Below are 72,089 nucleotides of genomic sequence, written 5' to 3'. Positions count from 1 at the left end.
ATATAATACAGGACACTAAGTTAAATCTGAATTTCAAATTTTACAAAAACCTACTCTTTAAATATGTCCCAAATAGTGCATGTGATATACTTACACTAAATAACCGATTCGTTGTTTGAACTTCAAATTTATTTGGATATCATGTATTTTTATGTGCTAAATCCAGCAACTTTAATTAAAACTAAACTTAAAACTAGACTTATCTTTTTCTTTTCACAATTTTCTTCCTAGAAGAAATTCTTCATTGACTGCCCTTTCCCAGTTACCTCTTTAGGAAAGATGATGGAGGCTTCTAATAGGGCATATTATTTTTCTAATAGTGTTTCTACCTCAACACATAAATTAAGAGCACCTTCCCTTTCTGAGTACTAGGAAGAATAGCCTTTCCATAACCCCAAGAACACTTCTGATTTCCGAGTTTGAAAGGAAGAACTAAGCATTTTTCAGTTGAGCTCTTTCTAGAAATAGAATTTTTTTCCAGAGGTAATTGTCAATAAGACATACAGATTTTTATGTGCAAAATGACACAAAATTGTGCTGTCTATGCTTAGAAAGTCTGTGTTTTTTCCTGTGACCAAGTAGTTAAGTTTAATGCAATGACAGTATTAAGGAATCCAAGTGTGACCTCTTATCCATGTTTCATTTTCCAAACAGTTTATTTGCAAACTTGACATTTCAATACTTGACATTTAAATATGCTTATAATGTTTTATTTCTCTATTAGTTTTAAAGCCAGAGAAGAGAAAGAAAGTTGTGAATAATTATTATTGCTAAAAGCCAAACAGCATATTGACACCTCCCTCTCTCCCATTTGTCTCAAGTTCCATTAATACTAATTTATGCTGATGCAATCTAGAGGTTCTGAACCTAGGGTTTATTGGTGAATTTCATAAGGTCTTGGTCCCCTTGACAGTATGTAAAATTTATCTCTACTTCTATGAGTATGTTCCTGGATAAGAGTTTATAGTGTCATCAAATTTTCAAAGTATTGAGAAATCCACAAATTTTTCTGAACCACTGATGACTATTTACTTCTCTGCCCTTCTTTACTCAGTTCTCTCCAGAGATAGTGAAACACTTCCTGGCATATCCTTCAGTTTATCTCCCACATCCATTAAACAATAGTTTTAAAAAGTATGGTTGTTTATTGCCATGTCCAAAGATATACTACAAATCACTGAAGATATAGCTCAAACCTTTCACATAGTGAGAGATCTGTATGATTTTGATATTATATTTGTCTTTTCTCTTGTTTTGAAAGTCTTCCCATTTAGTTTAATACTTATGTCATACTGGACTAGATTAAAACTTACGCATTGAGTGCTATGAAATAAAATATATGCTATTCTTGAATTCTCAATGTCACTCATCTAGAAAAAGATTCCTGACAGTAGGTCCAAAATTAGGTGTGGTTCACCAGGATCATAATACAATATCAAAATTAGTATTAGGCACTTTCATTATTTATCTTATACCCAACAATGTAATTCTTCTTTAAGAAGCACTTTAATAACATGTTCTCACTATAAATGTATAAGAATGCTTATATTATCATTATTTATAATAGCCCAAATCTGCAAATAACCCAACTGTCCATCAACATTAGAATGGATAAATAAACTAGTATGTGCCCCCAATGGAATACTATACAGCAATGAGAGCCAACAGTCCACGACATGCAACAACATGGATAAATTCTAAAGCAAAAGAATCCAAATCCAAAAGGGTATATGCTTTATGATTTCACTTATGTGAATTCCAATAACAGGCAAAACTAATCTATAGTGTTAGTCACTAGGAGAGTTTTTCATCTGGAGATCTTTGGGTTTGCTCAGAAATACATTCTAGTCAAACTCTAAGTGGTAAATATTTAAAGTCCAAGGGTGTCTTCATCTACAGTTCCTACTCTTTCTCACCTTTGAGCTTTCCCATTTGCTGCAACTCAAAGTGGAATGATTCACCTCTGTTTACATAGCTAATTTTACATGTCCCTATGCTTTTTCCAAGCAGTTTTTCTTGTTTCTTTTAGTCTAAACTTGATGTCCTTCTTCAGTCTTCTAAAACAGCAACCCCCAACCTTTTTAGCACCAGAGACCAGTTTCCTGGAAGACAATTTTTTCACAGACGGGGTGGGGCATGATGGTTCAGGCAGTAATGAGAGCGATGCAGAGCAATGGGAAGTGGAAGATAAAGCTTTGCTCGCTCGCCAGCTGCTCACCTCCTGCTGTGCAGCCCAGTTCCTAACGGGCTGAAGACTGGTACCAATCCACGGCCCAGGGGTTGGGGAACCTTTTCTAAAGAGTCCCTTGCTTTCCTCCTTTATACCATTTATCTCAGTGTATTGTAATTGTTCATTTTTAGATTCATGACTTTTACCCAAATCTGTGGTTTCTAGACCTGTTTTTCTCATGCTTGACGTGTTCAAACATGAGATGAAAGATCAAATATGTACATGCATATGCCTATGTATATAAATACAGATATGTATATGTAAGAAATAGAATAAGCCCTATATTAGGTGATAGAGTTGAGGTGACTCTAAATTGAAAGAAGGCAACCACAATATCCTTAAAATTAATTCCTGTTTTTATCTTTTCATAGCATCCAATATTTTCACAAATTATTTAAAAAATATTTTTGCTGAGAATATATAGGTCCCTTCCTATTCAACCTTTTTCATAATTTTGCATTATTAGGAAACTTTAAATTTCTGTTTCAAGTTTCTTTAGGTTTTAATAATGAATTTATAGTTAATGAATCCTGTATGACAGGATTTTATTATAGGTCCTGTTATTTGCATTTATAATAATTATCTTATGGTAATTGAAAATCAAGGGTTTATGTTAAATATTTTCACATTATTCCTACAGCATATATTCTTTGTACAGAAAAACTGAATTATAAGTATACCAATGATTATCATTTTCTAGATTGCTTTTACTTTTAGTAATGCAAAATTACTCAGCTTTCTTGGAGCATTCAGTCATTAAAAATCATCCTTTTAACCTTCTATTTGAAGCAAGACAGCTATTATCTCTATTTTCAAAAAGCAAAACCCAGAAAAATCTGCTTTGTCTCACTTTGTTACTCACTGCTACTCATTTAGACTAAAAATGATTTGACCTTGTGTTTCATTTGAGAAAATCACATTTCTAGAGTGTAATTAAATCAAACATGAGATGAAAGAAACACACTTCTGTTGGGAAAATACCTAAAAATCAAGTTTGCTCCTTCAAAATATTTTTTCTTGTTATTTTTTAATGGTGCAGTGCTCCCTGCAAGTGCTTATATTTGACCTCATAAGAATTATCTCCATGTTAATGATAGATGAATTTGTAAAGGCCTCTTTTCAATATCCTCCAATGTTACACTAAGGGCAGTCATTCCTTAAAGGCTGAGATTCCTGGTCAAGCCGCAAGGCCATTTTTATTTATTTATTTATTTTTTCCAGTTCTGAGTATATACTTACAAATTTTAAAACATAGACTCAAACAGTTATACACCAATATTCATAGCAGCACTATCCACAATAGTCAATAAGGTGAACACAACACAAGTATCCATTGACAGATGGATGGACAGATATATACAATAGAATAGTACTCAGCCCTAAAAAGGAAGGAAATTCTGACACATGCTATAAAATGGAAGAATCCTGAAGACATTAAGCTAAATGAAATAAGCCAGTCACAAAAGGATAAATACCATATGATTTCACTCATATAAGGTTCTTAGAGTAGTTAAATTCACTGAAACAGTAAATGGAATAATGATTACTAGGGGCTGGAGGGAGGAGAGAAGGCAGAGTTATTATTTAACAGGTACAGAGTTTTTGTTTTTTTTTTAACATCTTTATTGGAGTATAATTGCTTTACAATGGTATGTTAGTTTCAGCTTCACAACAAAATGAATCAGTTATATATATACTATGTTCCAATATCTCTTCCCTCTTGCATCTCTCTCCCTCCCACCCTCCCTATCCCACCTCTCCAGGCGGTCACAAAGCACCGAGCTGATCTCCCTGTGATATGTGGCTGCTTCTCACTAGCTATCTACCTTACGTTTGGTAGTGTATATATGTCCATGCCTCTCTCGCTCTTTGTCACAATTTACCCTCCCACCTCCCCATATCTTCAAGTCCATTCTCCAGTAAGTCTGTGTCTTTATTCCTGTTTTACCCTCAGGTTGTTCACGACATTTTTTCCCCTTAAATTCCATATATATGTGTTAGCATACGGTATTTGTTTTTCTCTTTCTGACTTACTTCACTCTGTATGACAGACTCTAGGTCTATCCACCTCATTACAAACAGCTCAATTTCATTTCTTTTTATGGCTGAGTAATATTCCATTGTATATATGTGCCACATCTTCTTACCCATTCATCCGATGATGGACACGTAGGTTGTTGCCATCTCCGGGCTACTGTAAATAGAGCTGCAATGAACATTTTGGCACATGATTCTTTTTGAACTATGGTTTTCTCAGGGTATATGCCCAGTAGTGGGATTGCTAGGTCATATAGTAGTTCTATTTGTAGTTTTTTAAGGAACCTCCATACTGTTCTCCACAGTGGCTGTATCAATTTACATTCCCACCAATAGTGCAAGAGGGTTCCCTTTTCTCCACACCCTCTCCAGCATTTATTGTTTCTAGATTTTTTGATGATGGCCATTCTGACTGATGTGAGATGATGTCTCATTGTAGTTTTGATTTGCAATTCTCTAATGATTAGTGATGTTGAGCATTATTTCATGTGTTTGTTGGCAGTCTGTATACCTTCTTTGGAGATATGTCTATTTAGATCTTCTGCCCATTTTTGGATTGGGTTGTTTGTTTTTTGTTATTAAGCTGCATGAGCTGCTTATAAATTTTGGAGATTAATCCTTTGTCTGTTGCTTCATTTGCAAATATTTTCTCCCATACTGAGGTTGTTTTTTGGTCTTGTTTATGGTTTTCTTTGCTGTGCAAAAGATTTTAAATTTCATTAGGTCCCATTTGTTTATTTTTGTTTCCATTTCTCTAAGAGGGGGGTCAAAAAGGACATTGCTGTGATTTATGTCAGAGTGTCCTATGTTTTCCTATAAGAATTTGATACTTTCTGGCCATACATTTAGGTCTTTAACCCATTTTGAGCTTATTTTTGTGTATGGTGTTAGGGAGTGATCAAATCACATAGTTTTACATGTAGCTGGCCAGTTTCCCCACCACCACTTATTGAAGAGGCTGTCCTTTCTCCAATGTACATTCCTACCTCCTTTATCAAAGACAAGGTGACCATATGTGCATGGGTATATCTCTGGGCTTTCTATCCTGTTCCATTGATCTATATTTCTGTTTTTGTGCCAGTACCATACTGTCTTGATCACTGTAGCTTTGTAGTATAGTCTGAAGTCAGGCAGCCTGATTCCCCCAGCTCCGTTTTTCGTTCTCAAGATTGCTTTAGCTATTCGGGGTCTTTTGTGTTTCCATACAAATTGTGATTTTTTTTTTTGCTCTACTTCTGTGAAAAATGCCAGTGGTAGTTTGATAGGGATTGCATTGAATCTGTGGATTGCTTTGGGTAGTAGATTCATTTTCACAATGTTGATTCTTCCAATCCAAGAACATGGTATATCTCTCCATCTATTTGTATCATCTTTAATTTCTTTCATCAGTGTCTTATAATTATCTGCACACAGGTCTTTTGTCTCTTTAGGTAGGTTTATTCCTAGATATTTTATTCTTTTTGTTGCAGTGGTAAATGGGAGTGTTTTCTTTATTTCACTTTCAGATTTTTCATCCTTATTGTATAGGAATGCCAGAGATTTCTGTACATTAATTTTGTATCCTGCTACTTTACCAAATTCATTGATTAACTCTAGTAGTTTTCTGGTAGCATCTTTAGGACTCTCTATGTATAGTATCATGTCATCTGCAAATAGTGACAGCTTTACTTCTTCTTTTCCGATTTGGATTCCTTTTATTTTCTTTTCTTCTCTGATTGCTGTGGCTAAAACTTCCAAAACTATGTTGAATAAGAGTGGTGAGAGTGAGCAACCTTGTCTTGTTCCTGATCTTAGTGGAAATGCTTTCAGTTTTTCACCATTGAGGATGATGTTGGCTGTGCGCTTGTCATATATGGCCTTTATTATGTTGAGGAAAGTTCCCTCTATGCCTACTTTCTGCAGGGATTTTATCATAAGTGGGTGTTGAATTTTGTCAAAAGCTTTCTCTGCATCTATTGATATGATCATATGGTTTTTCTCCTTCAATTTGTTAATATGGTGTATCACGTTGATTGATTTGCGTGTATTGAAGAATAACTTGATCATGGTGTGTGACCCGTTTAATGTGCTTTTGGACTCTGTCTGCTAGTATTTTGTTGAGGATTTTTGGATCTATGTTCGTCAGAGATATTGGCCTGTAGTTTTTTTTTTTCCTTTGTGACATCCTTGTCTGGTTTTGGTATCAGGGTGATGGTGGCCTCATAGAATGAGTTGGGGAGTGTTCCTCCCTCTGATATATTTTGGAAGAGTTTGAGAAGGATAGGTGTTAGCTCTTCTCTAAATATTTGATAGATTTCGCCTGTGAAGCCATCTGGTCCTGGGCTTTTGTTTGTTGGAAGATTTTTAATCACAGTTTCAATTTCAGTGCATGTGAGTGGTCTGTTCATATTTTCTATTTCTTCCTGATTCAGGCTTGGCAGGTTGTTCCTTTCTAAGAATTTGTTCATTTCTTCCAGGTTGTCCATTTTATTGGCATAGAGTTGCTTGTAGTAATCTCTTATGATCTTTTGTATTTCTGCAGTGTCAGTTGTTACTTCTCCTTTTTTCATTTGTAATTCTATTGATTTCATTCGTCTCCCTTTTTTTCTTGATAAGTCTGGATAATGGTTTATCAATTTTGTTTATCTTCTCAAAGAACAAGCTTTTAGTTTCATTGATCTTTGCTCCCATTTCCTTCATTTGTTTTTCTTTTTTTTCTGATCTGATTTTTATTATTTCTTTCATTCTGCTGTGGAGGTTTTTTTTTGTTTGTTTTTCTTTCTCTAATTGCTTTAGGTGCAAGGTTAGGTTGTTTATTCGAGATGTTTCCTGTTTCTCAAGGTAGGAATGTACTGCTATAAACTTCCCTCTTAGAACTGCTTTTGCTGCATCCCAGAGATTTTGAATCCTCGTGTCTCCATTGTCATTTGTTTCTAGGTATTTTTTGATTTCCTCTTTGATTTCTTCAGTGATCACTTCATTATTAAGTAGTGTATTGTTTAGCCTCCATGTGTTTGTATTTTTCACAGATCTTTTCCTGTAATTGATATCTAGTGTCATAGTGTTGTGGTCAGAAAAGATACTTGATATAATTTCAATTTTCTTATATTTACCATGGCTTGATCTGTGACCCAATATATGATCTATCCTGGAGAATGTTCCATGAGCACTAGAGAAAAATGTGTATTCTGTTGTTTGTGGATGGAATGTCCTATAAATATCAATTAAGTCCATCTTGTTTAATATATCATTTAAAGCTTGGGTTTCCTTATTTATTTTCATTTTGGATGATCTGTCCATTGGTGAAAGTGGGGTAATAAAGTCCCCTACTATGAATACGTTACTGTTGATTTCCCCTTTCATGGCTGTTAGTATTTGTCTTATGTATTGAGGTGCTCCTATGTTGGGTGCATAGATATTTACAATTGTTATATCTTCTTCTTGGGTGGATTCCTTGATCATTATGTAGTGTCCTTCTTTGTCTCTTCTAATAGTCTTTATTTTAAAGTCTATTTTGTCTGATATGAGAATTGCTACTCCAGCTTTCTTTTGGTTTCCATTTGCATGAAATATCTTTTCCATCCCCTTACTTTCAGTCTGTATGTGTCTCTAGGTCTGAAGTGGGTCTCTTGTAGACAGCAAATATATGCACCTTGTTTTTGTATCCATGCAGCCAATCTGTGTCTTTTGGTGGGAGCATTTATTCCATTTACATTTAAGGTAATTATTGATATGTATGTTCCTATTCCCATTTTCTTGTTTTTGGGGGTTTGTTATTGTAGGTCTTTTCCTTCTCTTGTGTTTCTTGCTTAGAGATGTTCCTTCAGCAGTTTTTGTAGAGCTGGTTTGGTGGTGCTGAACTCTCTTGGCTTTTGCTTGTCTGTAAAGGTTTTAATTTCTCCATCAAATCTGAATGAGATCCTTGCTGGGTAGAGTAATCTTGGTTGCAGGTTTTTCTCCTACATCACTTTCAATATGTCCTGCCACTCCCTTCTGGCTTGCAGAGTTTCTACTGAAAGATCAGCTGTTAACCTTATGGGGATTCCCTTGTGTGTTATTTGTTGTTGATCCCTTGCTGCTTTTAATATGCTTTCTTTTTATTTAATTTTTGATAGTTTAATTAATATGTGTCTTGGCATATTTCTCCTTGGATTTATCCTGTATGGGACTCTCTGTGCTTCCTGGACTTGATTAACTATGTCCTTTCCCATATTAGGGAAGTTTTCAACTATAATCTCTTCAAATATTTTCTCAGTCCCTTTGTTTTTCTCTTCTTCTTCTGGAACCCCTATAATTCGAATGTTGGTACTTTTAATGTTGTCCCAGATGTATCTGAGACTGTCCTCAGTTCTTTTCATTCTTTTTTCTTTATTCTGCTCTGCAGTAGTTATTTCCAGTGTTTTATCTTCCAGGTCACTTATCCATTCTTCTGCCTCAGTTATTCTGCTATTGATTCCATCTAGAGTATTTTTCATTTTATTTATTGTGTTGTTCTTCATTGTTTCATCTTTAGTTATTTTAGGTCATTGTTAAATGTTTCTTGCATTTTGTCTATTCTATTTCCAAGATTCTGGATCATCTTTACTATCATTATTCTGAATTCTTTTTCAGGTAGACTCCCTATTTCCTCTTCATTTGTTAGATCTGGTGGGTTTTTATCTTGTGTGTTTTTCTGTCTTCTCATTTTGCTTATCTTACTGTGTTTGGGCTCTCCTTTTTGCAAGCTTCAGATTCGTAGTTCCTGTTGTTTTTGGTGTCTGTCCCCAGTGGCTAAAGTTGGTTCAGTGGTTTGTGTAGGCTTCCTGGTGGAAGGGACTAGTGCCTGTGTTCTGGTGGATGAAGCTGGATCTTGTCTTTCTGGTGGGCAGATCCACGTCTGGTGGTGTGTTTTGGGGTGTCTGTCGACTTATTATGATTTTGGGCAGCCTCTCTGCTAATGGGTGGAGTTGTGTGCCTGTCTTGCTAGTTGTTTGGCATAGGATGTCCAGTAGTGTAGCTTGCTGGTCGTTGAGTGATGCTGGGTGCTGGTGTTGCGATGGAGATCTCTGGGAGATTTTCGCCAATTGATATTATGTGCAGCTGTGAGGTCTTTTGTGGACCAGTGTCCTGAAGTTGGCTCTCCCACCTCAGAGGCACAGCACTAACTACTCGCTACAGCACCAAGAGCCTTTCAGTCACACACCTCAGAAGAAAAGGGAAAAAAATTAGAAAGAAAGAATTAGTATAAGTAGAAAGAAAGAAAGAAAGAAAGAAAGAAGGGAGGGAGGGAGCAAGGAAGGAAGGAGGGTAGGAAGGAAAAAAGAAGGAAAGACGATAAAGTAAAATAAAGTAAGATAAAATATAATAAAGTTATTAAAATAAAAAAATAATTATTAAGAGGAGAAAAACCCAATAAACAAAAAAATGGATGGATAGAACCCTGGAACAAATGGTGGAAACAAAGCTATTCAGACAATATCTCACACAGAAGCATAAACATACACACTCACAAAAAAAGGAAGAGAGGAAAAAAATCATAAATCTTGCTCTCAAAGTCCACCTCCTCAATTTGGGATGATTCGTTGTCTAAAGGAGGGAAAGCAGGAAAGAAAGAACGAAGATAAAGTAAAATGAAATAAAGTTATTCAAATAAAAAGTAATTATTAAGAGAAAATTAAAAAAAAAAAAAAAAAACGGACGGATAGAACCCTTAGACAAATTGTGGAAGCAAAGCTATACAGACAAAATCTCACACAGAAGCATACACATACACACTCAGAAGAAAGGAAAAGGGGAAAAAATAATAAACCTTGCTCCCGAAGCCCTCCAAGCCCTCCTCCTTAATTTGGGATGATTCCTTGTCTATTCATGTATTCCACAGCTGCAGGGTACATCAAGTTGATTGTGGAGCTTTAATCCGCTGCTTCTGCGGCTGCTGGGAGAGATTTCCCTTTCTCTTCTTTGTTCTCACAGCTCCCAGGGGCTCACCCTTGGATTTGGCCCCGCCTGTGCTTGTAGGTCGCCGGAGGGCGTCTGTTCTTTGCTCAGACAGGACAGGGTTAAAGGAGCCGCTGATTCGGAGGCTTTGGCTCACTCAGGCCGTGGGTAGGGAGGGTCATGGAGTGCAGGGCAAGCCTGTGGAGGCAGAGGCCGGCGTGACGTTGCACCAGCCTGAGGCACGCCGTGTGTTCTCCGGGGGGAGTTGTCCCTGGATCCCAGGACCCTGGCAGTGGCGGGCTACACAGGCTCCGCGGAAGAGGGGTGTGGATAGTGACCTGTGCTCGCACACAGGCTTCTTGGTGGCGGCAGCAGCAGCCTTAGCGTCTCATGCCTGTCTCTGGGGTCCGTGCTTTTAGCCGTGACTCGCGCCTGTCTCTGGAACTCCTTTAATCAGCGTTCTTAATCCCCTCTCCTCGCGCCCCAGGAAATAAAGAGGGAAGAAAATGTCTCTTGCCTCTTTGGCAGGTCCAGACTTTTCCCCGGACTCCGTCCTGGCCAGCCGTGGCGCACCAACCCCCTGCAGGATGTGTTCACGCAGCCAACCCCAGTCCTCTCCCTGCGCTCCAACCAAAGCCCAAGCGTCAGCTCCCAGCCCCGCCCGCTCCGGCGGGTGAGTAGACAAGCCTCTCGGGCTGGTGAGTGCCGGTGGCCCTTATCCTCTGTGCGGGAATCTTTCTGCTTTGCCCTCCGCACCCCTGTTGCTGTGCTCTCCCCCGCAGCTCTGAAGCTCCCCTGCTCCGCCAGCCACAGTCTCCGCCCACGAAGGGGCTTCCTAGTGTGTGGACACTTTTCCTCCTTCACACCTCCCTCCCACTGGTGCAGGTCCCGTCCCTATCCTTTCGTCTCTGTTTATTCTTTTTTCTTTTGCCCTACCCAGGTACATGGGGGGGTTTCTCGCCTTTTTGGAGGTCTCAGGTCTTCTGCCAGTGTTCAGTAGGTGTTCTCTAGGAGTTGTTCCACGTGTAGATGTATTTCTGGTGTATCTGTGGGGAGGAAAGTGATCTCCGCGTCTTACTCTTCCGCCATCTTCCCAGAAGTCCTCGGGTACAGAGTTTTCCACAAGGCCACTTTTAGATGTAACTTGTTTCCTTGGAGTACAATATTCTATGCTGCCAAATTCAAAAATTTAAAAAAAAAGCAAACAGTATAAATGTTAAAGCTGTATTTTAGGGCACAGTATCATGTAACAAGTGTCAGCATGCTCATAGAGGTTAACCAGATATGATTTGTTAAAATTACCAAATATGGTTTCTTTGAGATGAAGTTCATGTGTGAGTACAGAAGAGTCAAAATTATGAAGCCAAGACATAATCCCTAAAAAATACTGGACAGATCAAATAATATATGAAACTTCCTTCTAAAGTCTTCTGTATTTCTATATCTTCAACATAATTTAAATATTTCTCTAGTGTTTAATCTTCACAGATGGCTCTTCCTTCTTTATCGATTTGCATTTGAATGCTGCCTCATTCTCCTCTGCTTACTTTATATGTTAGTTGGGGTGATATAGAGGTAGGAATGTGAGCCCAGCATATTGTTTTACAATCTTGATGAGGTGGTGTTTGCTAGATTATTAGTAAATTTTATTCAGTACCCCAAAATTTTATTGCTAACTTAAATCCTGCTGAATTTCTAATCCTGTTATAACTTTAGTCCTATAAACAGAATACTCCTTTTTGGTTACAGAATTTGGTTTAATATTTAAAACTCAACATTCAACTGCAAATTTTTACTTATAAAAACTCTATTGTACATAATTGGTAATGTGTTGAAATAAAATATTAAATGATAGTTATTTTATGTTTTCCCATTTCCTGGTATATAATCTAGTCCTTATTTATTTAGAAGAATTTACAGATTCGTAGAGGCTTAAGAATGATATATCAGACATTTGAAGAAAAGAGACTGTCAATGCTCAGTTTTTAAGGTTCAAATTAGATTCAGGAAACCCAAGACTGAAATATTAGTTTGTTAGTTTGCTAGTGGGCCTATAACAAAATATCACAGCCTGTGTGGCTAAAACAACAGAAATTTGTTTCCTCACATATCTAGAGTCTAGAAGTCCAAGATCAAGGTGTTGGTCGGTTTGGTCTCTCCTGAGGCCTCTCCTTGGCTTGCAGACGGCCATCCTTTGGCTGTCCTCGAATGGCCTTTACTTTATGCTCCTACTTAAAGAAACCCTGGTAGTGCAGTGGTTAAGAATCTTCCTGCCAATGCAGGGAACATGGGTTCGAGCCCTGGTCCGGGAAGATCCCACATGCCACAGAGCAGCTAAGCCTGTGCACCACAGCTACTGAGCCTGTGCTCTGGAGCCCACGAGACACAGCTACTGAGCCTATGAGTCTCAACTACTGAAGCCTGTGTGCCTAGAGCCCGTGCTCCGCAACAAGAGCTACCACAATGAGAAACGTGTGCACGACAACGAAGAGTAGCCCCTGCATGCCACAATTAGAGAAAGCCTAAGCACAACAACAAAGACACCACATAGCCAAAAATTAAAAAAAAAAAAAAAAAAAAAACACCAGGAGTTTCTTTGTGTTCAGTTCTCCTCCTTGTACAAGAACACCAGTCAGACTGGATTAGGGACTACCTGTACAACTTCATTTCACCTAGTTACCTCTTTCAAGGCTCTATCTCCAAATATAGCTTCATTCTGAGGTACTAGGGGTACCTCAAACTTCAACACATGGATTTGGAGGGAACACAGTTCAGCCTGTAATTATTAGTGTTGTGTGAAAACACTTTGTGAGTATAAATGAGTGAAGTCCTAACATATACAATAGAGTGTAAGAAAGTTAAATCCTCCATTTCTAACATTCTCTTGTCCAGGGAACTCTATGAGTTCCCCGGGATAAGAGAGGCAAGACAATAAGAGACTTGCTAGAGAGATTCATATTTTTTCATGCCTGAAAAGAGGCTCTTTGACTGTATCCCTAGGTAGGCAGGGGATTGGGATTTGGTAGGTAGGTGCCTACTCTAGGTAGGTAGAGGGGTTTGAGCCTGTTTACTAACAGGAGTAGGTAGAGGGGTTTGAGCCGGTTTACTAACAGGAGATTCAGGGAACAGCAAGCCCACTGATGAAACAACGGGCCCAGCATTGCTCCAGAACATTCACATAACAGTGACTAATGAATTATCTAGACAGAGGGGCTTGAGGTATCCTCATAGAAATTTGTGTTCCCAAGCTGCTAGTCAGACATTTTCTTGTTGCCCCAAATAAAGGCAAAGAAGTTGACTGGAAAATGTGTCCCACAGTGTGACAAGGATGATCCAATCAAATGGAATATGAGAACTGAATGTCACATGAGGACAAGGCTTCTTCATCCAGATTGCAGTGCACTGAGATTCTGACTCCTGTAGATTCCAGCATGAGTGTATTCTGATGAATGATAGCTAGAGAAGAGCACTGTAAATTTTGGCAGGTGTCAGCATAAGATGGCTATGAACCAGGTGCTTCCCTGATAAATAGTGACAGAGAGATCTTCATTTGACTGAAATGACAGAAAAACCACAACATTCTGATATAATTTCCTTTCAAGAGCCTAGAGACTCAGTAATTCACAACTTTGCAAAATGTTAGCTTCAAGAAAGTATTGGGACATTACAAAATTAGAGATTTTATGTTTTTTTCATGCATAAGTTATTTGGCTATGAATTTCTATCTGGTACACATTTTTTTCCAAAAGCTTATTAAGTTGTGAATGTTTGTATGTTATCTGGGGTGGGGTGTACTTTTGTAATACTTTTTTTTTTTGTTTGTATTGTTTTCCTCAAAGCAGAGTGACTGAATGGCGACCATGGTTATAAACCTTAGACTAGGCAAAGTTTTAACTGCTTTACTTTGGAGAACATACCTATTTTGCAGAATCTGAATGCCTAAATTTGCTTAAATAAACAATAGTGAAAGATATATTATACTTGATCTCAGAACAAAACGAGCAGTGAAATGCCAAATGCATCCTGAACTATTCTGTTACCTTTCTGCCTTGTTTATGCACTTTCCTCTTAAATGGCACAGATCATAAACACTGTCAGCTGTATGTACCTGAATAATGCATCAGGAGACTGGAAGTTACTAAAAGGAAAGAAAAAATTCCAAACTGCTGAAACAGCAATACTAACCACCATTACTGAAATTGTCAGTTTATGATAGAGATTATTGGTAATTTCTGTTACTTATGCGGACTAGCTCATAATTCATAAGGAAACATCCTTGCTTATTTGTTCCACATAATAAAATGAACTTACTCTCGAACACGGCCAGGGTCTGATGGGGTAGTTATTGCATCAGCTTCATAAGCTTAGACATGTTTAACTTTTTTAGGTTCAGTTTTCTCATCTATAAAATAGGAAAGTGCTATTTTAAGAGTTGTGTTGTCGAAATTATGAATTTAATTTTCCTCAATAATATAATTATTGTTTCCTAATTATAGTATCATTTTTATGAATTTCTGGGTCAACATTTCTGGTGAAGTTTTAATATTACAAAAAATATGTTCAAAGGGGAGAAATTTTGTAGTTAGAATAGTGCATACGTCGAAATTCTTAGGCAAACTTATCAGTTGTAATTGAGAGATGAATAGATTCTGGAAAATAAGAAAGCTGATTTGGTAAGATTTAAATATATAAATTCATATTAATGTATTGTTTTAAATAAGCTGACTTGAATAGGCAGAATACCCAGTAAGATTTGTTTACTTATTACCTTTCAGGAATTTGTTAATAAGATTGTAAAAATAGATCCTTAGACTACAAAGGAGAAAAACAAAAAAAGCTAGACAAAGTTTTATAGCCACCTAAATAAAATTGATTATGTTTTCAGAAAAAAAAGAGAGGATGGGAATTAAATTATTAAGTTTTACTTTGTCTTCAATTCTTGTTTGGAGACTGTTGTATAAAATAAACTAGTGTAATTTTAACTTTCCCTCTGATTATTTTTCATTGAACAGCACCATTCTAATGAATAAAATGATTTCACTTGCCAGACTAGAAAAAATATTTTTCAAATTTATTCAGCAGTATAGTATTCCGAATAGAATTTTAGTCCCTAGAAACCAGGGACTTATGTTTAATTAATAGTTTAAGTAGAATCCATTACTTGACCATCAAATCTCTTGAATGCTCATACTTAAGTAAACATTTTTGATTTGTGTTAACAATTAAATTAGAATGAAATCCAATAAAAGTTCCGTTAGCAATTTAAAGATGCAGATTAGCAAAATGTACAGTGAATTCTAATCTTCTTTCAGTGATTGATGTACATGTTCAAAATATTAAGCTCTTACATGTTCTTAATAACATTTTCATTTTCACATGCATGCACATGTTGAGTCAGTCAATGCCTTCTAATACGTCTTATTCTAGTAAAGCAACCTGGAACTGGTAATTGATGTTATTATCAACAAATGAAATAAATCAATCGAAGTGAATATCACAATTCTCTTTTTTCTTCACTTAATATAATTATGATAAAATATTCTGATGTGCTACAAAAAAGCAATTTCACTGTGTGTGAGCTGCTTTCTGGATGAATAGAGTGAATATGAATAGAATTTTTTGTAGAAATAACAAGCTTTTTTAACTCTGCAATTTATGTTATATAAGAGAAGATTCAAACAGAAGAATAAATAGGGAGATACATTTAAAAGAAGAAAAAAGAAATTTCACTTTAACCGTTATTATTTATATGCCAAAGAGGCTAAGACTTATAGGATGCAGACTTAAAAAAATGTTCTATAAGCAAAATTTTCCTTAAATGTGACCAACTTTTATTGAACTATACTAATATATTGGAAATATATTTTCAAATCGATCAAACAGACTGATACATAGTTTGGCAACACACAAAATATTTGAAATCATGATTGCATCAAAATTCAGGCTATGTAGTTATTGCAGATTAGTGTGAAGCATTATGCGGCCCATGTGTGGAGGCAGAAGAGTAAAAGGCATTGGTGGATTCCATGATATGAAACTCCAAATGCCCACCTTGAGAGCAGTGTCAGGGTTATGGTGATGCCCTTAGCTGTAGGTGCTGCAAGCAATGTGTAGCATGTGATATCAGAAGGCAGGTCTTATGACACAAAGCAGTCTTACCGTTATGGGATAAAATCTAGTAATAGATGCTGCTCAGGTCAGCAGTTGGGGTCTCAGTATCAGGCAATGGGTCACCCTGACCTCAATACTTAACCAGGAATCACAGAGAGAACTCTAGCACCAGGAAGGGAGAGCATGATTGCACTTTCAGGCAGGTGAGCAAGGACAGAAACAGAGAAAAGAATTAAGGTGATCATTGATTTAAAAGACTGGAGAAAGGAGAAGTATAAAGGGATCTCCCTCTTGCCAGACTATTATATTTCTGAACAATTCTGCAGTCATTAACTATGGACTATGGTTAACATGATGTGTTAATATAGCTTCATCTTTGGTAAAAAATGTACCTTTCTATTGAATGATGCTGATAATAGGGGAGGCTAGGCATGTATGTAGGGAGAGGTTATATGGGAAATCTCCATACATTCCTCCCAATTTTGTTGTAAACCTAAAAATGCTGTTTAAAAAAAGTCTTAAAAAAAAAGAATGTAAAGCAAATTATGAAGCCAAATGCAAATTGATTTATTTCTCCTTAAATACAGTTCATTTTCCCTCTATAATTCATTTTTCTTTTACTGATGAATAGAACTCTCCCTTCAATTTTGCTCTATAACTTATAGTTTACCTTAATATATGTAAAAGAATAATGATTCAGAAAGTCTATAACACAAAATTATTTACATATAGATACACATATATGGTATATACGAGGGATCTTACACATGTGAATGCAGTGGTGGTTATGGTAAATAATGTTAGGAAATGTTTTAATTAGAGTAAGGTGGCAAATGTTTGACTTGTAATTATTTGACTTGTGTATGTGTGTTTTTAAAGGAGTTTGCAGCGTGGCTGATTTCTATTTGGAAAAAATGAGGTGATACATATTAATGAATTTCTCATTTCCTTAATATCATGAAATAATTAAGGATACAGCTAACTATGAGAAAACGAAGGACTGATTATTAAAGAAAAAAAAAAAAGCTTTGACATTATTCTTTACAGCTGACTACATATAATACCAGTGTAACGTATAAAGTTGTATCTTCTCTTTTGCCATTATTGGTAGAGTTTCAGAGAGCTGTAATTGTTAATTTTTAGTTTAATAATGCAAACCTGACAGTGAAAATGGACTCTGTCACTGTGTTAATGAAGACTTTTTGCAGAACTTGAAAGATAACACATCCAGCAATTGTGAAATAATATGGATTCTTCAAAAATCAGTGAAAGTAAGCAAAATAGCTTCAGAACAATACAATGTGGGTCTCAGGGACAGAATATGGCTTGCTGTTCTGTTTATCCACTTGTCATAGATGATGCCATTTTCCTAACAAGTTAAGTATTGATATCCCTAAAGCTCTTTCTCAAAGATAGTACTATATTTCTTATGAGAAAAAAATGATTTTTTAATTAAAATATCTGCAATTAGATCCAGACATCAGAATGTGTTCTGCCTTCAGTAAGGGACTTCATGACCTTATCCAGATATCAGGAAAAGCTCCTGTCTGGTTTGTTGTCTGTTTAAAGGATAAAACTGACAAGTTCTTAAGACAACAAAAATTAATATAGAGCTAGTGATTTTTATTTTAAATAATTTAGACTACTTAAGGAAATTCATTTCAAGATAGATGCAAAAATTTTAAATGAAAATCTGATTTTTAAATATTTTCAGTAAGGGAGAAAATACATCCTCTTATAAGCAAGCAAATAGGCCCACACTGAGAAATCTCTAATTTTAAATGAAGTGTTCAGACATTGGAGAGAGGATTCCTAGCAGAGAATGAAATATAACGAGTAACCTGAGTCTATAACTATAATATAAGAAAGATTTACTGTATTTTTTTTTTCTTCCATTGAGTGGTTTTTTTGGTTAGCAGGCTGTAGATCGGGAGTGTGAAAATGAAAGTTTACCAAACTGCGGAAGAAGGCCTCTGTGCTTAAACAAATGTTAAATCCGGTCATATCATCCTCAGTTAATAGTTACCTTAAAATACAAGATAACAGCAGTGCTTGTGTTTTGTTTCAATTCTGCAATAATCCAAGAACTTAATAAAATTTTACCTTGAGCCACATGTAAAGGGACTGAAGAAACAACAAAACAAAAATAAAATTTTCACAACAAAGGATAATTTTTAAAAAAGTGAGAAAGATCACAAAACTATGTCTACGTTTTAGAATATTTAACCTATATTTTATTTGCATTTGAAAAACTAATCCACACATGGATTTTAGTAATAGTCTAACAGAATAAGCACTAAACAATGAAAAAGAAACTTAATCCTTCTCTGCCATGACTCTTTCAGACTTCTTTACCGAGAGACAAAACAAACACCCTTCTTCCCTGAATACCCTTCCCCTTTCTGATCTGGGCTGCTATTTCTCTACCACACTAGGAATCAACCACCTCCATGCCTTTAGGGCTCTTCACAGTATTAAAGTAAGCTTCTCAGCTCCATCAATCTTGGTTGCAACAATCCTCTTGTTTTTCATTATTTCCCTTGACTTGGATTTGACGAAGAGAGCCATCAATATACAATAAATCACCATCCTGTCAGGAACACTAGAGGTCTTTCTTTCAATATATTGATCAATATAAGGATAAATTACTAATACATAATATTTTTTCCTACCTCCTTAATAAGTGGATATAGTTCTACATTTATTCAAGTTTTATTTCATTTCCATCAGTAGAGCTTTAAAGTTTTTCCTCCTCTAAATTGCTTCATGGTTCTCATTCAGTTTTATTGCTAGACCTTTATGCTTTTGAACTTATTTTGAATTGAATATTTTATTCTATTATATTCCCCAAATTGTTACTGTATGTGTATAATATACTTTTAAGTGGTAACTTTCTAATGGATCCCTTGCAATAATTAGTCAATTATTTATGGAAGTTCTCTCCTTCCCCAGCTGATGATTTTAATTTTTCTACATGTGCAGTAATAAATAAAGATAAACCTACTTCTTTAGGAGAACTCGATATCAATATTTAACATGGAAAAGACTGACAACCACATGCCAATTTAATCTTTTTTTTCTACTAGGGATAAGTTTATTAATTTTTTTAATTTATTCATTTATTTTTTTTTTATTCACTAGCATGCTGGTTATGTGCCAGACACTGTTCTAGGTGCAATTTACACTAAAGAACAAACATAAAAATCCCTGACCTCCTATATCTTATATTTTAGTGAAAGAGAAGCCGAATAAACAATGGTTAATACATAGTGAAAGGGAGAGATGCTGTTTTTTTGTTTGTCTTCTTTGTGGGTTTAGTGCATGTTTTACAATTTTCTCTATCATGGTCAAGGAAGGCCTTGCTGAGAAGTTGACATTTGAGAAAAGACCTGATGAAGACAAGGAAAGGAGCTCTGCAATTGTCCAGGAAAAGAGCTTTCCAGACAGAAAAACCAGAAAGTGAAGTCCTGAGCCAGGGACATGTCTGGCAGTTTCAGAAAATAGTAAATTTCAATGGGGCTGCAGCTGAGTGCAAGGGGTATATACTAGGCAACATGTAACAATAGAAATCTAGAAAAATGAGAATAGGTTTTTGAAAAGAATAAATACGGTCTGTGGGCCCTTGCTTCAAATGTCAAACATAATGTGAATTGGCTTAGTTCTAGGAAGAATAAATTATTGGAAGGATGCTGGAATACTGTCTCCAACAAGAAGAATAGGTTGCATGAACCTGAACCAAGAGAACTGGGCATCTCCATCCTCCTCACTCTCCATCTCCCTTGCATGTTTCTCTCTGGATGTCAGCATCATTCTCACAGACTAGGTTCCTTCACAGCTCCACCATCAGAGAAGGACATCTTTCTTAATTCAGTTCTGATTTTTGAAATTACAAAAATGGTCTCTGGAGTAACTTGAGACATTTATCAACTCCCAGACTGATTAATATGGTCCATTTTATTAATATGGTCCGTTTATTCCTAGGTCAGTGGGTAGAGGGTGGAATGCTTTGTATGGTAGACCTAATAGCACTAAATGTTTAAAGTAAGCATTAGGAGCTATTATCTTGTGGAATGGGTACACTGCATATAGATTTTTATTACAATTGTTAAGATTTAACTGAATCCTAAGATAGTGTAAAACCTACATATATCCATTTACAATGGGTTCATATCTTCATATATTGCTGAATAATTCTCTGTACTCAAATGGCTTCTAGATATGACTAAAGTCTTTGAAGATGTATCTGTAATCATTGAAACTTTATTCAATGTAACTTTTTGACTGGTATCTTATTTCTAAGAAAGCTGAAGATAATGCTATTTCTGTAGAGAAATATTCTTAAGTAAGCAGTTATGTTGTGATTATTTTTGATTAATCAGAAATTCTTTTTTCTTCTCACAAATTTACTCCTATAGTCCATGTATTATTTCTCTACCATGTCAGGATGCATTCTTGTTATTGCATCCAAAACAGTAAATACAATAAAATAGGCCTTTGCCCTCATGGAGTTGGACTGACAGATGATATTTAAGTACTGTGTGATTAGTATTGCAAAAAGTGTTACAAAAGTGTGATGTGTTACAAAGAGAGAAGTACAGCATGACTGAGATTAAAATAGGAAGCTTTTTCCATCTATTTGTGTCATCTTTGATTTCTTTCAACAATGTCATATAGTTTTTGGAGTACAGGTCTTTTGTCTCCTTAAGTAGGTTTATTCCTAGGTATTTTATTCTTTTGGATGTGATGGTAAATGGGATTGTTTCTTGAATTTCTCTTTCTGATCTTTCATTGTTAGTGTATAGAAATGCAGTAGATTTCTGTGTATTAATTTTGTAACCTGCAACTTTACCAAATTAATTGATGAGCTCTAATAGTTTTCTGGTAGCATCTTTAGGATTTTCTACGTATAGTATCATGTCATCAGCAAATGGTGACAACTTAACTTCTTCTTTTCCAATTTGGATTCCTTTTATTTCTTTTTCTTCTCTGATTGCCATAGCTAGGACTTCCAAAACTATGTTGAATAAAAGTGGCGAGAGTAGACATTCTTGTCTTGTTCCTGATCTTAGAGGAAATGTTTTCAGATGGAAAGATATACCATATTCTTGGATTGGAAGAATCAATATTGTCAAAATGACTATACTACCCAAGGCAAATACAGATTCAATGCAATATGTATCAAATTACCAATAGCATTTTTCACAGAACTAGAACAAAAAATCTTAAAAATTGGAGACACAAAAGACCTTGAATAGCCAAAGCAATCTTGAGAAAGAAAAGTGGAGCTGGAGGAAGCCGGCTCCCTGTCTTCAGAATATACTACAAAGCTATTGTCATCAAAACAGTATGGTACTGGTACAAAAATAAAAATATAGATCAATGAAATAGATAGAAAGCCCAGAAAAAAACCCACGCACCTATGGTCAATTAATCTATAACAAAAGAGGCAAGACTATAAAATGGAGGAAAGACAGTCTCTTCAATAAGTGGTGTTGGGAAAACTGGACAGTGACATGTATAACAATGAAATTAAAACATTCTTTTACACCATACACAAAAATAAACTAAAAATGGATTAAAGACCTAAATGTGAGACCAGACACTATAAAACACTTAGAGGAACACATAGGCAGAACACTCTTTGACATAAATTGCAGCAATATATTTTTTGATCCATCTCCCAGAGTACTGGAAATAAAACAAAAACAAACAAATGGGACCTAATTAAACTCAAAAGCTTTTGCACAGCAAATGAAACAATAAACAAAATGAAAAGACAACCTACAGAATAGGAGATAATATTTGCAAATGATGTGACTGACAAGGAGTTAGTCTGCAAAATTTACAAACAACTCATTCAGCTTAATATCATCAAAACAAACAACCCAATCAGATAATGGGCAGAAGCCTAAATAAACATTTCTCCAAAGAAGACATACAGATGGCCAAGGGGCACATGAAAAGATATTAAACATCACTACTTATTAGAAAAATGCAAGTGAAAACAACAATGAGATATCACCTCACACCAGTCAGAATGACTATCATCAAAAAATCCACAAACAATAAATGCTGGAGAGGGTGTGGAGAGAAGTGAACCCTCCTACACTGTTGGAGGGAAAGTAAATTGGTATAGCCTCTATGGAGAACAGTATGGAGCTTCCTTAAAAAACTAATAATAGAGCTACCAGATGATCCCACAATCCCACTCTTGGGCAGGTATCCAGAGAAAAACATGGTCAGAAAGTATACATGTACCCTAGTGTTCTTGCAGCACTGTTTACAAGAGCCAAGACATGGAAGCAACCTAAATATCTATTTACATAAGAATGGGTAAAGAAGATGTGGTACATATATACAATGGAATACTACTCAGGAATTAAAAAGAATGAAATAATGCCACTTGTAGCAACATGGATGGACCTAGAAATTGTCATACTGAGTGAAGTAAGTCAGACAGAGAAAAAGAATTATCATATGATATTGCTAATATATAGAATCTAAAAGAATGATAAAAATGAAACAATTTACAAAACAGAAACAGACTCACAGACTTAGAGAATGAACTTATGTTTACCAGGGGCGAGGTGTGTGGGGAGGGATAGTTAGGGAGTTTGGGATTGACATGTTCACACTACTATATTTTAAATGTGTCACAAACCAGGACCTACTGTATAGCACAGGGAACTCTTCTCAATATTATGTAACAGCCTAAATGGGAAAAGAATTTCAAAAAAGAATAGACACATGTATATGTATAACTGAATCTCTTTGCTGTACACCTGAAACTAACACAACACTGTTAATCAACTATATTCCAATATAAAATTAAAAGTTAAAAAAATAAAATAAAAATAAATAAATAAAAAATAAAATAAAATAAAATAGGAAGCTTTTTAAAAATTTATTAGCTTAAAATTAATTTTATCTTATTATTTGAAAGTAGTTATAATACCAATTCATGGGATTCTATTTATATTACTATTAAAATTGTAATTACTCATGCTTAACTATTCTAATCATTATTAATTAGTTAAGACCTTAGAGTGCTCCACAGTTGGTATGTTTAAAACAATTATCATATAACTTTACGAATGTTACACTTAGGGAAGTGTAGAGTAGTAGTGTAAGATTAGAAAATAAAGGTACTTCAGGACATTGTGACACTAAAGTAATGCAACTTACCTTAATGTTTATAATATCTATAGTTAGTATAAGTGAATATATATGTGTATGTATATGTATACATACATTTCCTATATTAGTCCTATTACCTTATTAGATGGAAGAGATTAAAATATGCATATATCTTTAAAAGTTAAGAACAATGAGAGAATGTATGCCATAGAGATCTGAAGGGATATCAGGTGATACTGCCATATTTCTATGTACATCCTAAGATTTTTTTGGTGACACAATTGGAGATTAAATACTGACATGAGCATCAGCATCTACATTATTATAATTATCATCTAAAACACCATTGTCTACCTACACAAGAGCCATTCTCATTTCTTCTATACCTAATGAATCTCAATTTTGCTCAGTTCTCAGAGGTCAATACCCTCATAGAAGGTGAATCTATCCCTAGTCCTAAGGGGTGAGTGCTGGCAAGCGTAAGATGGTTGTAATATACCGATCATGGTAATTCTGTTCCTTTTGCCATTGGTTGTCTAGGCATAGGTCTGTGATTCTACTCTGAGTAACAATTTGTTAGGGGAAGTCTACCAGATAACTTACTGAAAGTGGTTTTTCCCTACTCTGAAGAAGACAAAAACAGGAACACTTCCCTTTCTGTTTAGGTCTGTAATCCCAAGAGGAGGGGATAAAAATTCTAGTTAAGAATTGTTACAGGCACTTTAAGATTATCATGAGAGAAACAGAAAACACCCTGAAGGTGTCAGGACAGAAAAAGGTAAGTGTTAAGGTATGTGATAATTTTGCTATTCCACAGAATGAACCATCTCTGACAAAGATTACTTCTGAATTTATTATTTACAATTAAATAAAACCAAATAAACTTTATTACTTAAGCCACTTCTAATCAAGAACTAAGAAACTTACTACTAAAGATCATAACTGATGTAACCATGGTGTTTGTTAAAAATTTTCTATGTGCCAGATCCAGTGGTAATAGCTTTACATGGATTATCTCATTAATCTTCTTAAGTAAGATTATTATCTTATTTTATATATGCAGAAAGTGAGATTTATAGAGGTAAAATAGCTACCCATGATCACACACCAAGTAAGTAGCAGAGCTTTCAAATATAAATAAAACTACTCTGATTCCAAAGTTATTCTTCTCTGAGAAAAATGACTTCTTCTTGCCTAATTTTTAAAATATACAGCACATTACATTTATATTTATCAGTTTTCAGTTTGTTTTCTTACACGGGAATACAAAATATAAAATCTGTTGTATTTTCAGAACCAATTTGGTTCAATGATATATAAATTCCCACATATATGATCCTAGGTCTATTTATAATTCTATTTATACACTTCTATTTATACTTCATTTAGAGAAATTATCTAAGGTGTTAAACCACTTTAGTTTTCAAAATAAAAATACTTCCTCGGGCTTCCCTGGTGGCGCAGTGGTTGAGAGTCCTCCTGCTGATGCAGAGGACATGGGAAAGTGCCCCAGTCCGGGAAGATCCCACATGCCGCAGAGCGGCTGGGCCCGTGAGCCATGGCTGCTGAGCCTGCGTGTCTGGAACCTGTGCTCTGCAACGGGAGAGGCCACAACAGTGAGAGGCCTGCGTACCACAAAAAAAAAAAAAAAAAAAAAAAAAAACACTTCCTCATATTCATAACTATGTTTTATTATTGATCATTGTGCAAGCAGCACCTGGTCAAAATTGATGACAAAGAGCTATGTTTTTGTAAGTTCCTCTACTGTGTTCTTTTTCTTATTACTCCAATCCACTTTCCTTTTAAAAAAAAAAAGTTATTTATTTTTGGCTGTGTTGGGTCTTTTGTTGTTGCACGTGGGCTTTCTCTAGTGGCAGCGAGTGGAGGCTTCTCTTGTTGTGGAGCATGGGCTCTAGGTGTCCGGGCTTCAGTAGTTGTGGCAGGCAGGCTCAGTAGTTGTGGCTCATGGGCTCTAGAGCACAGGCTTAGTAGCTGTGGCTCAGGGGCTTAGTTTCTCTGTGGCATGTGGGATCTTCCCAGACCAGCGCTTAAACCCATGTCCCCTGCATTGGCCAGTAGATTCTTAACCACTGCACCACCAGGGAAGTCCCCCAATCCACTTTCTGCATTGCTTCTGGAGTTATTTTTCTGACACATACTCTATTCATCTCATTTTAGACTTTAAATTTTTTGAATATTTTCCCAGAATAAATTCAAGGTTCTTCAACATGGCTCAAGAGACTTGTAATATAGCCTTAGCAGACCTTCCAGTTTTCCTCTCTGTCTCCCTCTGTATGTATGTATATGTTTAGATATATGTGTAAACTTTCTACTTGTTTCTTTATTGTGTTTGCATCTTTAGTACCTAACCTTATATCTGGCATATAGTAGGTGATTAGTAACTCTTTTTCGAATGAATTCCTATAACAGAAAGCATTCATTCAATTCAAACCATATTAACCTTACACAGAGAATGCCATTTGAAGCCCAACCTAAGCATCATTATTGCCAATTGCTTCTCTTCTAGGAGCCAATTAAAATCAAATATTTTCTTAGTATTAGATGCAGAATGAGGCTATAAAATAGAATTCCTGTGTGAAGCATAAAATTCTGTGTTTTTTCTTCCCTGTGTGAGCTGTAAAATGACTTTTTAGAGTGTAATGGACAGGCAAAAGCTACTAACTGAACTGCTTACAAGAAGTCAGTATCATCAGCGATAGAATAGGGGTGAAGATCCCGTTTATAAAAGACAGCTTGTGTATAAGGTAAAGGTTACCTCACTATTGGTCTATGGGGACTCTGTGCTAGTTTCCAGTGATGATTGTTGCCATGATAGTAAACTTTGCACATAACAGGAATGAAAAACTGGTGATTCATAATGTTCTATTTAAACACTGAAACACCCTAGGATGTTTTTTGTACCAGCTTGTTAACATTGTCCACTCAAAATGTGTAGATTGATGTTAATATTTGTTTTATTATATCTAGTCACACTGCCTGGTTTTGCAGTATAAATGACCCCTCAATAACTTGAGCTTTGGCTGATAAATTTATGCACTTATCTGAATGACCTATTATCTGGAGACAAAGCACATTTTGTTGGACCAAGAGAGAATTCTAGAAGCTACACTTACATGATCCAGATTTTACTAATATTTGTCTTATACTTCCTTACTTCTGTTGCTGTGAACCTATATATGCAACTACATTATATATACATGTATTCATATTCATTCTACTAAAAGATGAGTAGTGTTACCTTGGCAATAACGTTAAGTACTCAGGCTTAACCAGCATACCTATTTCTCTCCTGATTCAGTAAGCTCTGAGAATCCTGTGACCCTAGTGCTCTGATAACCATGTCTTCATCCACTCTGTGATGTTGGTTGTCATTTAGGCCATCAAAATTATAGTATTATTTTCCTCATGAATAGCTCAGTTCACCCATTATCTGGAATTACTGAGGAGATTAACCTGCTTTTACAAATCGTTACTCTTAAAAGAGAACTAAATAAGTGTGAAGTCACTATATTTTATTCTGAGAATGCATTCTATTTGTGATAGTAATCATGCAGGTAGATTTTAGTTTCAGAGGCTTTTTGACTTTATGTAAAATCAAACAAAAGGGAACATGATGGATTCAATCATCAGAGAGTGTGGTAATATGAAAAATGAGTCATGTGTGATTTATATTCAATATTGAATAGCAAAACTGACTGCATGCATTTTAAACCAGATACTTAATTTGAGAAATTACAGGAGTATAAGAAAATAGTCAATATTTTGAAAAGTTATCTTATAACTTTTGGCAAAAACAAGGCTATATTAAATAAATGAGGGATGAGGTTCGTTAAGCTGAAAAAAGATAAAAATGAACTTTGCCAACAGAATTGAAATGTAAACAACTTTCAAGGAATTTGGATTTCTGAAAGTTAAAAGTTATATTATCAAATTAGTATTTATGTGCTCTCTCCTGGCGCTGTCAGCTATATAGAATTCTGGCTCTGCAGACAAAGTCTTTGGATCTTTATTTAGCAAAATAACATTAATGGGCAGAAAAACAATGCGATGGTCTAAAAATAGCTACACATAGTCACATTAAAAAAGGGCAGAAAATTACCTGAAGGAAGATACAATACAGATGATAAGGAGGAAGATATTTTAGATATTTGGAATATTTGGGGAGAATTGGGAAAAAAATGCCCTTCAAGGCAGATCTCACACACACACACACACACACACACATTTTATTGCCTCTCATTTGATGTTCACTTAAGAAGTCAGTCTATAATGCAACATTATGTAGAGTCTAAATACCTTTTATATATTTCTTATTAAGTTATAACATTGGAGGATGAAAATCACCTCTTAAATCCATATACCCTGAAGTTTCCCTCCAATATTGAAAGGGAACATAATTTTTCAACATGTGTACCCATTAAAACAGCTAGAATTTAAAATTGTGTGAATAATGCCAATTTTTCAATTCTAGGATCACATTCAGTATGGTAAGGTGTTTCAATAAAATGAAAGGCACAAATCACTTAGGACATATTCATAATAATTTTATCAAATTATGAGTAGACTTTACTGTGAATCTTGGCTTTTTTGTCTCTCTTATTTATGTTTTGCTTCTGTCTAATCTTGATTTATCTTTCTCATATACCTATTTCTAACCAAGGAAAGATACTAGAGAAAATTTTAAATAAATTCTCTTTCATGTTATTAAATGGCATCACACTTTGGCATTTTATTCAAAGTCTTTTGTAAGAGTGTATATTGTTTTAATATGTTTCATTTTTGAAGTGGAGTCTCTTATTAACACTGTGTTAAGACTGAGACACAAGTTAGTACTTCTTCAAAAGGGTTACATTTTATTAAGTTTATTGCCTACTAAATATATCACTATACCTAATATAATCCAACTATTTTACAAAAAGGGGGTATTTTGAGAGAATGAGATGTGTACTTCAATCTATGTTGGGTGTATGAGGAAACTAAAAGACAAGGATGAAACTCTGCTAAAATTACTAAGTGGAATTCCATCCTTATAAATATATCTAAAGAGGGTAGTGGGAAGAGATCATAGTGTTCATAATATGGGAGTGAGTATGCATCCTAAAAATCACCGATAGATAAAGAAAAAAAATCTAAACATAGAAAAAAATATGGTTAGGTAGACAGGCATCAGGACTCTATAAGGAAGTGGCAGTTTCTAGACATTTAATTTGAAGTGAAAAAAAGAGTACAGTTCCTAAGGAGGGCTAAGAAGAAAAGACCACAATCAAACAGGAACTCTCTATATCAAGAAGAAATATCTATACAGGCAACAATATAGTGAGAAGTTTTATTATTAGTGTTGATATATAAGAGGTGGCTGTGTATATTAGTAGCTATCAGTATATAATAAACCACTCCTGAAACCTAGCAGTTTAAAACAACAATTTATTGTTGCTCACGTATTTATGTGTTGATTGAGCAGTTCTACACATTTGAGCCTGTCTCAGCTGATTTCAAACAGGCTCTTTCATGTACCTGTAGTCAGCTGGCAGACAGGCTGAGGGCTAGCTGGTCTGGAATGGCCTCACCTAGGACAATTTGACATTTTTCCATGAGAGGTTTTCTTAGACCCCTCCAGCAAACAATCCCAGGTTTATTTTTGTGTTAATGGCAGAGATCCAAGAGTGGAAGCAGATACTCACAAGTGCTTATTAAAGCTTCTACTTGTGTCAATTTTGTTATTGTCCCATTTGCCAACACATATGGCCAATCCCAGAGAAAATGTAGTAGGCCAATACTAAAGAGGATGAATACAGTGTTACCTGAGATATTGAGAACAATTAATGCAGTCATCCTCTCAAAATGGGTGTAAGGACAAAATGGACATTCAAATCTAAAAAATGTAGTGTGAAGTCAAGGCCAGATTAACAATAAACTGGATTTGATACAGAATCCCAGAGGGATTCTGAGAGTGCCAAATACTTCCACCTAAGAACCAGAATAACATTTTAAAACAGTTAGAACTCAAACAAAAGATAGTGCTAAAACAATGCTATGGAGAGGAAGAAGAAAATTGGCCAGGAAAGGTTTCTATGAGACAACTAAATACCAGACACATTTTATCTAGTCGTTTGTTTATAGAATTTTAAGGACATTTTTAGTAGATACGGGTGTCCTCTCTTTATGGGCACACAGGAAGAAAACATTTACTCTTCCCATTGTAAATATATGTGGCCAATGGGTTGTTTTTACAAAACATTTAATTGCTAGTAAAATATTCTTATTATTCCCTTCACTTCTGCAAAAATCAGAAAAAGATTCTCGATGGATGATAGCACCACAAGATCAGTGGGGCCTGGGTTTCCTCATAAAGAATAGTTGCTATGGAAAAATTTTTGTAATTACAGTAGACTTTCCTTGAATATAAATTAATATCTTTGTGTTAGGCTATTGAAATTTTCAGAGTTGTTAAAGTTGCCAAAGGTGTCCTGTAATCACTAATAAAGCAAAGCAATTAGCCAGATGAAATATTTTACAAGCTCACTGTTAACTGTTTTCTTATACAATATCAATGGCTATTCTTGTTGCATAAAATCAGAGGGTACATGGTATATATATATATATATATATATATATATATATATATATATATACACACACACACACACACACACACACATATGACATTACAAAAAGCTTAACTTTCATCACTTCGTTAATGTAGTTTTTACTAGCTTTCTCTGCTGTAAAGTTACTGTTTTTCCCTTTCTCTACTCTCTTCTTTGAAACTGAGCCACAAAGTCAAACTCAGCCTCAAGAGAGTGCAGGCGGATAAGCCCAGGCCCTGGCTGGGGGGATATACACACACACTATTGGAAATTCTTCTGTGAGAAGCATATAATAGTTTTTATAAGTTCCTATATTCAGTGTGTCAATATTTTGTTAAGATTTTTTGTTTTTATATTCATGAGAGGTAGTTTTCTTTTTCCCTTGAGATGCTTGTTTTGTGTTTTTCCTTGTTTTGGTATCAGAGTAACACTAGACTCACAGAATAAGATGGTGTTATGGGCTGAATGTTTGTCTTCCCATGTAGAAATCTTAACCCCCAATGTGGTGGTATTTAGAAGAGGCCTTTGGGAGGTGATTATCTCAGGGGGATGAAACCCTAATGAATGGGATTAGTGTCCTTATAAAGGGTCCCAGAGAGCTCTCTTGACCCTTCTACCATGTGAGGACACAGTGAGAAGATAGCCATCTATGAGTCAGAAAGTGGACTTTTCATCAGATAACAAATCTGCCTGTGGCTTAATTTTGGATTTCTTATCCCCCAGAACTGTGTGAAATAAATATTGATCTTTTAAGCCATCCAGTCTATGGACTTCTGTTACAGCAGCCCAAACTGATTAAGACAAAGAGTGTTTACTGTGTCTATATTTTCTGAAAGAATTTGTATATAATCTGTGTCATTTCTTCATTGAATTAAAAGTGAAGCCACTTGGGCTCAAGCTCTTATTTGTAGGAATATTTTAAATTACTAATTCAATTCCATTATTTTTTATGTCTATTCAAATTTTCTGTTCATTTTTTAGTTTTAATGATTTGTTTCTTTCTAGGAATTTTTCTACTTTGGTTAAGTTGTCTATTCAGCATAAATCTGTCCATAATATTTTCTTATGATAATTTTAATTACTATAAATTAGGTAGAGATTATCTCATTCCTCTTTTTTTTAAACATGTGTCATCTTTTTTGTTGATTATTCTAGCTGATTACTGATTTTGTTGATTATTTCCAAGGATAAAACTTTAGTTTCATTGTGTCTTCATAGTTTCTATATAATTTTTCTGTTTTCTGTTTATTTATTTTGACCCTTATTATTTCCTCTGTCTGTTTGCTTCGATTTTACTTTGCTCTTGTCTTCAAAGTCCTTAAGGGGCTGTTTAGATGTTGATTTAATACCTTTCTTCTTTTCTATAAGATACATTTAAAGTTTTTGATTTTCCTCTTACTATTTCTTTCATTGCATTTCATAAATTTGGATGCTTCATCTTCTTTCAATTTAAAATACTTTCTAATACATCTTCTGATTTATTTTTTGACCTGTGGGTTAGTTAGAAGTGTGTTCAAGTTTATTAATCTTCAAAATGTCTAATCTACTGTTAATTCCATCTAGTGTATGCTGTATCACACTCATTGTTTTCATTTGAAACAATTGATTTGGAACATTTTACTATTTTCCATGCCTCTGCTAAAATTTTGAATATACTGTGTACAGTTATAATAATTATTTTAATGTTCTTTTCTATTAAGTCTAAATTTTGTGTCAATTCTAGGTTTGATTTATCAGTAGATTGACTACGTTTGTTCCTCATTACAGGTATTATTTCCCCTTACCTTTGCCTGCCTTGTCATTTTTTAAAAATTGTTTTGCAGACTTTGTGAATTTTACCACTATTGGTGCTGTATTTTTAAAAAAATCTTTATATTCTTGAGTTTGTTGTGGAATGATTTTACCTTACTTGGAAACAGTTATCTTTTTATGTCTTCCTTTAAAGATTTGTTAGTTGAGGGAGGAATTGGTATGTCGAAGGCAGGACAGAGCAGAGTTCATCCTAGAGCTCATTATTTTCTTTCTGAATGTTCTCGATAATGTCCTGTTAATTATGAAATATTCTAGCCTATTTGAAGGTAATAGACATTTTTCCAACACTGTGTGAGCACTAAGCACCTTTTCAGTTAGGGTTAACCCTGGAGGTAGGAGGACAGCTTTGTAGACTTCAAGTTCTTTCTCTGCTTGGTTCTCTCCTAAACCATAATACATCCTCTAAACTCTAGACAATTTAGTCTCCTCAGACTTTCTGCTCTGTCTCTTCAACTCAGGGAGTCTGTCATGCTCTTTTTGGTTTGACCTTCCTATGTCATGGCCTGGAAACCCTCTCAAGGCAGCAAACTGTGGCAATCATACTCATCCTCTCATTTGTTTTTCATACTTCAGAAATCACCAGCTTTCATTGACTTAGTTCGATGTCTTGAAAACCATTGTTTTATATATTTTGTGTTTTGGTTGTTTGAGACAGGAGGGAATATCCAGTCGTTAGTAATCCATCTTAGCCAGCAGAAACATTCTATTATTTCTTTTTAAGGATATAGATACTGGTATCTGAGGTGAAACCAGTGACAAGAATCACTGCAATTTTAACACTTTTCTTCCAACTTTCAGGAGGTTAGATTGATAGGGGCTCTTAATTTAGATGAATATATTTTAAATATACACTTTGATGTTGACACATATATTTAAATTAGTCATTTTTTTTTTTCTTTTTTTGTGTGTGAGTTAGGTACTAGAAGTCAGCAATACCTGTGAATGTATGGTTGTTTTACCATAAAGCTGTTTTCTTAATCATTTCTTCAAAAAGAAGTCAACAAAGATATTACTCATACCTGATACTTGACTAAACAATAGCACCAAAGTAAATGTTCCTTACTCTGATTTATTTTCCTAATTAAATTATTAGAATTAGGGGAAGGATGACATCCCAAGTATTGTACTAGATGTTATACATAAATTATCTTATTTACTTATTACAACAACCTATGAGGTAAGTTCTATTGCCCCCACTTTAGAAATGAAGAGCATAAGGCTTTAAGTGGTCATGTTTACACAGATAGTACATGTAGAACTTTATTCAAATTTAGGTTTGTCTGATTCCAAAATTAATTCTCCCTTTAATTATAGCATATTTGACCTATTGATGGATTGTAAAAACATATAAAATTCATTTATTTTTATTTATATTCTTAAAGTCATCTGTTTCATAAACATACATAACTATAGGACTTTCACACAACAGTGCCAATATTTTTACAGGAAAAGTAATTCAAAACTAATAAAAAATACCTTTGTATTAGATGCATGACTGTTTTTCGGTGGATGGGGTTTTTGAAAAACAAGTGCATAAACAAAATCAATAGGACGAATAATATGCTTCTGGGATTCATATTTTCTTTAAGCAGAGAAGAACACCTACCATTTCTTGGAAATTGTAGTTTAAATCATTTTAGTTATAGGTAAAAGATAACACAATGCATATTACATGTTAATGTAGTTAGTATTATTGCATGTATTTTTAAATTAAATTTTATGATTCAGCAATATTGAAATTTTACATATTGGAAAAGGTAATGCTATTGAATTGACTGTTGGACAAATAAAATAATGCCCTCAGAATTTAATTCTCCAAAAATATTATAGCAGAAATTATGCTAGCTCTTCATAATATTTACTCCCTTCTCTTCCCTTATAACAGAATAATAAATTACAATATTTAGTTGGATATATTTACATTGGCTAGAAATAATACTTTTCCCACTCCCTTATGTTAGATGTATACATATAGAAATATAGAAATGGAAGTGGGATTGTTTTTGGAATGTCATAAAATGGAGGAACACTTGTTCTTTTCCATTTTCCATTTGGCTGTTCAGCATGTACATATGATGCTTCCTAACTCATTCTATAAGGCCAATATCAACCTGATATCAAAACAAGACAAAGACACCATAAAAAAAGGAATATTACTGGCCAATATCACTCATAAACATAGATGCTGAAATACTCAACAAAATATTAGAAAACCAACTTCAACAATACAGTGAAAGGATTATGCAACATGATCAAGTAGGGTTTATCCCAGGGATGCAAGAAATTTTTACTATCCACAAATCAATCAATATGATACACCACATTAATAAACTACAGAATAAAAATCACATGATTATCTCAGTAGATATGTTATGAAAAAGTTCAACATCCATTTATGATAAAAACTCTCCACAAAGTGGATATAGAAGGAACATAACATAATAAAGGCCATATATGACAAACTTACAGCCAACATCATATTCAATGGTGAACAGCTGAAACCATTTTCTCTAAGATCAGAAACAAAACAAGTATGCCCACTCTTGCCACTTTTAGTCAACATATTATTAGAAGTTCTGGTCACAACAATCAGGCAAGAAAAATAAATAAAATAAATCCAAACTGTTAAGGAAGAAATTAAAATGTCACTGTTTACATGTAACATATTATATATAGAAAATACTGAAGACACCACCAAGAAACTTCTTAAAACTTATAATGAATTCAGTAAAGTTACAGGATACAAAATTAACATACACAAATCTGTTTTGTTTCCATACTCTAACAACAAATGATCAGAAAAGGAAATCAAGAAAACAGTCTCATTTCCAACTGCATCCAAAAACAAACCCAACAACCTAGGAATAAATCTAACTAAGGAGGTGAAAGACCTGTACTCAGAAATCTATGTCTCTGGTGAATGAAACTGGAAACAATAAATAAAAATTGAAAGATATATCATGCTCATGAAGTGAAGAATTAATATTTTAAATTAATTAAAAACCATGCTATTCAAGGCAATCTACAGATTCAATGTAATTCCTATCAAAATGACAATGGTATTTTTCACAGAACTAGAACAAATAATCCTAAACTTTGTGTGGAATTACAAGACACTGAATTGCCAATACAATCTTGAGAAAGGAGAACAAATTTGGAGGTATCACTGTCCCTGATTTCAAACTATACCACAAATCCACTGTAATCAAAACAGTATGGTACCAGAAAAAAAACAAATACATAGTCAATGGAACAGAACAGAGAGCCCAGAAATGAACACACACCTATATGGTCAATTAATTTACCAAAAAGGAGGCAAGAATATACAATGGGGAAAAGACAGCGTCTTCAATAAGTGATATTGGGAAAACTGGGCAGCTACATGCAGAAGAATTAAACTAGACTGCTTTCTCACAGCATGTTCAAAAATAAACTTGATATGGATTAAAGGCTTAAATGGAAGATCTGAAATCAAAAAAGTTGCAGAGGAAAACATAGACACTATGTTTACTTACTATCTTTTACTTTGGTCATAGCAGTATTTTATTTGGATATGTGTCATCAGGAAAGGAATAAAAAGCAAAATTAAACAAATGTAATTTCATCAAACTAAAAAGCTCTTGCACAGCAAATTATCAACAAAATGAAATGGTCATCTACTTTGTATGAGAGAAGATATTTGCAGATGATATATCTGATAAGGGGTTAAGATCCAAAATATACAAATAATTCTTACAACTCAATATCAAAAAATAAACAAATAGATAACAACAAAAACCCATTGAAAAATGAGCAGGGGATTTGAATAGACATTTTTCCAAAGAATATATATGGATGGTCAACAGAAATATGAAAAGGTGTTCAACATCACTAATCATAATGGAAATACAAATCAAAACACAATGAAATATTACCTCACACCTGTCAGAATGGATATGCTCAAAGAGACAATAAATAACAAGTGTTGATGATGATATAGAAAGAAGGAAATACTTATGCACTGTTTCTCGGAATGTGAATTGGTGCAGCCACTGTGATATACACTATGGGAGCTCTTCAAAGAAATGAAAATAGAACTATTATACAATTCAGCAATTCCACTTCTGTGTATTTACCTAAAGAATATTAAAACACTAATTTGAAAATATATATGCACTCTTATGTTTATTATATATATATGCAGTTGAATATTTCTCAGCCATAAAAAAAATGGAATTTTGCCTTTTGTGACAACATGGGTGGACCTAGGGGATACTGTTTTAAGTGAAATGAGTCTGATAGAGAGAAAGACATATACTGTAAAATTTCACTTATATATGGAATCTAAATAAACAATATATTTTTTTAAATTAACAAACATAAGACAAAAACAGAATCATAGTTACAGGGAACAAACAGTCAGTTGCTAGAAAGGAAGGGTGTGGGGGATGAGTAAAATTGGTGAGGGGAATTAATAGGTACAGTTTCTAGTTATAAAATAAATGAATCGAAGAGGCAAAATGTACATTGTGTGGAACATTGTCAATATTACATAATATTGTATGGTGATGATGGTGGTCAAAAGGTACAAAATTTCTGTTATAAAATGAGCAAGTAGTAGAGATGTAATGTGCTAAATTATTAAAAAAATTAACACTGCTGCATGTTATATATGAAAGCTGTTGGGAGAGTAAATCCTAAGAGTTCACATAATATATTTTCTTTATCTTAAAGTTGTATCTATATGACATGATCAATATTCAGTAAACTTAATGTGGCACTCATTTCATGATGTATGTAAGTCATATCATTATACTGTACACTTCAATCTTTTACAGTGCTGTGTGTCAATTATATCACTATAAAAATGGAAGAAGACCTCTTAGGATGAAAAGAGAAGATACACAAGTGGAAGAAGCAGATATTTGCAAAACACATATCTGACAAAAGACTAGTGTCAAGAACATGTTAAGACTTTTCAAAACTCACTAGTATAAAAGGAACAAAAGCAAAAAAAACTTTAAAATTAGAAACAAGATATGAAAAGATATTTCCTTGAAGAGGACATACAGATGAAAATAAAGCACATAAAAGAGGTTCATCTTTATTAGCAATTAGAGAAATGCAAAATAAAAACCAAAATGAGATATCACTACATAACTATCAGGATGGATTAAAAAAAAGTGATGGCAAAGATGCAAAGAAACTAGATTATGAATGCTTTTGCTAATGTATGCTGTATAGTGCAGCCACTCCAGTAAAACAGTTTGGCAGTTTCTTTATTTTTCTTCAGTTTTATTGAGGATTTACTGTTTAACCAAATACAGCATGTGATTAATGTAAATAGTTCAGTGAGTTTGATCATATGTGTAAATTCTTATTACCATCACCACAATCAAGGTAATAAACATATCCATTACTTCCAAAAGTTTCCTTGTATACCTTTGGAGTTTTGGGGTCGTCTTTGTTGCTTTTTGTGTGTGTGTGTGGTAAGAGCATTTAACATGAGATCTACCCTCTTAAAGAAAATTTAAGTGCACAATATCTTATTGTTAATTATAGGGAGCTTTTAATGAAATTAATATACTACTACTATACAATGCAACAAATGCACTATTAAGCATTTATCCCAATTAAAGACTTAGACTCACACAAATATCTGTGCATGAATGTTTATAGCTATTTTATTCATAATAATTAAAAACTGAAAACAATTCAACTGTCCTTTAACAGGGTAATGATTAAACAAACTATGATATGTCAAACCATAGAATACTATTCAACAATAAAAATGAGTGAACAATTGAAACATGCAACATCCTGGCTGAAACTCCAAAGAATCATGTTAAGTGTAAAAAGCCAGTCTCAATGGGTTACATACTATATGATTCCATTCATGTAAGATTCTTGAAATGACAAAATTATAGAAATGGATGACAATTTTGTGGATATCAGGTTTAGAGGAGATAGAATCAGGATGAAAAAGAGTATTAAAGGCAACATGAAACATCTTTATGGTAATGGAAATATTGTGTATCCTGACTGTATCGTTTCAATATCCCTCTTGTGAAATTACATTTTGTGCATGTGAATTTACAATTACCTCAAGATTAAGAAAAAAATGTAAAACCATGTCTCCTATATGTGCCTGCTGTGAAAACATGTATCTTGTGCAATAGGAATAGGTAAAGTTTGCCCTTCCTCTCAAATACATATCCAATTCAGCCACAGGTTCCAACAAGGTGTCTGTTTGTCTAATTGTTACGTCATTCTTCTCTCTGAGACATATAGCTTTATCTCATATTCATTTAATTCAGCTATGTATTTAAAATAGTTTTTGTTCTATCTTATTCATCATGTCAGGTGTCTGTAATAAGATTTTCCCCACATTATTGTAGACCTGTAGATTGCTGGATTTGGACAGCTGTGAACCTATTTTATGTGAATTATTTCTTATACAATTGAAGTTAGAGCAAAATAAACTTCCAAGGATATGACTATTTGTCACTGAAGTTAGGATACTATATTTTTTCCCATTTTTCTCAACTTTATTTGGAAATGATACTTTATTGTTGCTATAAATTTATGATAGAAATATATGATAAAAATTCTCCATTTCCCATTCAAAGTTTCAAGAACTCATGTCAAATTCATGATAAATATTCCAATCAAACATAGTTAAAACATCCATTTGTAATCCACCAGAGGGCAGAGAGCAGAAGCAAGAAGAACTATAATCCTGTAGCCTGTGGGAAAAAACAAAACAAACAAACAAAAAACACATTCACAGAAAGATAGACAAGATGAAAAGGCAGAGGGCTATGTACCAGAGGAAGGAACAAGATAAAACCACAGAAAAGTAACTAAATGAAGGGGAGATAGGCAACCTTCCAGAAAAAGAATTCAGAATAATGATAGAGAAGATGATCCAGGACCTCGGAAAAAGAATGGAGGCAAAGATTGAGAAGATGCAATAAATGTTTAACAAAGACGTAGAAGAAATAAAGAACAAACAAAGAGAGATGAAAAATACAACAACCGAAATGAAAACTACACTAGAAGGAATCAATAGCAGAATAACTGAGGCAGAATAACGGATAAATGATGTGGAAGACAGAATGGTGGAATTCACTGCTGGGGAACAGAATAAAGAAAAAAGAATGAAAAGAAGTGAAGACAGCTAACAGACCTCTGGGGCAACATTAAATGCAACAATATTCACATTATAGGGGTCCTAGAAGGAAAAGAGAAAGAGAAAGGACCAGAGAAAATATTTGAAGAGATTATAGTCGAAAATTTCCCAAACATGGGAAAGGAAATAGCCACCCAAGTCCAGGAAGCGCAGTGAGTCCCATACAGGATAAACCCAAGGAGAAACACAGTGACACACATAGTAATCAAATTGGCAAAAATTAAAGACAAAGAAAAATTATTGAAAGCAGCAAGGGAAAAATGACAAATAACATACAAGGGAACTCCCATAAGGGTAACAGCTGATTTCTCAGCAGAAACTCTACAGGCCACAAGGGAGTGGCATGATATACTTAAAGTGATGAAAGGGAAAAACCTACAACCAAGATTACACTACTCAGCAAGGATCTCATTCAGATTCAATGGAGAAATCAAAAGCTTTACAGACAAGCAAAAGCTAAGAGAATTCAGAACAACCAAACCAGCTCTACAACAAATGCTAAATGAACTTCTCTAAGTGGGAAACACAAGAGAAGAAAAGGACCTACAAAAACAAACCCAAAACAATTTTAAAAATAGTCACAGGAACATATATATCGATAACTACCTTAAAAATAAATGGATTAAATGCTCCAAGCAAAAGACACAGGCTTGCTGAATGGACACAAAAACAAGACCCATATATATGCTGTCTACAAGAGATCCACTTCAGCCTATGGACACATACAGAATGAAAGTGAGGAGGTGGAAAAAGATATTCCATGAAAATGGAAATCAAAAGAAAGCTGGGGTAGCTATACTCATATCAGATAAAATAGACTTTAAAATAAAGTATGTTACAAGAGACAAGGAAGGACACTACATTATGATCAAGGGATTAATCCAAGAAGAAGATATAACAATTATAAATATATATGCACCCAACATAAGAGCACCTCAATACATAAGGCAACAGTTAACAACTATAAAAGAGGAAATTGACAGTAACACAATAATAATGCGGGGCTTTAACACCTCACTTACAGCAATAGACAGATCATCCAAAATGAAAATAAATAAGGAAACAGAAGCTTTAAATGACACAATAGAACAGATAGATTTAATTGATAATTATAGGACATTCCACCCAAAAACAGCATATAACACTTTCTTCTCAAGTGTGCACAGAACATTCTCCAGGGTAGATCACATCTTGGGTCACAAATCAAGCCTCAGTAAATTTAAGAAAATTGAAATCAAATCAAGCATCTTTTCTGACCACAATGCTATGAGACTAGAAATGAATTACAAGGGAAAAAACATAAAAAAAAAACCACATGGAGGCTAAACAATACATTACTAAATAACCAAGAGATCACTGAAGAAATCAAAGAGGAAATCAAAAAATACATGAGAAAACTGACAATGAAAACACAACGATCAAAAACCTATGGGATGCAGCAAAAGCAGTTCTAAGAAGGAAATTTATAGTTATACAAGCCTACCTCAAGAAACAAGAAAAATCCCAATTAAACAATCTAACCTTACTCCTAAAGGAACTAGAGAAAGAAGAATAAACAAAGCCCAAAGTTAGCTGAAGGAAAGAAATCATAAAGATCAGAGCAGAAATAAATGAAATAGAAACGAAGAAAACAATAGCAAAGATCAATAAAACTAAAAGCTGGTTCTTTGAGAAGATAAACAAAATTGATAAACCATTAGCCACACTCATCAAGAAAAAGAGGGAGAGGACTCAAATCAGAAATGAAAAGGAGAAGTTACAACAGACACTGCAGAAATACAAAGCATCCTAAGAGACTACTACAAGCACCTCTATGCCAATAAAATGGACAATTTGGAAGAAATGGACAAATTCTTAGAAAGGTATAACCTTCCAAGTCTGAACCAGGAAGAAACAGAAAATATGAACAGACCAATCATAAGTAATGAAATTGAAACTGTTATTAAAAATCTTCCAACAAACAGAAGTCTAGGAACAGATGGCTTCACAGGTGAATTCTACCAAATATTAGAGAAGAGCTAACACCTATTCTTCTCAAACTCTTCCAAAAAATTTCAGAGGAAAGAACACTCCCAAACTCATTCTATGAGCCCACCATCACCCTCATTCCGAAACAAGACAAAGATACTACAAAAAAGGAAAATTACAGACCAATATCACTGATGAATATAGATGCAAAAATCCTCAGCAAAATACTAGCAAACAGAATCCAAGAATACATTAAAAGGATCATACACCATGATCAAGTGGGATTTATCCCAGCGATGCAAGGATTCTTCAATATATATAAATCAATCAATGTGATACACCATATTAACAAATTGAAGAATAAAATCCATATGATCATCTCAATAGATGCAAAAAAAGCTTTTGACAAAATTCAACACATATTTATGATAAAAACTCTCCAGAAAGTGGGCATAGAGTGAACCTACCTCAACACAATAAAGATTATATACAACAAACACACAGCAAACATCATTCTCAATGGTGAAAAACTGAAAGCATTTCCTCTAACGTCAGGAATGAGACAAGGATGTCCACTATCACCACTATTATTCAACATAGATTTGGAAGTCTTAGCCATGGCAATCAGAGAAGAAAAAGAAATAAAAGGAATACAAATTGGAAAAGAAGAAGTAAAACTGTCACTGTTTGCAGATGACATGATACTCTACAAAGAGAATCCTAAAAATGCTACCAGAGCACTACTACAGAGCTAATCAATGAATTTGGTAAAGTTGCAAGATACAAAATTAATGCACAGAAATCTCTTGCATTCCTATATACTAATGATGAAAAATCTGAAAGAGAAATTATGGAAACGCTCCCATTTACCATTGCAACAAAAAGAATAATATATCTAGAAATAAACCTACCTAGGGAGACAAAAGACCTGTATGCAGAAAATTATAAGACACTGATGAAAGAAATTAAAGATGATACCAACAGATGGAGAGATATACCATGCTCTTGGATTGGAAGAATCAATATTGTGAAACGACTATACTACCCAAAGCAATCTACAGATTCAATGCAATCCATATCAAATTACCAATGGCATTTTTTACAGAACTACAACAAATCACCTTACAATTTGTATGGAGACACAAAAGACCCTGAATAGCCAAAGCAGTCTTGAGGGAAACAAATGGAGCTGGAGGAATCAGACTCCCTGACTTCAGACTATACCACAAAGCTACAGTAATCAAGACAATACTGTACTGGAACAAAAACAGAAACATAGATCAATGGAACAAGATAGAAAGCCCAGAGATAAACCCATACACCTATGGTCAACTAACCTATGACAAAGGAGGCAAAGATATACAATGGAGAAAAGACAGTCTCTTCAGTAAGTGGTGCTGGGAAAACTGGACAGCTACATGTAAACGAATGAAATTAGAACACTCCCTAACACCATACACAAAAATAAACTGAAAATGGATTTGTGACCTAAATGTAAGACTGGACACTATGAAACTCTTAGAGGAAAACATTGGAAGAACACTCCTTGACATAAATCACAGCAAGATCTTTTTTGGTCCATCTCCTAGAGTAATGGAAATAAAAACAAAATATAAACAAATGGGACCTAATGAAACTTAAAAACTTTTGCACAGCAAAGGAAACCATAAACAAGATGAAAAAACAACCCTCATAATGGGAGAAAATATTTGCAAATGAATCAACAGACAAAGGATTACTCTCCAAAATATATAAACAGCTCATGCAGCTCAATAGTAAAGAAACAAACAACACAATACAAAAATTAGCAGAAGACCTAAATAGAGATTTCTCCAAAGAAGACATACAGATGGCCGAGAAGCACATGATAAGCTGCTCAACATCACTAATTATTAGTGAAATGCAAATCAAAACTACAATGAGGTATCACCTCACACCAGTTAGAATAGGCATCTTTAGAAAATCTACCAACAACAAATGCTAGTGATGGTGTGGAGAAAAGGGAACTGTCTTGCACTGTTGGTGGGAATGTAAATTGATACAGTGACTTTGGAAAACAGTATGGAGGTTCCTTATAAAACTAAACATAGTATTACCCTATGATCCAGCAATCCCACTACTGGGCATATACCCAGAGAAAACCATATTCAAAAAGACACATGCACCCCAGTGTTTTTGCAACACTATTTATAATAGCCAGGTCATGGAAGAAACCTAAATGCCTTTTCACAGACAAATGGATAAAGACGTTGTGGTACATATATACAATGGAATATTACTCAGCCATAAAAAGGAATGAAATTGAGTCATTTGTTGAGACATGAATGGATCTAGAGACTGTCATACAGAGTGAAGTAAGTCAGAAAGAGAAAAACAAATATCGTATATTGACGTATGTATGTGGAACCTAGAAAAATGGTACAGATGAACAGGTTTACAAGGCAGAAGTTGAGAAACAGATGTAGAGAACAAATGTATGGACACCAAGGGGGGAAACCAAGGTGGGGTGGGGATGGTGGTGTGCTGAATTGGGCGATTGGGATTGGCATGTATACATAGATGTGTATAAAATAGATGACTAATAAGAACCTGCTGTATAGAAAAACAAAACTAAACTAAACTAATACTAAACTTTCTTTGGGTTATTTGTGTGGAAATATGTTAATATAAATGTTTCAGACATTACATGAAATTTGTACAAATCTTATATGTTCTGGTATAATGTTATGTCATAATTCTAGTTATTATTTTAAAATGTATATCTCAGAAATAACTAAATTTCCTTGTCAATTGCATTATTATGAACTTTCATCAAATCTTTATCTGTGGTCATTTTTAAGTCTTTTGTCATTTACAGACAGTTCTGGGTGTACTCTGATGCTTTTGCAAAAATGTTCCTGTAAAAGAGTTTCATCGTCTAGGAATTCATGGAAAAGACTCTGACAAGTACAGGTTTCTGGTAACTGACTCTACTGATGAACTGAATGAATAAGCATTTTCAGAACTCTAATGGAAAACTGATGAATTTATAAAAGTGCTAACAAAAGATCAAGATAAAAAAATATTAATTTCATTGGACTGAGTGAACTGATGAGGATGATTATAATTTTTGTGACTTTCTGTTTGAATAAAACAAAAAAAAAATTTTAACAACAAAAAAAGACATTCATTTATGAGTTTCAAGAAGTATTCCTCTTCTGTGTCTGTCAATAAAAGAAAAAGAAGGTTGGTCTTGGTGAATTGAATTTACCAGTTTTTCAAAAAAGATAGAAATGGGGAAAAAATAATTTATTGTATTGAATTGAAAATATTTGAACTTCTATTAAAAGTATGTAAATATTATGATGCTTTTCCAAAGTATTATTAATAAATATAATGGTAGTTTGAAAGATGTGAAAGTTTGTACTTTAAACTTACCCTAATCTAATACATACCAAATTCACGTACATTTTCTTTCAAAATACACCTGAAAATTATTATGTTTCCATTTCCATGCTAGAATATTAATAGAACAAAACAAGTAAGACAATGTTCAGATGAATATTCTACTTATTTTGCCCAACCCTATCCTAGAAGCTGTAGAGGCATTAAAAGGTTCAAAAGACCTACTCTAAAAAGCTCCATGAGGGCTTCCCTGGTGGCGCAGTGGTTGAGAATCTGCCTGCCGACGCAGGGGATGCGGGTTCAAGCCCTTGTCTGGGAAGATCCCACATGCCGCGGAGCAATTTGGCCCTTGAGCCACAACTACTGAGCCTGCGCGTCTGGAGCCTGTGCTCCGCAACGGGAGAGGCCGCGATAGTGAGAGGCCCGCGCACCACGATGAAGAGTGGCCCTCGCCCGCAGCAACTAGAGAAAGCCCCCACACAGAAACGAAGACCCAACACAGCCAAAATAAATAAAAATAAATAAAAAGCTCCATGATACTAGTATAAAAAAGGCATTAACCTTGCAATGTATCGATTTAATGATCAGATGATATTTATGTTATGATTCAAGTGTTATTTGGAATCTTGATATGTATAGTTATAAAATGTTCATTTTATATTATTTACATAAAGATTATAATGATATCATGGTCTTAATGAACTTGTTTTAACAGGTTTACTCTCTATCCTTTGAACTTTTAAGCATCCCACTTAAACCAAAAACATTTGAACAGCAAGAAAATATATTCATTTCTTGTGTTCTAGACAAAGGCTAGTCCTCAAAGACAAAAATGCATACTTTTTGTCCTTAAGGAGTTTATAGACTACTGAAGAGCCTAGAAGAGTCATTTCATTTTTCCTCTACTGTGTATCACTGAGTCCTGATTGATATAAGCTAAAAATGGCTATTTGGAGGAAAATTTAAGAAAATTACTATTTACACAGGTTTGTGCAAGGTGGAGGGAATCTGCAAGAAGTAATACATTGAAACCCAGAAGTCATTAACCTGCTAGGCTTCAAGCCAGGGTAAGGAGAGAAGCAGCAACTGGAATCCACAGTCAGGGAGAGCTGTGTAGAGAGGGCTGCCTGGCCTGAAGCTTTTCCTACTCACTAGGGGACTCAGTCAGGCTACTGCAATCTTGCCTGCATGCAGGAATTGGAGAAATACATTTCCAGATCTCACTCCTTCCTCCCCAAGGCTGAACCCAGTGAAGAACCAGAGGGCAAAGAAGTCCACCAATGTAATTCTTATAGATCAATATCTCATGGCACAAAGTAGGGAGAGGAAAATGTGGACAGTGGATCTAGGGGTGGTAGACAAGGATATCCAGCACTCATGGTGATGCATTAATGACCTTAATATGCTTTGGTTAGTAAAGATAACTGTGCCTGATTCAAAAGTAAGAGTAGCTTTATGGGGATCTGGGATTCTCACTGTATTCTACTTACTTCTCCTTAACCAATATTCAACACTTCATTATATACAAAACCAGATTTAGGATTTCTGGTCTGAACTAAAATAATTCAATTTCACGTCCCTTATTTTTAAAATCGAGACAAACATTATATCTGGGCTTTGTTATCTTAAGGTCAAAATCAAATGAGGTAAAATATGTAATATATTCATTGCATCATTTACCTCACCCAGTTCTTCCATTATAGAACTAAAAGAATGCTGTCTAATATTAATAAATGATAGCACCATTAAGAATTAAGTAAATTAAGCTATCAGCAAGTATATCAAAGGCAGATGATCTTTGAATTAAATGCTCTTCCCTTTCTACACAGGAATAATATTCAGTTCACTGAAACTAATTTTGTCTGGTTGATACTTTGCTGTATCACAAGGTCAAGTTTATTGACAAATAAGTTATCTTACCGAGAATCACTAAATTTGAAGCTGGATATCATTAAAATCAAGAATTGGATGACATCTGGTGTTGAAGAAGGAACAATATATGGGGAATATCAAACGTTGGATGAAAGTCCTTCTCTATTAAATAACTTCAAGAGCTTGAAATAAAAGTTTATAATTACAACTTTCAAAAATTTTAATTCAGAAGGCCAAAATGGACTACAGTGGCATAAAACAATGTTATTAAATGTTTTTTTCTGGATTCAATGCAGTCAATGCACTAGAAGTTTTTTGTTTTTTTTTTTAATGTGAATGTAATGACTTAAGGCAGGTTAGTTTTTATTAAATGTAGATGTTAGAGAACCAATACACACACACACACACACACACACACACACACACACACACACACACACACATACCCCTTAACAATATTAGAGTTGAGGGATATTAATATATTTTTTCAAATTTTCAAATTAATGACTAAATTGGCATAGAATCAAAAGAGAGTAAACATGTTTGCAAGTTTAAAAAATCTCATTTATTTTTTATTTTCATGGGGCTTGTAAAATATGAAAATTACTAATGCTATTTGAACATTTCCAGAAATAAATACATAGAATTTCATTTTACTTTTTTCTGTCATGGGTGGTTTGGTATTTCAATTATTTCTGACATGTTATATGCCAACTAATATCTTGCAAAACTTGCCTGGAATATTACACTTTACTTAGGCTTTTTCATTTTGTTTTATTACTCATTTTCATTCCCCAAAGTATTTGACATCTATAGTGTTGTAACTGCAATTTAAAAGGAATCCATTTGTGACAATAAGAATAATAAATTCTTATATTTGAACAGAATTAAAACTTTAAAAGCATTTCCATTTCAAATAAATGTTTTATCCTATTGTTATAATGAAATATTTTATGTATTATAATTTTCTTCTGCCACAAGTAATTCTAATAAACCCAGGAATCTACAATATTGCTTTCAATTCAATTTTTTCATTGTTCTTTTTTATAAAATTTATTTTCTCCTACAAACAATTTTCCTGGTCTTTTTAAAATACATGTTGTGTCTTCCATAATTCTACCTTTCTACTATGGATATTTCTACCTTTCTACTATGGATAAAAAAAATATTATCCATAAGATTGTGTTTTTTACCCCCTTTCCTGTTGATTATATGTTAGAAAGTGTGTGCTTTGTTTATCTTATTTATTTATTTATTTAAATCTATAGATCACCTACTATCTTCCCTTTCTATAATTTTTTCATTGACCCAAAAAGTTATGTTATTTCCAACCAGAGGCATTGTTTTTGTTTTGTTTTTGGTTTTTTTTTTGTTGTTGTTCTGAATATGTTTATATTTAAATATGTCTCAGATAATTAAATAGAAAGAATGCTTCATCTGGTGCCAGAGTGGGAACAAAGTCTTTCTAAATTGTTGCCCCAGGCACTGTGGATTTCTGGCAGGGACTCTATGGGACTGTGGTCTTCATTCATTTTTTCCTAGCTGCCTGGGGCTGCACTTTCTTTGGTAAGACTCTGCCTCTATGCCCTGAGTTGGGGCCTCTCCTCCTAGGAGCTGTTTGAGCGGTGCTTCTCTTGAGTTGGAAATTAACCAGTTTGGGTTCCCCAGGACCCACGGTCACACTCATTATCTCTGGTTCAAACCTGGGTGCCGTGGCAGTGACAGTGTAGGTCCCTGGAAGCAGCAGCTGGAAATAATCTCCACGGTCACCTGAAGTGACATCTTGGTTAATCCCACTAACAGAAATGACAGCGTCCGCAAGATTATTATACTTCTCATCCCGCACCATTCCCCGTATGCCTTGGTGTACCTGTTCCAAGAATTAAATTTGGGTTTCCTGATTACCCAGCCACTCGTGAGGTAACTTGTCGTGGAAACTTGTCACAACTCAGTTCCAGCGTGACCTCAGAACAATTGGTATGGATGTAAAGTCTTGCATTCCCTTGCTGAGAGAATATCAGGAAGCCCCATTGGTGATGCCACCTGGGAAGCAGTCCCCACAGTTCCAACCTTGGTGCATCCATCCATGTGCATAGGAGTAGACCTTGGTCACCTTCTGGAAAAGGAGTAGACCTTGGCCACCTTCTGGAAAAGTGTGTCATCAGGCGTGGGGGTATTGGCAGTGCAGCAGAAACCTCGGACCCGTGTTCAAGAGACTTGTCATATGAGTAATTGGCCACCACTGCCCCTCCATGGAGATTGGCTGAAAGGACAAACTTGAAGGAGCGGATCCACTGGATCACTGCCTGGGTATCGGGTTCCACCTGATTTTTCCAGTTGTCTGGAAGGGACAAGTGGTGGTTGGGGCTCCTGTTCTTCTCATTGTAGTAGATGTAGGTATTGAGATCCTTTTCCCCCTTCTTTCCAGACCAAGGGGAAACAAACTTCTTCAGCGAGGGCTACACATACAGCACTCAGCTGCAGAAGTGCTGGCCAGGCCAGGAGCACCTCTACCCGTTGGGCAACGTGGACGAGATACCCGAGTGGGTGCACCAGCTGGTGATCCAGTAGATGGTGGAGCACCACGTCATACCCACAGGCTTCGTAAACAGCACCGTCATCAAAGACTACCAGCCCGGCAGCCGCATCGTGTCTCACATAGACCCCACCCACATCTTCAAGTGCCCCATCATGTCTGTCCTTCTTCAGCGACTCCGTGCTCTGCTTCAGCTGCAAGTTCCAGTTCAAGCCTATCTGGGTGTCGGAGCCCGTGCTTTCCCTGCCCATGCACAGGAGCAGCATGACTGTGCTCAGTGGATATGCTGCTGATGAAATCACTCACTGCATCCGGCCTCAGGACATCAAGGAGCACAGAGCAGTCACCATCCTCAGGAAAACAGGTTTAGGTTTACAGAAAGTTGTGAAGATAGCAGAGAGCTATCTGTTCGTTCCCCCTCCTGGACGAGATTAGATGCACTCCGGTTGGAAACAAAGTCCCTGAGCAGCTCCGTGTTACCACCCAGCTATGCCTCAGATCATCTGTCGGGAAACAACAGGGACCCCGCTGTAGGTTTTTCCCTTTCATCACTTTAAATATTTCCTGCCACTCCCTTCTGGCTTGCAGAGTTTCTGCTGAAAGATCAGCTGTTAACTTTATGGGCATTCCCTTGTATGTTATTCATTGTTTTTCCCTTGCTGCTTTTAATATTTTTTGTGTGTTTAATTTTTGATAGTTTGATTATTATGTGTCTGGGCATATTTCTCCTTGTATTTATCCTGTATGGGACTCTCTGTGCTTCCTGGACTTCATTAACTATTTCCTTACCCATATTATGGAAGTTTTTGACTATAATCTCTTCAAATAGTTTCTCAGTCCCTGTTTTTTTCTTCTGCTGCTGAGACCCATATATTTCGCATGTTCATGCATTTAATATTGTCTCAGAGGTCTCTGAGACTGTTCTCAATTCTTTTCATTCTTTTTTCTTTATTCTTCTCTGCAGTAGTTATTTCCACTATTTTATCTTCCAGGTCACTTATCCGTTCTTCTGCCTCAGTTATTCTGCTATTGATCCCTTGAAGAGAATTTTTAATTTCATTTATTGTGTTGTTCATGATTGTTTGCTCGGTCTTTATTTCTTCTAGATTCTTGTTAGTTTCTTGTATTTTCTCCATTCTATTGCTAAGATTTCAGATCATCTTTGCTATCATTATTCCGAATTCTTGTTCAGGTAGACTGCCTATTTCCTCTTCATTTGTTACATCTGGTGGGTTTTTACCTTGCTCCTTCATCTGCTGTGTGTTTCTTTGTCTTCTCATTTTGCTTAACTTACTGTGTTTGGGGTCTTCTTTTCACAGGCTGCAGGTTCATAGTTCCTGTTGTTTTTGGTGTCCGTCCCCAGTGCCTAAGATTGTTTCAGTGGGTTGTGTAGGCTTCCTAGTGGAGGAAGCTAGTGCCTGTGTTCTGGTGGATAAGGCTGGATCTTGTCTTTCTGGTGGGCAGGGTCACATCTGGTAGTGTGTTTTGAAGTGTCTGTGACCTTAGTATGATTTTAGGCAACCTCTCTGCTAATGCGTGGGATTGTGTTCCTGTTTTGCTATTTTTTTGTCATAGCATGTCCAGCACTGTAGCTTGCTGGTCGTTGAGTGGAGTTGGGTCTTGGCCTTGAGATGGAGATCTCTGGGAGATTTTTGCTGTTTGATATTACGTGGAGCTGGGAGGTCTCTGGTGGACCAATGTCCTGAACTTGGCTCTCCCACTTCAGAGGCACAGTCCTGACGACTGACTGGAGCACAAAGAGCCTGTCATCCACATGGCTAAGAATAAAAGAGAGAAAAAAAGAAAGTAAAATAAAATTTTTAAAAAGTTATTAAAATAAAACACAAAAAATAATTATTAAAAAAATTTTTAAGTAATTAAAAAAAAGAAAGAAAAATGAGAACAACAAAACCAAAAAACAAATCCACCAATGATAACAAGTGCTTAAAACTATAATAAAAAATACCAAAATAAACAAACAAAAAATGGACAGACAGAACACTAAGACAAATGGTAAAAGGAAATCTATACAGACAAAATTACACACAGAAGCATCTGTGTACACATTCACTAAAAGAGAAAAGGGAAAAAATATATATATATCGTTGCTCCCAAAGTCCACCTCCTCAATTTGGGATGATTTGTTGTCTATTCTGGTATTCCACAGATGCAGGGTACATCAAGTGATTGTGGAGATTTAATCCGCTGCTCCTGAGGCTGCTGGGAGAGATTTCCCTTTCTCTTCTTTGTTCACACAGTTCCTGGGATTCAGCTTTGGATTTGGCCGCGCCTCTGCATGTAGCTCACCTCAGGGCATCTGTTCTTCGCTCAGACAGGACGGGTTTAAAGGAGCAGCTGCTTTGGGGGACTCTGGCTCACTCAGGCTGGGGGGAAGGTGGTCTATGGAGTGCAGGGTGAGCCTGTCACGACAGAGGCCTTTGTGATGTTGCACCAGTCTGAGGCATGCCATTTGTTCTCCTGGGGAAGTTGTCCCTGGACTACGGGACCCTGGCAGTGGTGGGCTGCACAGGCTCCCAGGAGGGGAGGTGTGGATAGTGACCTGTGCTTGCACACAGGTTTCTTGGTGGCGGCAGCAGCAGCCTTAGCATCTCATGCCCGTCTCTGCAGTCTGCGCTGATAGCTGAGGCTCGTGCCTGTATCTGGAGCTCCTTTAAGCAGCCCGCTTAATATCCTGTCCTCGCGCACCAGGAAACAAAGAGGGAAGAAAAAGGTTCTTGTCTCTTCGGCAGCTCCAGACGTTTTCCAGGACACCCTTCTGGCTAGCTGTGGCACACTAGCCCCCTACAGCCTGTGTTCACGCAGCCAGTCCCCTCCCTGGGATCCAACCTCCGAAGCCTGAGCCTCAGCTCCCAGTCCCCGCCCGGCCCGGCAGGTGAGCAGACAAGCCTCTGCGGTTGGTGAGTGCTGGTCGGCACTGATCCTCTGTGTGGGAATCTCTCCGTTTTGCCTTCACCCCCGTTGCTGCGCTCTCTTCCGTGGCTCCGAAGTTCCCCCCCTCCACCATCCACAGTCTCTGCCCATGAAGGGGCTTCCTAGTGTGTGGAAACCTTTCCTCTTTCACAGCTCCCTCCCACTGGTGTAGGTCCAGTCCCTATTCTTTTGTCTCTGTTTTTTCTTTTTTCTCTTGCCTTACTCAGGTACATGGGGAGTTTCTTACCTTTTGGGAGGTCTGAGGTCTTCTGCTAGCGTTCAGTAGGTGTACTGTAGGAGTTGTTCCACATGTAGATGTATTTCTGATGTATTTGTGGGGAGGAAGATGATCTCCACATCTTACTCTTCTGCCATCTTGAAGCTCCTCCCTATTTTCTCTTGTAACTCAATTGTTTCTAAATGTCTCATCAACATTGCTGGAGAGGTTTGGTGGAAACAGACCAAATAATATATGATACATTTGGGACTGCTTGACCTTCAGTTAAAAGGCTAATATCAACACTTGTTATATGCTACTTTCTTTCATGTTTCTTCTTTATGTTTTCTACTTCCTTTTGCTAATGTTTTCCCCCTTCAAACTGTCTTCTAAGCTGTCTCTGAGTTTATAATAATGCCCATTTCATCTGTGTTTTAAAATTTCATGACTATGCTCTACCTTATCTGGCTTACATGTTATATATATATATAATATTCTCTCCAATGTTCCTGTTATTTCCAGGGTGATTCTATTATTAACTCTAAAATTGATTAAAGGTCCTATATCATTCTTTTATGGTCAGCTTCAAAATTTGCTTTCCTTAAATGATTTACATGTTTACTGAATATCTGCAAGTGAAAAAGTGTATGAAGTTATTTAAAAGGATAATTTCTTCAGTCTTTCATTTTAACTCTTTTAGGTCATTGAATGTAAGAATATAACTCACATATTGAGCAGTCTAGTTGGGATACATTATTGCATGATCTGTAACCACTAGTATAATATTTAATCAAAATTCTTCTTTAGTCAAATATTTTAGAAATAGTCTGCAATGTTTTTAAGTTCACCAATCAGAGCTAGACTTTCACGGCCATATAAATTTATACATATGGTCTTTCCTAGAATTGAAAGTCATGTAGAGTTTGTTATCGCTAAGGAATCCTGTTCCTATTGTTCTTTATATATTGTTTATTGTTTAATAATGTTTGCACTTCACATTTTATTGTGGTACTTATTTGTCCTTTTTCCCTTCTGTAAATAACAGTGAGGTTTGAAATTTCTCAATCCTTACATGTACTTTGTGGAATTAAGCAATGAGAGACCATATTTTAATGTTTTACTGTGATGTTTGAATGGATATTTTCTGTTTCTCCTTTACATTATGTTTGTATATTTGCTGTCCAGTTTTAACTATATTTACACTCTTGTTTTTCTCACATTTTTGTCCAGGAGTAAATGCATGGCTTACCTTGTGACCCAATATTTCTAAAATTCTCATCAGTATGGCCTTATTAACCTTAATAAGGTTAATATATGAAAAGATCAAATGTGTAAGTCAAATTGGTACTTGGAACTGCTTGATATTGAGTTCAACTCATGACAAGCCAAAACTTGTTATGGCTGGGCTGCACCTCACAGAAATACAAGGCCTGTGTTTGCCCAGCTTCAAGACCAAAGAGAGAGCTGGGAGTCAGCAACAGAGAAATCAATGGTTTAATGGGTGGGGGACCTTACACATCTGGAGCAAGGTCCTGGAGCAGCACCCCACCTTGTGCAGTGGAAGCCAGACAGGACATGGTAGCAGTCTTTGCTCCTGGGGGGAAGGGGAGATTACCAGTTATATGAGAATTGATAGCAAGTTGACTCATTAGCTACCAGAGAAACCAGTAGAGGGGCACACACCTCACTGCCCCTCCGATAAGAACAATCACTAGCTGGGGCCTACGGCAAGTACATAGGAAAGTCAGTCATGTGCATAGGGTATAGATGAAGCAGGTACTGCTCTGGCAGGGGATGTACAGTGAACAAGAGAACAGCCATCTTGAGTGATCTGACCAAATGTACTATTTTCTTTCATATTTTTCTTTTTTTATATTTTCTTAATGTTAAAATTTTATGTCCCTATTCTTTATTATTGTTATTGATTAGTGTTTATACTACATAATCTAATTAAAAACAACATTATAAACCAGACTTATAAGGAAGTGAAATTTCTGTCTTGAGAACACTTGATATGGTAATTTTGGGAAGGACTTTTTTGATACAAACATATTCTGTGTATCATCATGATTTTACCAAGGTAATTATTTTTGGAATTATCCTGAATGGTATAATGCAACATGTCTTCCAAAATACTCCTGATAATGTCTACACCTATATGAGTGCTATATTCCCGCTGTTTGGTGAAGAATTAAGACAAAATTACTGCTGCTAAATATATACAAAGGAGAAAAAAAAATCGACCTTTGGGTAGATTTTCTTTACTACGAGAAGGATCATGTAAATGTTTCTCTTAATTAAACAAAAGTAAAATAAAGAAATGTCCCATTATGTTATTTAAATATTGAAACCAAATCTTTTGTAATTTTATGAAGGCTGTAGTTCTCCAAGGTCCAATGGATTACAGAGAAAATAGGTGATTTGAATAAGGAAAACAATGGCCTTCTAAGAGAGAAAGGGCAGTAACACGACCCTTGCTTTCTAGAATTTAAAGTTAATTAAAAAATCTTTCAGAAAAAACATGAGTCTTGTGATAAAATTCTCCTAGAAGGAATGAACACAAAAAGCACTAAAGTGTAACTGATCAGGACAAAAGACATGTTCTGACGTGATGACCTGGACTTTGCACATGTACCTATAGGTTGATTACAGAGGATTTGATTTTATGTATCAGGTGGCTTATTCCATTCAGGACACAGATATTGTAACATTGTTTCTGGCTTTCAAGAACACAGAATTAAGATTAAAGTTATTAATGGATAGGTTAGGTGATGATGTAATAATACACAATCAGAAGCTCAATGGCTTAAAACAGGTTTTATAACTACATAGGCAATGCTGGTTGGTTGGGGCATCTGCTTATCTTAATCACTTAAAGGGTAGGCAGATAAAGTCCCTATGTCAACACATGCTATAATGACTTCCTCAGCAAAGGAACAAAATGCTGGAAAATTATGCACCTCTTAAATGATTTCACTCAAAAGTGACAAATATTACTTATATTTCTCATATTTCATTGGCTAAAGCATGTCATATGGCCATGCTTAACTCTAAAAGTTCAGGAAATTCCAACCCTAGGTTGTGTCTTGAAGTAGAAAACCAGAAAGATTGGTTAACAGCACTGCTGATTCTTCAGCATTACACTGGTAGACATTTTGTAGAAATTACTTGACATTTTGCCTATGATAGACACATAGTTGTCTAGACACCACCTAAGTCCCTTTACAGTGATATGATTCAGTGAAACTGGAAGAATAATCCAACAATTTAAAAATTCTGTTTCATTTTTGTGTTTAATTTACCACATTTTCCCTTTTGTCACTATATTTTATTTCCTGTACACTTAATACCATATCACATAAAATAGACTATGGCATCAGGAACTATTTTAAGTGTTGTAAAAAATAAGCAAATAAAATAATTTAAAATAATGACTAAATTCACAAAGTCATTTTGGGAAAATAATGATTGACATTGGAAACCTCTTTTTTCAAAGTGGCTAAATTGTTGTAGTCCAAATTGTTAATAAATTGTACACAGGAGTGGCAGGCTTAAAATACAAGGGTAATTATGTAGAGAATCAATAATGGAATCAAAATGATTCTTGTCATTTCACTGTTAAAAGACATTTTATTGTTAATACTATTCAGATTTTAATCTGCCCTATGACCAAGAGGTCCTTAACGTTTCCCTCAGATTGACTAAACTTTGTACAGTCTTCCTGCCTCTAGACCTTGACTCTACTTTTCTTAGACATTTACCTTAAAAAGCTTGTAAATTATTTTTATGCATCTTTGAAATGTAAAATTTTTAAAAGCCTCTTCTCAGTTTTACAACCCAAGGATGTCTTTCAAGGACCTAGTAGCCATCTCTTTGAAAGGTAGTTATTAAAGATGGCTTCCCTGTTTTCCAGTCTCTCTGGGATGGTAAGAGTCTAATTTCTTTTAGAGCCCTACTCCAGCTTGTAAAACCACCACCTATCATAACAACAGAAGACAGTTTACTTTTCCTTTAGGTAAATCCAATTAGCAAAACTGGATGCCCAGTGGTCTCCCTCTCATCCCAGATTTTAACACTCCCTGTACTTTGTCCTTTCAGCAGAGTTGAGTTCAGACTTCCTTCTAGTTTCTCTAATTGTATTTCCTGTAAATACATTAGAATTTATTTTAAAACTACATTTAAGGTCAAGATAAGTTTACCCCAATAGTATGTATTTGTTAAAAAATAAGCTATTAATAATATTATTCTCAATGTGGTGATCTAGTGAGAAAATGTTTTCTTTGAATATCTCTTACATTTTCTAAAGTCCCAATAAGCCTCTCACCATCTCCCATCATAATATTTAAATGTACAATAGTTTAAATAGTTTGGATGTTTGGGTTTTCATTTTGTTAAAAAACAGTAAATTTTTCAAAAGTAATTGTCATATACTTAGCATTCTTGATTCATTTCCTTTATTTAAGGCATTTTCATTCTTGCAGGTCATTCTACCTGCTTTTATATCTTCAGATTTAACACAGAATGGTTTGGATGCTTAACATATAAATAAATGAAGGAATAAATAAGCCGTCATTTATATAGTTATGCTTTAACCATATGGCAGCAGAGGTTTTTCAGAGTTTATAGTGTCTGAAATAATGACCATTAAAACATAAAGCTCTTCTGTCACATGTGAAGAATAAAATATTAACTATTAGCCAAAGTTAGATCATTGATTTCTTTATGCTATTGACCACAGAAAGTCTACTGAAACCTCATAAATTACTGTCAAACACTGATTCGCAGAATACTATCCAACTACACGGTAATTTATGTTACAAATAATATGATACAGTCTTTCTTTTAATACTAATCAATCTGTGTCTTTATTGATAAGCCATATGATTCATAATGAAAAATATATTCTCATTGATGCCATTATTACAAATCTGTGAGCTTTGGGGAGTGAAGAGGTGGTTTAATCTTACAGGTGTCTCCTAATACCACAATGACTAAAACTGTAGACATTAGAATTCTCTCTATTGTTGTTACTGTGTGGGCCAATAAATAAAACAGATTTTTTGCAAACTTGATTGCAGATCATTCAAATTTTAGCATGGAATGACTTCACCTTGAATTCAATTTGTCTCTGTAAATTTAGATTTACTCTTATTTAGGGCTTTACAAAATAAGCCCTCACTGAATATTAGAGTAAAAAGTTTTTATAATATCTTACAACGACTTTAATTTTTATATCATGTGGCATATTCAATATAATGGCAAGCACATGGTAAGCACAAATTTCCAAAAAAGATTTTTTATCAAACATCATCAATTAATTCTAACACACTTTTATTATAATCATTTCTATTTAGATTAATTAAATTTGGTAAGCAAAGATTTTAATTCAAAAGTTAAAGTGTTTATTTTCATTGTACTGATGTTCATGCTCTCTGAAGAAGAGAATAGAGTTAAATATTTTAAATGAATCCTAAAAATCTTGTAGATAAATATTATCTTACTCTGACCCAAGGGTAATGATATATTCTGATGTTCCATAAACTGCAGAATGATCCTTCCTTTAATAACAGAAATATATCAACTTCCCTAAATTTTTCTTTGACATATTTGCTTCATAAAACCTGTAAGATTTTGTAAAGAATTGATGTTCTGCTTCAAAATATTTAGCCTTTAATTCAAGCCAGACAAAATTGTTATACAGAGGATTTCTTCTAAATCTATAAATAGGTAGGTTGTGAGTCAAGATTGGTGAGTCATATGAATGTTTCTAATCAGAAAACAACTCTTAACGATCACATACAATAGAGTCAATCCCTCCATAAACAGCATTTGAAACACAACCAGAAAATCGTCACCTCATGAAAGCATTGTGAAGATTTTTGGCTGTAAAATGATCTATGAAAAGATAGGAAAATTAGAATGCTTTTGTATATAATCTCATATTTACATAGAAATATGAGACTAGAATAGTGTTTATAAATAAAAGAAAAAATAAAGAGTAAGATGTCTAAAATTTAGAGAGAAAGATAAGTCTTCCCAATAACACAGAATGAGATGAACTAAAGAGATGAATTATAATGATCTAGTACAATGTGAAACTTTTTTATTACCTATTGCAATATTAACTAAAATTAATGCAGGATGCTTATTCTGTGATCATCTCATTTAAGCCTATGAAATCTTCAACTTTAGGATTATATAACCTAAGCACTAGAAGGGATGTAGACCCTAAATTTCTTCTGTCACATTTCTTATTTATGACCATAAACCCTCTTGATTAATCCCTCAGGAAATTTATGTCAACAAGATAATTCATTCCACTTCAGTGTCTTCTAAAATCATGATAAAGTTCGTTAATATATAGAGTTCAACTCTGTCTTCTAATGCCATTCTCTCCTATGACATAGGTATAGTGCTTACCAAATATGGCACTCCATAGTTAACATTTCCTAGCGTCCTCAAAGTTTGATATAGCTGTGTGACTACTCTGGCTAATGAGCTGTGGGCAGAAAAAAAATAGTGTGTCCCTTTTGGGCCAATGCATGGAAGAGTCAGAGCATGATTTTCCAACTCTCTTCCTCTGCTCTAGGCACCTAAAGATCATATGCTTCAGATGGGTGTCTACAAAATGGTAGAGAGCATCTATCAGCAGGAGTACTTGAATGACCACATGGAGCAGAGCCCTCATAGACATGAACTGACAAGTATTAGGATCAATTAATCATTTTTCGGGGTTAAGCTACTGAGACTTTCAGGCTTTTTGCTGTTGTAGCATATCTGAGCATATCCTAACCTATCCTACAATCTCTTGTCTAAGGCATTTGCTGGAACCTCAGAAATGAAGTCTAATAATTTTTCCATGTGCGGTTCAGTCAGGTAATTGGGGACAATGACCTCCCTAAGTGTCATGTTCTAGATAAGCAATGTTAAAACAATAGTCAGATCTGCTAAGTGATGTTGTCATAGCAAACAACTCCCAAATTTCAGTGTTTGCAACTACAAAAATTTATTTCTCTCCCAGAACTTGTCAGTTTGGCTGCAAGGTGGCAGTGGCTCTGATGCATAGGTCTTTTTCAATGAAAGAGAAACCCTTTAGGGACTGTATGGATGAAAGACAAAAATATTGGGGAAGCACACACAGGTTTTGACGTTTTTGCTCAGGGTTAGCCCTTGTCACTTACACAAGTTGCTTTCAGAGACAAATGGTCAATTCTGGAGTAAATGGAATATGAAGTTTAATCACTTCACAAGGAGAGGTAAAAATAATAATAATAATAATTGGGAGCAATAAGAAAATATGCAACCTTTAGTTTCTATAATTATTTGCTTCTATAGACATTGCCAAATATTATACTTGGAACATGGTGGTAAATGTCTTGAGTCAACGGCTTTTATCTCTCAACATTCTGCTTACTCCAATATTATTGTTCCTTAACAATTTGCCTCTGAAAAACGTATTTTTGCATCCATTGTATTTAGAGTTACTCTTGCCAGAGAAGAGTAGAATATGCCTTAAAATTCACTCCTTCTGGACTATACATTGTCTTTTAATGAAATTTAAGATATATTAACTTTTTAATCACCTAGATCATATTATATTACTGACACATGTAATTATAACTTCAACTTAAAAGCCTAATATTTTATATTGTCCTCATACTGTTTTTCTGCATTTAAATCATTAAACCTTAAGAACAGAATGTAGTGTTTATTCATATTAAATTGTATCTAGTTAGATTGAACCCATTTATCCAGACTGTTCAGATTTTTTGGCATCATGATTTTGTCATCCAATATATCCCTCTTAATTTTGAATCACAGCCTTTCTGGCCATTCCCTTGAACCCTAAGTTTGGTAGGAATACAAAACTGAAGATTGTACAAATGTTCCTATCATAGAAAATTCTCTAAAACATGACATCAGTCAAATGTTGTCTCAGAATGTTTTAGACATGGTTCCCCAAATACAGATGCTTTTCTACATCTGGCATATAAGTGAAAAACTGAACAAAAGAAAGACAGAAATTTGGCTTACTATTAAAACTAGATGCCCCAGACATAACACATTTCCTTGTCTCCGTGATGAATTTTGGATATGTCTTTTTTATAAACCTGTTGGAACAGGGAAGTATGTAAAGAAAATAATTATGGTTTAGAGATACATATAGCACTTTAGTGATAACTTCTGTGCATTTTTGTTTATGGAATATGGTAATAATCTCATCTAATTTTCCATGAGTAGCCAATTATCTGAGTGTCACTCACAGAATAGTCCATGATTTTCCACTGATTTATGATATTTTCTTGCCATCTTTGTCATTATACTGTAATCTAGGTAGAAGGAGGCACATATTAACAGGTTGTAAGAATCAAAATGTGAACTTCTTGGGTGAGGGGGCATTTTTCTGTTAACCACACTTTTATAAACCTGTTCAAGTTTATTCACATTGCTTTATGTGATTACTTTTTAAATTAGTCAAGAGAATAAAGGTGAAAAAATATGGAATCCTACTGTTTTTTTTGTAATTATTTATATGATTATGTTTATTGACACTTCGTGTGTGTGTTTAAATTACTGTCTGGTGCCAGCTGTTTTCAGCTTAATAAACTTCCTTTTGTATTTCTTGTAAGACAAATTCAACTAGTAACAGATTCTCTCACCTTTTGTTTATCTGGGGAAGTCTTTATTTAGCCTTCATTTACATGGATCTTTGAGCTATCCTTCTTGGAGTTTGATGAGCTTCTTAGATATGTAAATTATTTTTCAATAAATTTGGGTAGTTTTCAGCTATTGTTTCTTTGAATATTTTTCTTCTCTTTTTGTCTCTCTTCTCTCTTTCTGATACTACCATTGCGTGTATTTTGGCATGCTTAATGGTGTCCGAAATTTCCCTGAGGCTCTCCTCATTTATCTTCATTCATTTTTTTCCCATCTTTTTTTTGTATCTTCAGTTCACTTACTCTTTCTTCTGTCAATTAATAGCTACTTAAAAGCCTCCCAGTGATTTTATTTTTCATTTCAGTTATTTACTTTTCAACTCCAGAATTTCATTTGTTCTTTTTTCTGATTTCAATTTCTTTATTGATATTCACCATTTTACGTGACACTGTCATCATACTTTGATTTATTTCTTTAATCATAGTTCCATTAATTCCATAAAATGGCTTATAATAATCATCTTGAAGATTTTTTTCTAATAAATCTGGACATCTGCTTATGCTCATAGGAAATTTCTGTTACCTTTACAGCATATAGGTTAAATATTCCTGTTTCTTAACATGTCTCATATTTTTTTGTTAGAAACTAAACATTTTAGATGTATATTTTAGCAACTCTGGGTACTGGCCCCACCATTCCTCCAGTCTTGTTATTGTTTTGTTTATTACATTAGTGACTCACTGGATTATTTTGATGAAGTCTATTTCTCCTCACACAGAGTTGATCCTTAGTAGGGCAGTTTTGGGTATGCTCACAGTCATCCTGAGATAACAGTGATTTTGGTAGGGATCTCTTCTTTTCTTTCCCTGACTGCGTTCACCTGCTAAATTCCACAAATGATGATAGTTCCTTTGGAACTATGTATTTCATGACCTGCTTTTCCCCTACATCCAAGGCTCTGGAGCTTGGCATGGAGACAATGGCAAACTTCTCACTGGGTGATGCCCACCTGCTAGAAGCAAAGCACTTGATGGGGGGTTGAAGTGGGAAGCCTCTCAGCTTATCTCCCTTGGCGTGGAATCACTGTCTCATGAGCTGAGGCAAGGGTGATCAGGGTCCCAGTATTCAAAATGGTGAAATGCCTAAAACAGGGCTTCCATTCCATGAGTGGTGGCTGGGCAGAAAAAGTGAGCCCTGCTTCTCCATTGTATTCACTGGGATTTAGCCTCAGCAACAGATAAGACAATTGAGAAATGGGGAGATAGGGAGCTCTGTGTTCTTGTCTACAGCAGTCAGGAGTGGATGCTGTGCCTCCCTGGCCAAGGAGGTGGGGAAGAGAAGATTATTCTTTGTTCAGCTACCACAGACTCATCTTTCTTACCAAGTTTTCATAGATTTTCTTGATTAGATGTTTCTTCACTAACCAGCTGCTCTTAAAACCACTTCCAGAGGCTTAAATTATTGTTTTTCCAGAGTTTACACCAGTTTCACTGAGTAATCAGTCAGCAGAACTACTTATGCTTTCATGCCAGAAGTTTATCTCCATATATTTTAAAATAGTTTTAACCGTATTTGATAGTTTTCTCTCTCTCAGTCTCTCTGTCTCTGTTTCTCTCTGTCACTGTTTCTCTCTGTATATTTCCCTATAGTTTTTCCTCTCCTTCTTTACCTCTTTTTGCTTTTCTTAAATTATATAGAGAGGAAATTTTGTTGACATATTCTGTCCTTCCATAAGACACAGTCCCAAAGCAGGTAGTATATGGGTGGATAATTGTTTCTGTACCTTGCTAATATAGGTGATTTATAAAAAGGAAAAAGGAATGAAAAAGAAAGAGAAAGAATGAAAACAAGAAAGAAAGAAAGAGAGAGAGTAAGAGAGGAAGAAGGGAAGAAAGAAAGAAAGAAAAATAGAAAAGGGGTGAGGGAGAGAGCCAAGGAGAAGAAAGGAAGGGAGAAAGAACAAATGCCAGTGGGAAATTTTAGTCATCCTTTCATTTAAAAAATGTGTCTACTTTCCCTAGTGCCCTCACTAAAGAACTTCCAGACACAAGTCAGTGCCAGTGTTTTATTTGTCTTCATTTTATGGATGTGGGAAACTCACTCTATGCTCCAATTTCATAAAGCCTTTCTGGTTTTATTTGTCTATGTCATTTAGAACATTTAATTCCTGTTACCTAAGAGAATGAAATTGCTTGAATATCTCTGTTGGATCCCAGAGACCGACAGTCATGCAAATTCAACCTCAAGTAACATTCTGCTTCTGTTCCATAAAGTTATTTATCTAGCCTTCAGTAGAGTTGCATGTCTTTTAGTTTGCTCATTTTTATATTTTCTTGACAACCTATATGTGGAGAAGTTGGGAAATTTCACAACTAAACATAACATACATTTTGCTGTTAAGTGATAATTTCATCTTTCCTTCAATTTTAATATATATAATTTAGTTTTTTTAAAAAAAAACACAAACTTTTTTTCAGTCTTAATATATATGATCTACTAAGGGAAAATAAAACATCATAGGCATTTTAGAGTTTTATGTGCTTACATTTCCTTCTCTGTGGGATTTTATACCAGTTTTGAGGATTTTTTTTCTGTTTTTGATGATTTATTTTCTTTCCCATAAACTGCCTCAAATAGAGATAATTCACTGACAAATTTTCTAGCACATTACTCAACTTTTTCTTTAATCTACCTCAAATCCAGTGGCCCACATCTCTTCATTTCAGTTTCCTACTGTGCTCACTTTACTCCTGCACTCGTATCATTAAAATGGTCATTCATTTGCCATCAAAACCCTTTTACTGATGTGACTAACTCAAACTGTCCACCCCTTTAACTCATATAACTCCCTTCTCTACTCCAAACATCTATTCATCAGCTTTCTTAGGGGCTGTCGTATTCAATAACTCCTACAATTCCACTTTTCCATACACCAAGTTTAGAGTAATTAACACACTCAAAAATTTTATTCAAATTCTGAAGTGTCTATCTACTATTTTAATTATATTTCCAATGACACTGTCTTAAAATAGAAACTCATTCCTTCTTACTTTCCCTATTGAACAATCAAGACTTCTTGCCTTAAAATATTTTCTGTCAAAATATCTTCCACAATTTTGACAAAGTGGATAAAGCCATGGAAATCCTAACAGTATTAAATGATCTTAAATTTTAACTGCTTTACTCAGATTATCTTTTTAAATCCTCTGTAACCCCATGTGATACACGGCATTCTTAAAACCATGTTCAAGGTGAGGAAATAAAAGTTCATAAAGAATTAAGTAACTTGCCTAAAATCATAAAGATGAAACTAATTGTTAAGGTCTTTGAGCTTTCTTCTATCACATCAACTACAAAGCTTCTCAGCCACAATAAAATATTTACACTGGTGTCCTTTGTATAATTTTATTTCTATTTATTTTAATACTTTATTATATTCTGCTTTATAGTAAAACTATATGTGGACATGAATTCACTATCCTTTTAGACTCTGATGGATAAGGGTGGAAATCATGTCTTAATTGTTTACCCAGTGTATATTAAAATGGTTTGATGTGGTTAGAGTCACTCAGTAAGAGTTAAATGATTCTTTAGCATTAAAGACATTTTGAAACTATTGTTAATTAGTAGATTAAGTTATTTCCTAGTTTTGCACTAGTTGACTAACATTTTCCTTCATTTGGGAGAGACATTAACTTCATCATCTTGGTCTACTTTTAATTGTGTAATTATGAGCTCCCTGTCCAAATCTAGCCTGAAGCTTTGGTTGGTTAAATATGTTTTGTAGCTTTCCCTAAAGTACTGTTAAATAGGCATCCATGAATTAACCATTATTCAGTGATGGGTAAAGACATGTGCAAGGGCTTATGCCTTATTCTTGTACTCACTGTAAGGATTTTTTAAAATATCTATACTTAGGAAAATTATCTAATTGCATATTCTATATCTGTTTATCAATTTATCCATCTACCTTTTTAACTTCCCTGATTAGCTAGTATCTCGTCTGTCTACTAATTATCCATATGTTTGATAAATGATTGATCAGTCTATGATTTACCTATCTTTCTAAGAATGAGTGTAAAAGTACATGACTATTATTCAACTATTAAAATAAAATAAATATATATAGTAATTATTTTTTCTCACTTAAGTTGAAATGGTAGGGAGCTCCCATTCCATTCATTATGAACCCAGCCCTAAAGTCATTAGAGCTTCCAGGAGTTATATTTCCTTCTAGAATATTTGATTAGAGCTCTCTTGTTTCAAGCAGTCACTGTTGATAGGCTAGCTATATAAGCTTATGTGATCCTTTTAAAAGGAAGGAAGCCTCATTAGACTGTGCTCATAGGGAGTGGGAAGTTTTACTGATACCTGAAGCCCTAGGGTCTAGGGGCCAACTTCTCCAGGTGAAATTCTTCTCTGAGATCTTTTTTTCTGTATGAGATTCTGCATGGGAATAGGGTTTATGAAACTCATTGCTCAAAATATATACAAAGTTGTGGATTATTCTAAATTCTTGCTGCATACTTGAAAACCAACCATTTTTCAAGGAAGTATCTACATTTAGTCTTCCATTAACTTCCCTCTATCATTTCCAATCTGGGAAATTCTATTTTTTTCTTCCAAGGCCTTAGAAACATAATGTTGATCTTTCCTGAGGGGAGATCAGAGTAGATGAATTGGATGCTCAGATAAACTAGCTCTTTTTTGTCTTATGTAATCATCCTATTACATGTGTACACATTAATGTATTTATTCATATGTCATTTTGAACAAATTAATACATTCATCAATAATGTCTATCATGTAGTATGTATGTATGAGTGTTTACGTATGTATGTGTATGTGTTACATATAGTATTTTGTGGAGATTTAGTTGCTCTAGACAGAGAAAGAACTAAAGTACTTATCATCAAGAGAGTAAATGTATATTATAGATTACTGTGTCAGAGTGGACAAAGAGAGTGAAGAAAATAAAGGAAGTGGTTATCAAGAAAAAGTGGAGGAGTCATATGATATCTCCACTTTTAGTTCTTTGAGAAACCTTTATACTGTTTTCCACAGTGGCTGGCTACCATATAAGCCAGTAATTCCATTCCTGGTACATATTTGAAAAAAACAAAACACTAAATTTGAGAAGAAACATGCACCCCAATGTTCATAACAGCGCTATTTACAATAGCTAAAATATGGAAGCAACCTAACTGTTCATCAGCAGATGAATGGATAAAGAAGATGTGCCATATATTTACGATGGAATACTATTTGGCCAGAAAAAAGAACAAATTTTTGCCATTTTGCAACAACTGAGTGGGCTTGGAAAGCATTATGTTAAGTGAAATAAGTCAGAGAAAGAGAAATACACTGTGATGTCACTTATATATGGAATCTAAAAAATACAACAATAATGACTATAACAAAAAAAGAAGCAGGCTCACAAATAGAGAGAACAAACTAGTAGTTACCAGTTGAGGGGGCAATATCAGAGTGAGGGAGTGGGAGGTACAAACTCTTGGGTAGGTTACAAGGATGTATTCTACAACACAGGGAATATATCCAACATTTTGTAATGATTGTAAATGGAGTGTAACCTTTAAAATTATATAAAATTTTAAAAATTTTTAAAAAATCAGAGGAAGATGCTAAATGTTACAGTGGAGAGGATGGTGATTGGAATTTTGGTGATGTAGATAGCAGTTTATAAAATAGTGGCAATCAAAGCAAAACAGTAATACTAATATTACCACAAAGAGAAAAGGTGGCTCTAGCCTTGAAAAAACGATTGAGTACTTAAAAGTTGAGTTTGGGAAACCACCAGCATTGGACAAGCATATACACATGTATTTAGTAAAAGCATCATTGCCAGTGAAATGAATATTTAGAATTGGTATATAGGAGTATCAAATCAGTCTGAGCTGGAGAGAAAAGAAACTTCAAGGCCTTTGATTTTTAAACCAAATATATAAGATTTATATGTGTGTATATGTCATATGCTTATTTGTATTACTGTTCTATTGCTGGATAAAAAAAAATCTGCCACAAACTTAGCAGCTTAGCACAAATTTATCTCGCTGTTTCTGTAGTTCAGAAGTCCAGGCACAACTTAACTTGGTTCTCTGCCCAGGGTGTCTCAGGCTTAAGGTAAGGTGTTGACCAGGTCTTGGGGTCTCACGTGAGCTCATTCAATTAGTTAGCAGAATTCAGTCCCTTACATCTATAAAACTCATGGCAACTTCCATATCTTCAAGATGAACAGGAGAAAATCTCAATTATTCTTTGAATATCTTCTTTTTATTTAAGTAATCTCAGCTGATTAAATCAGACTATCTAGTTAATATCCCTTTTGATTAACTCCAAATCAAATGATTTGTCATTTTAATTACATAGTAAAATTCCTTTTGCCATGTAACATAACATAAGCATGGTGTGAGAATCACCTTATTCACAAGATCTCTGTGAATCCAAGGGAGGGAATTATGCAAGGCCTTTTCTCCAAAAGTTGGTGATCTTGCTGGCTCTTTTGGAATTCTGTCTGCCACGCTCTGATTGCCTCTTGTAGACACTCTCAATGCCCCTCTCATATCTCTCAGAATTCACCATTATTCTACTACCTGCAGATAGTGTCCTACAGCAAGCACTTTTTCTGCCAGGTTTCTACCTTTAGGTCCACTTATTGGGTAGATTAGAATTCCTAGGAGTTAGCACCCTCAGTTGCTGCTCTCAGTGAATGATGAATGGGAGTTAAACTACAAATACTAACATTTCTGTGGTCCTCAAATGTAAATAATCAATGTTTCATACAATCTTCCTGAATTCTTAAAGATGTTGAACACTAGATGTCCACAGAGATAACTTCATTATTAACATTACACCCTGAACAGGTTTTCTTCTCTTTCCTGTCTCATCTTTCCACTCCTCTCATGGGTTTCTTGAGAGCATAGCCCAAACAATCCACTTGCCTTAAAATTCTGATTCTAGGTCTTCTTCTGAATGTAACCAACCTACTTCAGTGAACTAAGACTTAAATTGCATTGACCACATTGAAAATTTTATATATATATATATATATATATATGTATGTATTTAATATACACTGTAGTATATTATATCTATGTATATACTCATATATACTTACATGAGTATACATGTATATACTCATGATTTTTCTGAACCAGCATTTTTCTTTATGTGTCCCAAATTTCTATAACACGTATTCTTTTTTTTTTCTTTGTAAACTGCTTTATTAATTTCATATTATGAAAAGAATAATTTTCCTATAACTGGATGAAATTGCCCTGATGACAGAAAGTTTTACAGAGACAAAGCAATATTCAATTAGAAACTGGTAAGTGGAAACACCAAAATGTTTACAGAAAAAGTAAATCAGAAAAACTACAAGCATGTAGAGCAGAGGCCACATTACTGACCTCAGGGATAATCTTAGGATTCAAGATATAAGGCAAAACTCATAATGATTGTCAGGTTCAGGAGTTTGGTAGCGCAAATGATGCCTCATTTGCTGCTTCTTAGTCTTTCTCCTGATTTCCATCATCTGCCCTACGTGCTTTTCTACATCATCCCCCACTTAATTGTGATCAATATGCCTGCTGGGTATGGCCCATCGAAAATTAGGAACAAGTCATCTAATCCGTCCCAGCCTGACATTTCCTACAGGCTTCTGGCCTCTACCCCCTCCTAAATCGCGTGATTCCTCTCCATTCTGCAAAGGGGCCTGGTCCCCACCTTCCCTTTCCTGTAGGGTATTTTCCATGTTGAGAATTTTTACTGCTTGTTCCTCTTTGGACGTCATTGCTCCTGGGCCTATCCTCGCGGTCTCCTGCCCCTCCCGATTCTTGCTGCAAGTGCGCCGCCACGACACTTCGACTCGCAGACCTGCTCCTCCCGCGCCTCTTACTTTTGGGGGCCGCCCCCGCCCCGCACTCCCGCAGGGACGGAGAAGGCAGCGAGCGACAGCTTAGTCTACCTTTAGAGCGCGGCATGCGCCTGTCGGCCCTGTAACACGTATTCTTAATACAACTTTTTATATCAGGTTTGACTATCAATATACACCTAATTATCAAAATAAATATTCTATTTACTGAAAGTCTACACAAAACTAATATTCCCATCATATTAAATTAGTATCACACATTTCACCATTTCAATAAGCAGTACATAACGGTATTAAACAAAATGTACTTTCGCACATAAATACTTTAGTTTACATAAATTTTGCTACTAACTTTATCTTCTGCTCCTCATAGGTTAGAATTTTATTGTATCTATGTGCTATTGATTAAATGTTTATTCTTTTTGTAATAAATACATCAATTCATATATTTCCTTACTACATATATTCTTCCCTTACAAAAATTTATTAATTTTGTTGTTTCTTAGCATCATTTATAACCTAAGATGATACACTTCTCCCATTTCTTAGTTATTGGACATCATTTATGAATCATCTTCCTGGTGATTAAAGAATTGTCTAGACAGAGTTGTTATGTGAAATAATCATAACACAAATTGCATTTATAAATTGGTTATAAATTAATACTTAAGCAAGAACAGTTTGAATGGATACAAATAAAGAATATTCATCATTATCATATATTTATCAAAAAATGTTTGAGCATCTACAACATGTAAGACACCAAACACTACATTTTTGTTTTTCAGTTATTGGAACAATAAAGAAATCTATGTGAGAATATTTTATTGATTAGAATTAATTTTGTATGTGTAATATAGAGCACTTTCTGATATTTTGCCTTACAGATGCAAGAAAAAAAACTAATTCTCAGGTAAAGCTATTGAATATTTGATAAAATTTTGTTATTTAGTATAAGAATACACTACTATGTTGTTGGACTATTTCTTATTTCACTTGGTAAGAAAAAATTTGGACAAGAGAATCTTACTGTTTGTTTCAGAATTCAAATAAAATTAGGTTAAAACGAATATTTATAGTTACAGTACTATTAGATGATAGAATTTAATCATGCTGCGGGTTTCAAACTACCATTTTGTAGCTTAAAGTAAGAGTAGTATAGTTAGTGCATAAAAGTAAATATTTTTCATTCACATATGCAATATAGATGTATATAAATACCTATATACTATGAGTTTACACACAGTTATTACAATATTTGAAAAGTAACTTGATATTTATAAACTATCACCATTTCAAATTTCCTTGTTTGTATAATTTAGGGATATATACTTTGCTTCTGATTCTACCATATATCATAGGTACATATAATATTTTCTTTATTTTTAAAATGAAGATATATAAATTCTCATAATCCAGGTAAATGAGGAGATCATTGTACATTTCCTTTCAGACATGTATTATGGAAAGCAGAGGAAGCATTAAATCTATATGTGCTGTACCATTTCTAACTCCTTTTTAGAACACAGATTTTAAGAGTTGTCTGTTCTCACTGTGTTTAATTTCTCTTGTACAATTCTGTGTTTCTCCTTTAATAACTTATTTGGAATTTTATTGATATATAATATACATACAGGAAAGTGCAGAAATCTTAAGTGTAGAGCTTGAGAAATTTTCAAAGAATGAACAAACCTGTATAATAATCACAAAGTTCAAGAAGCAGATTGTTACGGGAGTGCCAGAGCTCTTTTATGACAGTCACTTCCTTTCCACCAAGGCAAGTCATTGTCCTGACTTCTGTCCCCATGGATTAATTCTGCATATTTTTGAAGATATCAAGTAGTATGTAAATGGACATACAGTGCATATCCCTGGCTTCTTTTACTTTACACCACCTTGTTGCGTGTAAATGTAGTTAATTCATTTACTTTGTTGTTTACTATTCAACTGTATAAACATACCACACTTTCTTTACCCACTCTACTGTTGATGGATTTTTTGCTTCTTTATTTTTGGGTTTTTTTGAGATCTAGTATGAATAGTGACACTATACAAATTCTGAAATATTTGGTGTAGGATAAATATATGCTCAGATTTATTACATATTGCCTGCTTTCCAAAGTGGTTGTACTAATCTAAGCTTAACTGAGCAGTGTGTGAGAACTCTGTTTGCACTGCATTCTTGCAAACACTTAATACTTACTGCCTTTCATGTTAGCAATCCTGGTGGGTTTGTAGTGGTATTACACTATGATTTTAATTTGCATTTCTTTGGTGCTTAATGAAATGGAGTGCTTTTTTTTTTAATTTTAATGGCATGTATTGTTTTCTTTCTAGTTGTACAAGGAATACATGTTCACTGCAGACAACTAGAAATACATAAATGCATAAAGTAAAAATTAACAATCACCCATAATTCCCACCCTCCAGAGATAATTATCACAAGCATTTTGATGCATTTCCCAGGGCGTGTTTTTCTTATGACTCTTAGCCATTTGGATATCCTCTTTGGTGAAATATTCTTGAAGACATTTTGTAAAATTGACAAACTGATTCTAAAATTAATATGTACATTTAAGTGGCAAGATGAATCAAAGCAATCCCTACAAACTAAGAAAGAAAGGAAGAGAAAAAAGGAGAAGAGAAGGAAAAGAAAGAAAAAATAAGGATAAAAAGAAGAAAGCTAGAGATCAAGACACATTATAAGCTGTACTAATTAAGATAATGTTTTACTGATAGGATAGACATACAGACCAATATTACACAACAGAGAGTTCAGAAATACTATACGTATATGGTTACCTGATCTATTACAAAATCTCAGTGTAGATTAGTGACGGAAAAATGATCATTTTTAATTAAATTGTGTTTGTTCAGTTGAGTATCAATATTAAAAAATAAATTTCAACCTCTAAATCATAAAAATATAAAAAATTAACTATAGACAAATGTATACCTAAAAATAAATATTAAAACAATAAAAATTTTAGGAGAAAACATTACTGAATGTTTTCAAAACTTTGCAATAAGCAATGCTTTCTTAAACAGTGCACCATAGAGGAAAACAAATCAATAAATTAAACTACCTTAAAATTAAAAACTTTTGTTCATGAAAACAAACCACTAAGAGATTAAAAATTTTAAAAAAAACTAAAAAGCATAGTAGAAGATACTTGCAATACTTACATGAGACAAAGGATTCATATCCAGAACATATAATGAACTCCTATTAAATAATAAGTGAAAAACAGGCAGTCCAAAAACCAGTGGCTGCTATACATTTTAAACTTTTAAAACCAGTTTTGTTGTTTTATAAAATTATTGTTTAAAATCTCAAAGCTATTTGCAATATAGTTACTGATTTATATTAAGGACCTATTAAAGTTCTACTTGCCTATGTGAAACACATTTCAGAGAAAATTTGGATTATCCTAATATTGTCTATATGCTGCTTTACTAAAAATTATTTAATTTCCTTTGGGTCACAGTGTGATTTTAAATTCACAATGTGAAGCTCACAAGGTTCAAATCAGAACTGACTAAAACCTATGACACCCAGGCTTATAATATCAGGTTTTCAGCAAGAAACTTGAGATTTCTGCTGTATTTCTGAGAGCTGAGAGACAGCTTT

General features: G+C 34.8%; 2 pseudogenes; both read right to left on the bottom strand.

Moving 5' to 3' along the window:
- Positions 1-47,753: 47,753 nt before the first annotated feature.
- Positions 47,754-49,027, bottom strand: LOC136136881 (carboxypeptidase N catalytic chain-like; annotated as a pseudogene).
- An 18,987-nt stretch (positions 49,028-68,014) lies between these two features.
- On the bottom strand, positions 68,015-68,377 carry LOC136136880 (protein BEX4-like; annotated as a pseudogene).
- Positions 68,378-72,089: the final 3,712 nt, after the last annotated feature.

This window comes from Phocoena phocoena, chromosome 17 (genome assembly GCF_963924675.1).
Source record: "Phocoena phocoena chromosome 17, mPhoPho1.1, whole genome shotgun sequence".
NCBI classification, from domain to species: domain Eukaryota; kingdom Metazoa; phylum Chordata; class Mammalia; order Artiodactyla; family Phocoenidae; genus Phocoena; species Phocoena phocoena.
This window is presented reverse-complemented; position numbering and strand designations above follow the sequence as displayed.